This window comes from Marmota flaviventris, chromosome 5 (genome assembly GCF_047511675.1).
Source record: "Marmota flaviventris isolate mMarFla1 chromosome 5, mMarFla1.hap1, whole genome shotgun sequence".
NCBI classification, from domain to species: Eukaryota; Metazoa; Chordata; class Mammalia; order Rodentia; family Sciuridae; genus Marmota; species Marmota flaviventris.
This window is the reverse complement of record NC_092502.1, coordinates 44,180,308-44,252,396: the sequence shown is the minus strand read 5'-3', so window position 1 is coordinate 44,252,396 and position 72,089 is coordinate 44,180,308.

Here is a 72,089-nt window from a genome sequence, read left to right as displayed (position 1 = left end):
CTAATCTGATCAATCACAGTAATGCATCTAAAGAAATTTTATGACAACTGGAGGTAAAGGTAATGAAGAAAAACCATGTTTAAATAAAATCCAGGGAAGTAGAGATGGCTGGCTTGGGGGGGAAAAAGCAACTTTTGGTGATCAAAAAACATGCTTACAAATAGGTGGTGCGAATTTACATAATCCACTAGAATGACAGTAGTATTTCTCACTAAATATAATTGGCATTTTCAGCATTTCTAGAAACAGAGGTTCTTCCGGTGTTCAGGTAAAGTCACATTTCTGCGCCTATAGTGTAGGTAACAAAATGAACCCAGGATTTCCAGGCTTCCTTCCTGTGGATTGTCCTCTAAGGCCTCCCACACTTCCCTGCACACTTCCCATCACGCACACACACACACACAAAAAAAAAAAAAAAAAAAACCGGCAGTGGCTTCAGTAAGGAAGAGTTTATCACAAAACCCTAAAGCCAAATTTTTGTAGCCAGTAAAATCTCCTCTGTGGGTTCAAATTTCTCTGCCCATGGCACAGTATCAGCGCTTCTCTGGGACTTCCCTGTACTCTTTTCTTCTCACTTTTCAGGGACTCACATTACTCACACTGCAGCCAGGAAGGAGAGAGAGAGAGAGCGCTCACACAAGGAGCCAGGAACATTATGGTCTCATCATCTCCCACAACACAGAGACCTGGTATCATTCGGGATCCCAACAGGAAACAGATGGCACACTCAGTCGGGGTGAACCATGAAGGGGTGTCTAAAATGAGGCTGTTTACACAGAAGTAGATGAGAAATGAGGGAACTTCTCATGAGAGTGCCATATATGGGGCTAGGACAAAGAAGGAGTTGTCACTCTCCCTTGACCCTCTGCACTAGGAGAGACTGTGTTGCCTGGAACTTAGGAAAGGGTTGTGTAGAAACTAATTTTGACGGAATCAGTGACCCTCAGGTCAGGGACACCACCAGACCCAGGCAACTTCCAAAGGAGAGAAATAAATAAATTTGATTGCTTTCTCTTCAGTCCTATTGATCTCTGGCTGAGAACTCTTGGGAGAAATCCTCCATGGGGTTTTTGCATTTCTGTAGGCCTTGAGAGCTGAGATGCAGGAGGCTTTGTTTCATCTTTCTCGGATGTTGATATAGCAAACAGTCTTGGAAGATGCAGTATCCTCCACCTGAGCCAAGGACAGGCATGTTTGCTTCCATTGTAAGATTCAGCTCTTCTTCCAGCACAGGTGTCTCCTAGCCTTCTTCATGGTGCCCTTGAACACTAGGGTTTGGACAAGAGACCCAAGAAAAGACCAACACTCCAGTTACTGCTGTTTCTGATACAGTCAGCTCTGAATATGGACCCCATGTCTTCTGTAGGATAAATGATACTGTGAGCTAAATCCTTTTCTTAAAGGTATGATAAGCTTGGGCTGGGACTGTAGCTCACTGGTAGAGTGTTCACATAGCATGTGAGAGGCACTGGGTTCAATCCTCAGCACCACATAAAAATAAATAAAATAAAGGTATGTGCCCACCTACAACTAAAAACACATTTTTAAAAAAATGTAGGGTAAGCTCTCAGGCCCTTCATGTTTTTTATTTTCTCTCTCTCTTTTAATATTTCTTTCTTTCTTTTTTTTCCCTTTTTTTTTTTTTTTTTTTTTTTTTAGCTATACATGACAGTAGAATGTATTTTGGCACCTTCACTGTTCTTGACAGGATTCCTTATTGGCAGAACCTGATTTGAAGTCAGAGGTCAGGGAAGTCCACTGATTAACCTACAGAGGGTCAGTCCTCTTGGTGTGAGGACAAGGGTGGAGGAGGGTGAGAAGCGCACCTCAGGGGTAAGTGGAATCTATGTATCCATCATGGAAATGTCAAACCATACCTTCAGATCTGGTTTACTATATTATGAACTTCTGAGTCATATATGTGCCTACAAAATGACTGTCCCTGGGTGTCTCAGACCCTCTGTCTTCTTCTTCACTCCTGCCTTCTCCTTTCCCAAGTCTCATCTTGTCAACTCCAGTGCACTTCTACCTAGTCTATTTCTTCTCCTCAACCCTATTATCACTAGTCATGCTCAGGAGAGTTCCATCTCCCTTTGGATTACAATACCAGCCTCCTAATGTTTTTTGCCTCATCCTATATTCCCTGGAGTTCTCTATATTTTAACCACATTGATCTTTCAGTGCCTCATAGCATTCTCTTTCCCATCACATAACTTTTTTTCAGCCTTTCCTGTCCTCCAGGAATATGTTTTCCTGTCCTTTTCCTGCTCATCCTTCCAATCTTTAATGCAATATTCTTCCTGAGATATACCTCCCAGAATGATCAAGCCAAGCCACGTCTCTCTTCCCCACAAGGTTGTGTTCTCTATGATGGTAGGAGCCAATTTGTTTTTGTTCACTGTGATAATCCCAACTCCAAGAACACCAAACAACTATCACAGAATGAACTCCAGTGAAGTTGTATCACATGAGTGAGTCCAATGAAATATAATGGCCAAGTCCTAGTCAAATAAAGCACACTTCAAAAATGCCAAAATATGCAAAAAAAAAGAACCTCAACTAAGAATAATATTGGATCATGTGATCATTATTTGAGCTGCTTGTGAATTTTTAACAAGATGAGAAGATGACCAAAGAAATACTTTCAAGAATGGTATGGAATTAGAAAAATAACTACAGTGCTGATCATGCTGAAATGAAGATTTACTATCAAAATATTTTTCCTGATCTTATTCACATTTTTATGATCCTAAAACATCACTTAAAAAATGACATTTCCCCCATAGCAATTTGAAGCTAAATTATTATAGCAGAAACAAAATGGTAATTGCAACTTTGACAGACACTTTCACCCCTATTTCAAAGCATTTATTCTCATCCATAATGTTTGAGCTTTGACTTTCTAGTTAATTTATTAAATATTAATAAATTAATATTTAAGAAGCATATTAACTCAAAATAGGTATTACCTCCAAATAATGAAAAATACAATAAAATTTATCTGTCCCTATATCACTGCTTTAAGAACAAGAACAGTTTAATTTCCTCACATTTATCTATGAAGGTGCTGTACTAACATTGCATGAGCACAAACATTTGTATTTTCATTTCCTAATTTAATTGAGAGATATGATAAAGAGAAAGCATATTTCCTTTAGTATTGTGCAGAGATTTTATCATACTAAACAGTCCCACCAATTCCAAAGTCAAACATCTAGATAATGCATTGCAAACACACCCAATATCAAACTCTCAAGTATGTGTCAGCAGCAGCTAAGATGAATACTCTAGGGAATACTTTCCACCAGTTAAGAAGGAAGCTTTTATTTGAAAGGAAAAGGTGTCTATGTATCATACATCATCAAAAGCTCAATTTGATTGGGTTGTTCACTGCTTGACCAATTGTTTGTTGTTGTTGTTGTTTTTCAAAACACTTCTCTCTCTCTCTTAAATTTTTGGTCACAACTGAAACTCTTACAGATAGTAAGAATGATAAGCAACGCCAATCCAATAACTGACTTTCCCGACTCTTCTCCTGGCAACCCCCTTTACTGACCCATGCAGTGGAGAAGGGAGGTGAAGTGGCAGATTGAAATGTGAAAACATATTACATTAAAACAGGGGAGTACATGGTCCTTGAGCTTTGTCTCTGACCTATTACCATTTAATCTTTAACTCAGTTTCTAAAATTAAAAAATGAGTGACAAAATTAACTCCAAGATTCTTAAGCTCTTTGATTTCTACTAGGAAGAGATGGCAAAAACAAGTGCCATTTTCCCCTTGATTCTACCCTTGTGTGACTCACTCAAAAATTTCTCATTAACATGTGATTTTTACAAATTACTATGATAACTTAAAAATAAAACAAATTTTACCTGAATTTATTCTTGTTTTGCTTGTTTTTTTATAAATGGCTGCCTGAGCCCTATATTCCATAAAATACAGGTATTTGACCTTTGCTGTAGCTTCTGTTTGATTCTGTGTCATAGAAAGAAACAGATGGGTCTGATTTTGGAGCCCCACTCTGAATTGGTCATATACAGGGTCTCTGGCTAGTGGGCTGAAGGCTATGTTTAAGAAGACAAGGGTCAGCTCACACAATGTGGGTTGTGGGAAGGACCCTTTGGTCTTCCCTGTTAACATTTGAATTTTGGCCTTCTCTAGGCAAACAGATCATTTTATCTTTGTAAATCGAAAACATTTTTTGCTTTCCCCACTTTTCTTTTAAAAGCAAAAGAATGTAAGCAAATAAAGCTTTACTGATTTCTGAGAAACTAAATAATAATAATAATAATAATAATAAGGAGGAGGAGGAGGAGGAGGAAGAAGATGGCAGTAATTTTACTACAGACTAATCTATGGGAATTAATAATAATATTTTTGTTTTATTTTTGGGTAGCCATTGAAAAGAACATAAAAAATAATTCTAATGCAAATATGCTCATAAATCTCTATCAATTTATACAATTTGAGTTTTTCACATAAGTTTTTCCTCTGGAGTCATTTTATTATCAAACTAGGAATTTTATCTAAACTTAGGAGGTAAAATACTAAGTACTTTTATGCAGATGATGACTTAAATATTTGAATCAAATTATTCATAGCATCTTAGGGATAAATTATTCCAGTTCTAGATATTACTTTTTTTTCCTAAAGTATCTTTCCAAAGGGGATGAATGGAAAAAATATGTGAGTTCAGGCTGTGGAAGGCAATGTAACAAACACACACCTGGGTAAAGCCTACAGGAGATGAATAGGCCAGAAGAGCCCTGAATGAAAGTTTGCCTGTTTGAAAATAACCCTCATATTGTATGCTGACAAATCTCAAAAATGTTAGTCTCAGGATTCCTTTATAATTTTAAAAATTACTGAAGAGCCCATGAGATATAACCTACATATAGGTTATATCTCAGATATAGGTTATATCTCAGATACATACTATGTAAGAAATTAAAACTGAGAAATTATTTAAATATGTATTTTTTAAACTTTAATAAAAACACTTTATATGAATAAAAATTATATCTATATGAAAAATAATTTGGAGGATGTTGGTGACATATCTCAGTGGTATACCATGATGCTCTCAGTTCAAACCCAGCACTATAAAATAATAATAATTATTATTATTGTAAAACAAAGGAGATAGAAGAATTCCATAATTTCACGTTTTACAAATCTAATATTGGCTTAATACAAAATAACTATGTTCTGCATTTGATCTGTTAAAATATGTTGCTTTGAAGTATATGAAAAAATATGGTTTCTCCCAAATATATACTGCAAAGCAGGAGTATTTTAATTGCCTTTCATTTCATTGTGAATATCCTATATAAAGAGCTCTATGAAATTATATAAAACAAAGTTTATGAAATATCATTAGATTTTCAAAAAGTAGACAATCAATATATAGTACCAGTTCTAAGTTTTGAACAAAACGTCCAAATATATACATTAATATGTAGATATGACTGTATAAGCATATTTCAGAAAGATAATACTAGATTATTTAGCTTCTACAATGTTTACTTATTAAATAATATATGTACATATAATTAATACAATGTCTATTTAATCTCCATAATAAACTCTGGGGGCATGTTTCCAAAAAATTGATGTATGAATCATGGTATATTGTCCATTCTTATAAGTTATGTGTATGTGCATGTGTGCACACACATGTGTGTATTTGGGATGGGGGGTATGTGTGCATTTCTTTGCTTTTCTAAATTAAAAGAAAGTTGGGGAAGGAATTCTGAATAATTTTAAACTCTTTTATGCAACATATAATGCCAAGAGACAATAAAAAATTCACAGTGTCCTTAATAAAACTGGCTTACCTCAAATTTCATTTATATCAAATTATTTATTCCTATAAGTAAACAACAATACAAAACTCTAGCCAGAAAAGACACGGAAGCAGGAACCAAATAACAGGCTGCCATGTAAAAAAGATTTGTTACTAAATATACTGCCCTCTATTATGGGATGTACATTTCAACCAACAATACAGCAGCTTGATTACTCAAATAAAGCACATAAAGGTAAAATTGGGGTAGGCATGACTTCTTATGTAGATACGACAGTATTTACTTCCTTTGCTTTTGCAATGTGCCCTAGCAGAGTAGAATTGTCCTAAGGTGTGGCCAGAAAACAAATAAGTAATACTTCTAACAAATCAAAGTTCATAAAGGAAACTCCAAAACAAAACCTGAAAATTGGCAGCTTCTAACCAATGTTTTTTATCTATCTTTATTTTAGCCTCATCAACATAATCCTTCTCATCCCCTTCCTCACAGATGCCCAGAGAATCTGTTTTAGTGCATACACAGGAAAAATATGTATCTGCATTTCTTAAAGTTTTCCATTCAGGTTTAAGAGAACTACCACTCTAAATGGAGGTAACTTATATGAACAGATAAGTTATTAATAGCATTACTGAATTTTCTTTAAAAAAAGAAAAAGCACAACCAAATTCTAGCTCAAAGAGAAACATAATTTGGACTCCATATCTGGTTAACAAATCTATGATACTCTCACCCAATTAAAACTTTTTAAAAAGAAGTACATACAACCTTAAGGAAAACTTCTCTGTTTTTTTTTAATAAAAAGATCTATAGAAAGGATGGCAAGTAGATAATCACATACCTCATTCATTTGCTCAAAAACACTGAACCCCCTATAGATATCAAAAACTATGCTTAAATGCTGGAGGTGTGAGGATGAATAAAATAGGCACCTCCAGAACATTCAGTGTATTCATTGTTGGTATGTATTTTTAAATAATAACAGCACAGTTTCAATAGGTGTTTTAAATTTTTCTCCACATGTGGTGAAAAATATTAACTAAATGAAACTAGAGGGATTATTGCAAAATTGACAACCTGATAAACATTTAAGGTAGAAGCAATAACTTAATTAATTTTCCTAGAATTCTACATTGGGGAAGATTATCTTTAACTTAGTTTTATTATAAATATTACTTCATCTTTCAATATACCATCCAAAGCAACTAATTTAGAAACAAAAGTTTAAGTGTATTGGTATTAGAATTATTCTTCCCATTATTTCACCCTGATTTTTCTTCCAATGTTTTAATTTTTCACATATTTTGTTTCTTTGTCACAACTATGTATCCAAGTAATTGTTAATTCTTTTCAACTTTTTTCATAAGTCCCTTATTGTTTTCATTGCTATTTTCAGATTCTTTCTAGATTTCAAGAGCTAATGAGGTTGAGAACCTATGAAGACATTCCTTTTCTCCAACATTTAGAGAAGAATTGTTACTACCCTGTCCTATGCCATCTCATTTCTGTATATAAAACAAATTATCATATTTAGGCTTCAAAAGGCTTGGCAAAAGCCTTTCATCTACCCTTATCCTTTGGGCAACCTTTATATATATATATATATATATATATATATATATATATATATATATGTATGTGTGTGTGTGTGTGTGTGTGTGTGTATTTTAGTTGCAGATGGACACAATACCTTTACTTTATTGATCTTTATTTATTTATTTACTTTTACATGGTGCCAGGGAATGAACCCAGTGCCTCACGGATGCTAGGCAAGCGCTCTACCACTGAGCCACAACCCTGGCCCCAGAAAACCTGTTTTTTACACATGATAATGTTTATAGTTTAATGTTTATGGATCATGTTTATTGGTTGATTTCAAGGAAACACAACATAAAATTATGTATCCAGTGTTTACTACTACTACGCGATGCATACATACATACATGTATCGAAAGCCACAACCATTGGACTTGATTTTTCAACTCTATTATGGTGCAAAATTACATTCAGTAGAAACCATACTTAGATTTTGGAATTGTGATCTTTCCTCAAGCTAGCATTATGGATATGACCATCTCTTGTGATGCTGAGAGGAGCAGTGAGCCACAGTTCCCACTCTGCACACAGCCAGGATGGGAAGCAAGAGACGGTCTACTGTATCCTGTGTTGGTAAGCTAGATGTTTGCAGGTGTATTAAATGTGCTTTCCGCTTACAGTATTTTCAATTTAGGATAAGCTTATCAGGATGTAACCCCACCATAGGGTGAGAAGCACCTCTACTCCCTTCTAGGCTGCAAGTACACAAAGGCTAATGCGTGCTTGGGGAAGGAATGGAGGAATAGGGGTCTACCATTGTCTTATGATTTTAAGAAATATTTTTGGTATATATTTACAAATGGGTTGGGTTGATTATCACTTATGTAAAGAATAAAGGATATTGTAATAGACATTGATGCATTTTTATCTCTCGTGTGTAAGTGAGCATCATGACCTGAGCATAATAAAGGAGCCAATGATTAAATTGAGTGTAGGAGGAAACTGTGGGACCCACAGTCCAACAACCTAACAACTAAGTGTGGGGCACTGTACTAACTATTCAGATAAGGATGAGAGAAGCAGTTTCTACCTACAAGAAAATAAAGAAGAAGGAATCCATATGATAGCTAAGTCAGATACAACTCTTATTTTTAAATTTAGCCATTGTACTCTGAAAGTTATTAAACTCACTAACCCTAAACTTCCTTTTCAGAGGCTTAGAAAACAAATAAAGCTATTTTGATGCCTGTCACTTACTAGAGCTTATTAAGATTCCCATGTACTATGTATAATTCATTACATGAACTCTCTCATTTAGTTATTCTTTTAACTGTGAAGAAAAGGAAAGAGAGCTTAACAGACTCATGATTGAAGCATAGTTTTATTTCCAATCCCATGTGGTTTGCTTTTATTTTTCAATCAATGGTATACAGTTTTATGCATTAAATTGTTCAAAAAAGACTAATGTAAAATATTAGTCTTTCTAAATCTACCTTCTACCATTTCCAACTCCCCAGAGTTAACTGCCTGCAAGACTTTGAGATGTTTCTTTCTTTTATTTTTTTTTATTTTTTAATTTTTTATTGTGGGTTGTTCAAAACATTACAAATTTCTTGACATATCATATTCCACACTTTGATTCAAGTGGGTTATGAACTCCCACCTTCACCCCATACACAGATTGCAGAATCACATCAGTTACACATCCATTGATTTACAAATCGCCATACTAGTGTCTGTTGTGCTCCGCTGCCTTTCCCATCCTCCACCCTCCCCCCTCCCCACCTCTCCCCTCCCCTCCCCTCCTCTCTCTCTACCTCCTCCACTGTATAACCCTGAGGGTCTCCTTCCATTACCATGCAATTTCCCTTCTCTCTCCCTTTCCCTCCCACCTCTCATCCCTGTTAAATGTTAATCTTCTTCTCCTGCTCTTCGTCCCTACTCTGTTCTTAGTTACTCTCCTTATATCAAAGAAGACATTTGACATTTGTTTTTTAGGGATTGGCTAGCTTCACTTAGCATAATCTGCTCTAATGCCATCCATTTCCCTGTAAATTCTATGATTTTGTCATTTTTTAATGCAGAGTAATACTCCATTGTGTATAAATGCCACATTTTTTTTATCCATTCGTCTATTGAAGGGCATCTAGGTTTCTTTCTTTTAATATTGGCCTCCACAACACTAAATAGTCCTATTAAATAGTCCTGTTTATAGTGATTGGGGAGATGAAAAAAAAGGGGTGAAACAAGGAGGTCAGGGGATTAACTATTGATCTTTTTGTAATGAAAGATGAGAATCAAGCACCATTTGACCATTTCTACACTAAATTCACTTCCATACTTCCCTTCCATTTTATTCTTTCCAAATAGCAATATACTATATTCAGAGTTTACATTATAACTACTTCATATATCAAGCTAAGTATTACACTTAAAATTTTTGAGGCTTTGTATTTCTGAAATTGTTTTAGTGCTCCTTCATCTATAATTGATAGTTTTGTTGGGTATGCAATTTCAGGTCAGCTATTGTTTGACTTAGAAATTGCAAACACATTATTTCATTCTGTACCAGCTTCCAGTGTCCTGTGAAGAACTCTTGAAGAAGCTACCCTGATTTCTAATTATTTGTATTTTACAGTCATCACCCTAGCCCTACTGATTCTTTTAGGCATTTTTGTTTGCCTCCAGTCTTCTATTCCATGATGTTTTACTTTGACTTGAGGCTATATGCATCTGTTTTTCTAGGACCTCAATTAACACTTTCAACCTGGAAACTCCAATCTTTAATTGTGTAAATTTTTATTGAATTTTTATTTTTTATACCCCTCCATTTTCTCTATTATCTTTTTCTATACTTCTTGTTATTTATGTTTTTCTCTCCATTAGTTAATTTATAAATTTATTTTTCTCCCCAATTTTCCTTAGTATATATCAATTTTCAACAGCATTTCCCTGCATACTCTTGTAAAAATCACATTGTGTTCCCACTTCACCCATCCAGCTTTTTTCTTATCTCTAAGAATAATAACCAATATTTTCAAGTTTTCATTTTTCCTATTAGCCTTTGTTTCCAACAGGCTTATTTGATTTTGTTTTTTATGTCAGATCCTTGTTGTATGTCAGATACATGTTTCTGATAATTATGGCCTATGTATTCATATATAAAATTCTTATTGGAAATTCTGCATGCTGTTTGACAATGGGTTTCATTTAGGGGAATATGGCTAGTCTTTTTCATTAGAAAAAACCTGATATTGGCATCTTTAGCCTATTTTCTTTTAGGCTTATCAGAAAGCCCAGAAAATAATCTTCTACTCCCTTAAATTTGGGGATCCCAGTGGCACAGAGGACAGGGGGTGGGGGAGAAGCAAATGCTTAGATATGACTTCATTTAATATCCCTATTTCCATCTGGTACTCTTCCCTCCAGTTCTGCAACACCTGTTTTATTTTCTACAGAGAAATCTATGCTTTATTATACAGAGAGAAAAATCTCGAGTTTACTGTCCAGTTGGAGTGGGGGCAATGTTGAATACAAGGGAGAAACTGCTCCCATAAGTCTTTTAGACAGTTGCTTTTAGCTGTATCTTCACCCTCATTCTCTGAGATATCTGTGGTTACCAATTCCTGAGCATTTTCAGGATCTTCTGTACAAATTGGGGTGCTTCCTGTGTTTCTCCACACATGATGTAAGATTCAGCTCTCTCAGACCCACCAAAGGTCTTTTTCTTATTTCTGTAATGTCCCTACTGTTGTTGCCTATCTTCTGTTAACTCTATCTTTTGCCTTAAGAAAGAAACACACACACACACACACACACACATTTATTTATTATACTGAAGTTTCAAGAGTAGTTTGGGAGGTACGAATGTGTACTAGAGATTGTATTCAGGCTTGATTTTTGTGTGTGTGTGTGTGATGCTAGGGATTGAACCCATGGCTTTGTGCATGTGAGGCAAGCACTCTACCAACTGAGTTATATCCCCAGCCCAGGACTGGTTTTTAACCAGATTCCTCAATGTCCATGTTTTCTCCACTATTCCAAGATAATAAAGTTCATGAGAGATCCATTAAGATAACAAAGTATTTCTTTACTTTTCTATATTTCTTTATCCTTGGCTTTTCCTCTGTTCAGCAAGAAATATTGATTACTATGAGGAAGATTAGAATCATTATGGCTATAATGCAAAGGGAAAGTACTTCAAAACAGGCTGTTAAAGACCATTTCAGGAGAAGCTGTATGAAAGTCAAGACTTCAATTGCAATAGCTATAATACATAAGAAAAAAAAAGTTCTCTAAGTCAAAAAGTTTTCTTCAAAACATCAAGGACCAAGGGTAAGGGAAGTGAGCATATGGTTTTTCCTATAATCTGTGGGTTATGAAATTCTTTCTATATACGATGGTAATAAAAATTCCCTCCTAGGATGGTATAATTAGCCTGGAGAAAGAGGAACAGAGAGAGAAAAAAATGGACCACAGCTCTGAGCCTCTCTCTGTACTGGGTGTATAGGAAGCTGATAAGAGAATATCTCAAGATAAACTTAGGAACAGGAATTCATGTTGCCAAATACACTTGCCATATGGAAATCTGATAAGTGTCCTCCTCCTGGGTAGTATCCAGCCAATACAAAGCAGAGGCATTAAAGTTGTATAATTAGGCAAATGTGGTCCTTAAATGGAATCAAAACAACCAAAATAGACAAACTGCCTTTGTAAAATAACAAACTAGAAATACATTGGCTGACTATCTGTAATATGAAAAAAATTTCAGAATCTATGCATTTTTAACCATTGGTAAAAATATCACCAGGCTCCTTACTTGATAAAGATGCATATAATGAAGATAAGCACTGATAACCAGAAGAAACGGGGTATCATATAACAAACATTTGCTTTTTCTAGAACTGTTAGGATCTTCACATTTTTATAACCTGGTTTGCCATATAGAAACACGAAACACTTTTAGCTAACCCTAAATCAGCTTTCGCAGGTCACAAAGTGACACCACAGAAGTCATTCAAAGGGGTTTATAAGGGCCCTATTGAAGTTGTAGGGTTCTGATGTTCCAATAAAGAAAAATTTGAGAGAACTGAGCCATTCAGGAAGCACTGCCTGGATTTTTCTGTGGCACAGGGTGGAAAGGGGACAGATTACATGTGGAGCTCTCCAACTTTTGTTCCCCAAACGGGTATTACAAGGAACATCAGTAATGACACCAAAAATAGAGACTCAAACCCTGCTAGTGCCTAACCATTGTAAAATTACTATTTTACTATTCTAATGGTCAAGCTGGCAGGCTTTTTAAAAAAATAATTAATTTATTTTAATTAGGTATATATGACAGCAGAATATATTTTGATTCATTGTACATAATTGCAGCACGACTTTGAATCTCTCTGGTTGTACACGATGTAACAACACACCATATGTGCAGTCCTACATGGACCTAGGGTAATTATGTTCATCTCATTCCACCATCTTTCCTGCCCCCATACACCCTCCCTCCCCTCCCTCCTCTTTGCCCAATCAAAGTTCCTCCATTTTTCCCATCACCCCCCACCCCATATGGATCAGCATCCACTTATCAGAGAGAACATTTGGTCTTTGGTTTTTTGGAAATGGCTTATTTCATTAAGCTGAAAGTTTTAAAGTAAAATGGCAGCTAAATCACCTGGTACAAAAAGAATCATAAAAAATTAAATCCCTGCACTGTATTAATTTATTCTCCATGGTATGTTATGCCTCTAGTGGTTCTGAAATGGTATGTTATGCCTCTAGTGGCTCCAACTTTTGTTTAGCTAACCCTAAATCAGCTTTTGCAGTTCACAAAGTGACACCAGAGAAGTCATTCAAAGGGGTTTATAAGGGCCCCTATGGAAGTTGTAGGGTTCTGATGTCTCAATAAACAAGAATCCAAGAGAACTGAGCCATGCAGCAAGCATTGCCTGGATTTTTCTGTGGCACAGGGTGGGAAGGGGACAGATTACATGTGGAATAAGAAATAGAGGAATTTATTCTGAAATAAGAATAGAGGAATTTATATCAGAAAGAAAAAAGTCTGATTGAAATTTGAAACTATTATAGACTCATATAATTAATTAGCAAAGTAATGCCTAATGAGACAGAAATTCATTAATTATATTTCTCAAATTTAGGCAAAGGCAGTAAAGCCAATAGATAGATAGATAGATAGACAGACAGATAGGGAGCAGGATTTGAAATAATGCTGAACAATATTAGGTTCTTTGAGAATATGAGAAAAGGAATCTCTGACTCTCTCTTCCCACTTGATGGGGCATATAAAAGGTCTCTTTCAACAAAGTATCAGTGCTAATGAGAGGAGGCATTTTCTAGAATAGTCTCACTGTAACTACATCTGACCTCCTGCAGTTATGGTCAAGTCTTAAATTTATTTTTTGTCAGTGCTTTATTATTGTACATAATGGTGGAATTAATTATTACATATTCATACATGCACACAATAGATATAACAATACAATTTGACCAATATCATTCTGTAGTCTGACCCCTATTCTTGATGCAAAATGTTCTTATTTGTGTGAATTTCTTTAGAAAGCCATTTCTGCTGCCTAATATAATACAAAATAGACATTAAAAGAGACCTTATGGCAGGTTTTTATGGCATTTAATTTGATGCTTTTACCATTTATAATTATGTTTTATTTATGATCCTTCAGTCATTTCAATCTTTGTTGCCAGGCTCCAGGGAGACTACTTGAAATAATAATGAAGCATTAGGCCTATACTTCTCTAAAAGCTAAGATATTATATTTTTTTCAATTATACATATTCCCACCCATACCTATTTCCTTAATTTCATAAAGAACAAAGTAAAGTGTATTCGAATTTGGATTTGTCATTTTGAGAATCCTTCCTGGAAAATCATAGTCTTTCCATTTACTTTTGGCAGTTCACATTTTATTTTGATCTAGAAAATTGTCTCCTCATTTTTCATAGTTTGAAGTTTATCCAGACTGGGACCCAACTCTCTGAACTCCTTGAGCAGCTACAGTAGCAAGAGTCATGAACTAAGTTTTTTTGATTGACCCTTATACATGGACTTATATGAAAACCCGTGTCTCTACAGATCTAATAAACAGTACTTGTCACATGTGCATACATACATGCTCTGAGGCTCTCTGCATTTATTCTTATTCATATGTCTGTATGGACTGAACAGTGCTGGGCTGTGAGAGAAAAATACTGCCAAGTATATATGCTTTCTTACACAGTGAGTGGAGATGAAGAAAAATCAAGATAGCTAAGGAGATCCAGAAAGACAGCAGGTACAGAAACAGATTAAATCTGTCTAACTCTGCAAGAAAGGAGTGGCCATTAAACTGCAAAGATGAGGTGGCAAAACAGCTAGGCGTGCAGTCAAAGAAGCAGAATTACAGAATTTTAATCCACTAGACTTTGGCAATAGGGACATATTTTAGTAGACAAGAAAGAACCAGTTGGATCCTACTTGATTAATTCCAGTAGAGAGATTCAAAACCCATATTTCTCCCCATGTTCTTCAATTTCCTAAATGAATGAAATGATGGCATGAGCCATATTTTCCACACTATGTAAGTTTTACTATTGCCTAAGAAACAAGGAAAGAAAGCTAAGGAAAACATACCACTCCATTCTTGGAGATTATAGGTTTGAATAAATCTATACCCAGTCAAGGATAAACAGAGAAACAGAAAAAGTAAGTACTCTTTAAAACAAAATACAAATACATAGTCTGCAAAACAAATTTAAATATATTCATTAAAATTTATGTTTGAAAAACAAGAAATTGAAGACAGCAACTACTTTATTTTTCTTTTGTGTGTGTGTGTGTGTGTCAGATTTCATTTTATTTGTGAATTCCTGCTTGTTTTCTTTTTTTTTTTTGGGGGGGGGGGTTTGTCATACTTTCTTTTTTTTTATTGGTTGTTCAAAACATTATAAAGCTCTTGACATATCATATTTCATACATTAGATTCAAGTTGGTTATGAACTCCCAATTTTACCCCAAATACAGATTGCAGAATCACGTCGGTTACACATCCACATTTTTACATAATGCCCTATTAGTAACTGTTGTATTCTGCTACCTTTCCTATCCTCTACCATCCCCCCTCCCTCCCCTCCCATCTTCTCTCTCTACCCCATCCACTGTAATTCATTTCATTCTTAAATGATGGCAGGAGCTGGGACACTAGGGAACAAGGTCAAGATGATGTCCTATAGGAAGATGTGTATGTCTTAAATTAACAACCAATTTTTAGGGCTGTCTCTCCATTGTCAGAATAAATGTCTATAAATAAGAAGAAAGATCAGAGTGATTCCTTTTCCAATTATACCTAAAAGAACTGTTTAAAATTTTGGAGTTTGATGTATTTGGAAGTTCCAGTGTCCACAGGAGAGATTCCACCAGGAATCAGTTATGTGCAAAAAAAAAAAAAAAAGGAACTAGAATATCTCCAGATCACCTTGTATTTCTCCAGTCACTAAGCCACTGGTCTGAGAAGCAGATCTTCATACCAATCAAGGTTATTGTCTCTGACAAGGAGGAAATCAGGTCATTGCTTGTCAGTGGACATCAGTGTGTAAAACCCAGATATGCACTGGGTCACCACTGAGTGTATGTCACACTCCCTCTCTACCTACCTCTATGTTCTGTCCTGAAAGATTGATGTCTATGGACTATATCAAAGGGTTCCCTTGTACACTGAATTCTAGCTGTATTTGGCTCATAGAAAGCCACAGTAGAAGTTAAGATAAAACAACGAGAGTAAGACTGGAGTATTTATTTTCCTTATCCCTTCCTATGTCCCACAATCAAAGATGATTGCTACTCTTGCTTTTAACTCCCCCTACCCCACCATCTCTCTAGGTAAGATACAGGGTGCTAATGGCTGCATTGCTGTTAGCACAGGATACCAAATATACATCTTTAAAAATTATCTTTTTATTAAATCATCCTTGAATTATCTTAATTTCAAAGTGCCATTCATTTTCTGTAAGGACTCTGATCGATACAAGTAATACAACACAATCAAGGATACCTTTTAGTTACCTGAAATAACTACACTTTTACTTTACCTAGGAAAGTAATTAAGTGTTAATCTGAATTTGGAGTATGCTTTTGGGGAATTAATGAACATAAGAAATGTCAAATAACATTTACACTTATTGAAATTATCTTTCAGATTTTTAAAATTTTGATTCTCTGATTATATGTACCAGTTAGTACATAAACCCACATATAGGAAATAGACTAATTTAGTGCTTATGATTCCCTTAGGGGAAAGTAGGTGACCCTAAACATTGCATCAAGCTCTAAGCTTGGATAAAGAAAATGTGATATATACACAGGACGGAATATTACTCAGCCTTAAAGAAGAATGATATTAGGCATTTTCCAGTAAATGGGTAGAGCCAGAGAATATAATGCTAAATGAAATAAGCCAATCTCAAGAAATCAAAGTCCAAATGTTTTCTCTGATATGCAGATGCTAATTTACAATAAGTTGCAGGAGGGATAGGAAAGAATAAATGTACTTTGGATTGGGCAGAGGAGAGTGTAGGGAGGGGAAGTGGTATGGGAGTAGGAAGGAGAGTATGTGCATAAATGATTATGTGCATATATGATTACATGACCAGTGTGATTCTACATCATGTAAAATCAGAAGAATGAGAAGTTATAGTCCATTTATGTATGATGTGTCAAAATGCATTCTACTGTCATGTATAACTAATTAGAACAAATAAAGGCAAAAAATAAAAGATGAGTTGCAAAGATATCATGAATCAATATAATCACCATTATGTGTTGAACTGTGTCTCCCAGACAGGATTTGTTGAAATTCTAACCCCCAGTACTTCAGAATGGGACCTTATTTGGAATTAGGGTCTTTACGGGGATAATCCATTAGTGTGGGTCCTAACCTGATACAACTGGTGTCATATAAAGGGAAAACATGGACACATAAACAGATACTCATGAGGGAAAACAATATAAGGAGGTAAAGGGGGGCTAACGTGAAGATGCATAAATGGGGTGATACATGCAGAAGCCAAGGAACTTCAAAGGTTCCTGGAAAACCGCCAGAACTTCGTGAGTTATAGGTTAAAGTACACCTCCCCCAAATCCATGTTGAACCTGGATCCCTCAGTACCTCATCATGTGAGTGTATTTGAAGATAGGGCCCTTAAAAAGGTAGTTCAATCAAAACTAGGCTTTAAAGTGGGTCTTGATCCAATATGACTGCTGGTCATATAAGAAGAAGAAATTTGGACACAGACACCTTCAGACGGAAGATCAGGGAGCAGACAACTATAAGACAAGGAGAGAGACTGCAGAGGAACCAAACCTTGACCTCAGACTTTCTGGCTCCCAGAATTATAAGAAAATAAATTTCTCCTGTGTAAGCTACTGAGTCCATGGTACGTTGTTGAGGCAACCTTAGAAAATGATACATTCCTACAGGTTTCAGAGGGAGCATGACTCTGCCAGCACCTTGACCTTAGAATTCTAGTCTCCAGAATTATGAGTGGATAAATATGTGTTGTTTTAAGACACCTCATTGGTGGTGCTCTGTTGTGGCAGCCGTGGGAAACTAATGCAATCACTTTTTCATTTTTCATGGTAGGAGTCATGGGAAAAAGGTCCTGAACTTTAATTAATAAGCTAGCAAAAACCATATCTAGATTATTCAGTCTATACATCAAACAGACATTTCTAATCTGCTTTGAACACACTTGAATTGTGACTTTTAGTCCAACTCCCATTAATAGATGTTGCTGATATCCGAGAAGATGCACATAGCTGCTCAGATTCATAGACATAGATATATGCAGAAGTACAATCTGAACCAAATATCCACTGGAGTTTGGGTTCCACATTGGCTCTACCACTTAATGACTCTGTAACTTGAACAAGTGACTTTTTTGAATCTCAAAACCTTATTCTGATATTGGGCTAATAATATTTTCTAACTTACAGTATTCCTATGATGATTTCCTAGTTATTATACAAGTGTTCACGACCAGGCCAGCATACAGTCATGGTTCAACAACTGCATTGTTGTAAAATTACCACATGTTAAACCTGAACTGACTGCAAGACCATGTTTCTGGCTGTGCTGCAGATTCACTGAAATGCAGAGAACCCCTCATATAAATAAGTCTGGCCCTTTATAATAAGGAATCTGTAGAGTAGAAGACATAGGTCATAAAAATAAACCTCTTTCCTATTTGTTTTAGAATATATTAGGGAACATTCTTTATAATTTCATTTTCACTGTTTTATTTAGTTTAATACCAGCGATGACAGTAAGAATAAATTTTTAAACTATGTCAATGCTAATATAACAGGATTTAAAATGGAACATCTTACCTTGGTGTCAGTTGAGCCCCCAAGACCACAGGAAGAAGTAGTCTCCTCCTCCAAAGAAAGGTGCTAGATCATTTCAACTAGACTTTTCAAGGTGGGGGCCAAAGGCTAGACTTTTTTTTTTCTTTCTAAGTTTTAGTCTAATGCCTACCATGAGGGTCTGAAAAGTTCATTATGTTTGGTAACCAGTCCTTAAATTTAACCTATCCTATTATATACAGGTCAGAGAAAAGTCCAGGAAACCAACTACTTTTAGTTGAGGCCTTATTTATTCATTCAACAAATACTTACTGTGGGCCTCCTATATCTTGGATGCTATTCTCATGATAAGGATATAGCAGTGATCACAGCAGAAAAAAAAAAAAAAAACCTTCATCCTCCAAAGTTTATATTTGATAAAGAAAGAAAAATTAAGAAAATAAACATTTATAGCGATAAATGTAATAACCCTGAAAAGAAAAATGAAGAGGGGAAGAAAGACAGAAAATGTGTGTATTGGAGTTATGTGCCAATTTTATATAATGTCACCAGGGACGAAAGGTCAAATGAGCTGGAGAAATAGACTGAAAGGGAGAGGAGAGGCAAGCTATGCAGATTTCTGGAAGAAAGACATTTAGAGCACAAGAAACAGCCAACGCAGAATCCTGAGACCAGAATGTTTTCCCAAAACCAGGCAGTTTAATGAACTAGGGGATAAGGCAAAAGTAACTGCAGGAGGAGGAGGGATGTTAATAGAGGTGACAATTTTTCACCTGTAATAGATTCTCCAAAACCACACACTATGTCCCTTGTTCACTGCCTACAGTAAATTCATGTTTGGGGAGCTATAATTTCTATTGTTAATAATTTAGATTCTTCAAAAGTACACACAATACCCCTTGCCTCCCACCCTCAGTGAATACCCATGACCTTCATTCTGTGATTTTCCTTATTATATCTATGAAGAAAAGTAACCAATATTCAAGAACTACTTGTGATATTGTGTGTGAGGGAGCACTTGTTTTATGAAGAATCACATGAAAGGTCTTTTCTCTTTCTTTTATGCAAATGTCTAATAACTTTTCAAGTTATTCCTTTGGTGATCTGAATTTACTTATCATGCATGCCCCAAAGCTGTTTTTATAGTAAGCATTTGGACTCACCAAACTAGCAAAAAATGAGAAAACTGGATGAATTATATGCCCATTAAAAGTGTCTCATGCACTAAAACAAATTTGAGACGCTCTAACACCTCGATTATCAAGATTTAGTCTTTTCAGTAGAAGAACATTCCTATTGTAACCATGAGAAAGGAAAGAGGGCAGTGAGGGCCAGATGGGATGGACCCACATTGACAAGACCTGGTATAGCTATTTATTCTCATTTGAAGAAACATAGGAAGAACACCAAGAAGCCAGGGTGGGTTACTCAGGGAGCACTCCAGGGGACATAGTTTTACAGGCACAGATTTTTAAAATGAAGAAGTATAGAGTCTAGGAAAAATATGACAGAGTGGCATGAATCTTTGCATGTCCAGAAGATTAAAATTTTAAAAATGGGCTGAGGTTTAAATTTAAAGACAACAAGAAGGGCCTTTTCACTTGATCTGGTAGAAGGCATTAAGAAAATGCACCTTAGGAGTATGAAGCTTTACTAAGGATGCACCCGCTTGCTTTGAGTAAGTGCAAATTCCAGGCATAGAGAAAAAGGGGACATGATATCAGCAGGGGACATGATTTAAAAATTAAATGGAAAAATCACAGTTAATTATAGATATAACTGGGCAAAAAAACCCACAAAACATTACCTCAATAAGAGTAGGGTTTGCTTCACTTACAAGATGAACTTTCCTTTGCGGAGTATTGTCTGTTGTCTGACATTCTTTCACCCCCTCACATTGCTCTCTGTCACAAGTAACCCTCCTCTAGGATGGATGGACAGGTCTTGCTCCAAAAGCTATTAGTTATAAGTTGCAGAAATTGCTGAATTTGTGTCCCTAACTACATACCACATATATTTTTAAGTGTAGTTTTCATCTTCTACTTAAAAGAATTTGCTGTCCTCCTATGTTTTTAGCTATATATCTGCTGCCAATGTCTACTCGTGGGCAACCTCTATGTCCATAGCCCAGCAGGCTTCTCTTGCATGCGTCTCCCCCACTTCCTATCCCTCATCCCCTCCCTCCTTCATTTTCTCTCTCCTGAGAAGTAGGGTGCTTCATATTCCTCTCCTTTTTGATTGAAGATAGTAAACTCCAATTTTGAGTCTAAGCTCAGAATAAATCTTTCAATAGGGAGCATAGAGAGTCTCCTATTTCCTGAATATCACTTAGAAGCATACTTCCCAACAGGGCTATTACTAGCTGTGATAGGTCCTTGGCAAATAATTTTGCAGAGTCTTGACTAATAGTAGCAATTTGATCTTTAAAATGTAATATAGAATTCATGGGCTCATGTAAGGTATACAGATTTTTTTTGAGGAAGGGAGTGGATAGAAAGGAGATAGATAGTGGTTTATTTTCCAATCAGTGCATGGGAAGATTCTTCTTAGGGTCCAAGTACCATCTCTTCCTGTCCAATTCAGGAATCATAAATTCATGTTCTTACTGTCATATGCATCATTCCCAGCTATTTCATTCTGCCAACTGTGAGAATAGGGAGCAATACCATTATTACTCACAATGCCATGGCTCTTCAGAACCTTTTGGAATTTTTTCTAATTATAGGTTTTCTTGCCTCTTCAGTTTCCCAGCTGCATTTATTTAATGCTGGTTACATCATTATTTCTGACACTACATCATCTGTCAAGCTACCCATGAATCCTGGATTCCAATGACTCTCATAAAAGTTGTTCATGTGCTTCATTGACGGTGCCTGCAAAACCACGTCTTACTTAGAGAACGCACAAAACTCAAATGTTAACTCAATTTCTGATTATGTTACATTTACTGCTTGGAATTATACAGTGTAAAAAGAAAACAACACATCCTACAGCTCCATATCTTCTTTGAACTCTTTAGAACTTAACCCTGGCATTTCTGAAATGTGAATCCTTTAAGGGTTGACTGCACTCTTGCCTTCTACAGGCTGCCACTAGTGAGAAAGAAAAAACGAATATTCCTATTAGGACAACCAATGTTTCTTCCTCATCCAGCCCACTTTAACACCAAGTTGGGAGAGCATGATACTGACCCATATGTTGAAGGCAAGAGATTACATCAGTTGGAATGGCTCACTGGCACTGCACTGCAATGATCTGAAAATATTTGAGGAGAGATAAGCACTGAAACTAACAGAGGTGACCCAGTATGTGGTACTAAGCCCAAGAAGGGGATGGGGCAACTTTGCTGGGTGCCAGCAGCAGGGGTATCAAGGCTAAAGGACACTTGCATCCAATACTTGGGCCCTCAGGTTTTGCAGATTGGGGGTAACCAATATATGGGTCCATACATATAGTTCAATCACAGAGAAAGCAATCTACATTGGGTACCCCAGGGCCCAGAATTGGTGCTCTGTAAAATGTGTCTGAATGTTACCCAAGATTATCATGTGAGTACCATTCTGATAGCTCAATCTTGTGTGTATTCACAAAAGAAATACTTCAGGGGCTATCAGGAATAATCAGCTTATTAGTCTACCTTTCCAGAACCAGAGCCCAGCATTGGAGCCCCAGGATGCTCCCACACGGCCAAGTGGCACAGTTCCTTAGGACATCTCGTCAACCCATCACATGAGACGGAGAGCAACCCAAATAGGAGAAAATGGGACAGAGGCCCACACATGTCCCAGCCCAGGCTCAGGTAGATGATGCCACCAGCCCCTAGAAAATTCCAGGCATCAGAGGGGGATTTAGAAATTTTCAAGAAAGGCACAAGGCACTTCAACTCATGAGGCTTGAGGCAGAGGCCTCACTTCCCAGGCGTAAGGATGGTACTGTTCCCTGGACACCGCAGTTCATACTTCTAAGCATGCCCTGTTCAGAGTCATGGTAGTAGCACATACAAATAAACAGTATATCCCAGTTTACACAGTGAAATTAAATACTAGTATTTCTTGACCACAAAATGGCAAGGTGTTCTACAACCTAAATAAATGTGGAAATTTTCTTGTCATTTATTCTAATTATTTACTTTATTATTAGTGAGACTGAAGGAGAGATGTAGCAGTCACTTGCCATTTCACCTCCACAATACTCAGAGTAGTCTACCCCTAATCAGAACCTCAAAGTATACACTTGGCTTCCCACTGTGTTGAGGGAAATGACACTCATTTCCTTAGCACAGGACAAGATATTGCTCACCATTTGGTGCTCAATCAATATTTCCTAACAAATGACCCCAAGTCCCATCGCATGAGACTTCACTTAGCCCGACACTCCACAAAGCAATGACACAGAGCAGCTTATTATATTCTGGACATCATAAACTAGGTTTATAAACCAAAAGAAATCTGGACTAAGAGCCTCAGCACTGACCCCAATGATGAGACTAACAAATAGGCAGCTGTAATCGCCCCCAATGTAATCCTATTAATCACAACAGCCCCAGAATAAGATAGGAGACGACCAAGACTACTGCAGCAACAGTAAATTAACTTCCTCCACCACTGTCAGGCAGGAGGAAATGATTCATTATTTTGAAGCCTGAAGCTCATTTTCCACATGAAAAATGAACTTAAGTGTGATTTAATAAAACCTCAGAAAACAGGTACATTTCCATAATGTTTTGGAATTTATAAAAAAAAAAAAGAAAAAGTCAAGAGCTTTCTGGCCAAATGATAATCAAAGACTGCAGTACTTCCCTAAATAAAGGTCATTTTAAAAGAGCTATGTTGACCTTTCTTGGCATAGATTTCTTACATGCCCTTTACTACATAAACAAACAAGTCTCTCTCTCTCTCTCTCTCTGTCTCTCTCTCTCTGTGTGTGTGTATGTGTGTGTGTGTGTGTGTGTATTTTTGCTCTTGGTGATTTTCCATCTCTTAACGGCAGGACGCTGATGATCTTCAGCATCTCAATAATCTCAAAACCTATACCAGACACTAAAACATGGCAAACCCGCCTCAGGCTCCCTCAATCAGCATGGTCCTCCAAACAGAACATTTGGGTTTACAGTCGTTTTGCTTAGTGATGACAGCTGTTTGGAGCTCCATGGATTTCAACACATCTTATTCTATTTTCAAAGGCCAGAGCAGGCAGAAAGGACTGGGACCTATAGTAAGAGCTTGTTAGAATACAGATCTTAAGTGGAGCCTTAAAGAAAAGGGAGGATGTAATTAGACAGGAAAAAGAGGAAGGTTCCAATAGCAGGAATTAGAATTTTTGGTCTGGGATGTAGCTCAGTGGTAAAGCACTTGCCTCGTATGCCCAAGGCCTTGGATTTGACTCCCAACATCAAAAAAGAGAAGACCCCATACACACATAAAAAGAATGATCAAGACATAGAAATAAGAACTTCACAAGACATAGAAGAGGCCTGGGAGATGAGAAGCCTACCTGCATTGAATGGTATGTGAAAAAAGAATGGTTAAAAAAATAACACTGGCTAGATACGGTAAAGACAAATTATAAAATGCAATGTGCAGGGGCTGGGGATGTGGCTTAAGTGGTAGCGGGCTCACCTGGCATGCACGGGGCGCTGGGTTTGATCTTCAGCACCACATAAAAATAAAATAAAGATGTTGTGTCCACCTAAAACTGAAAAATAAATATTAAAAATTCTCTCTCTCTCTCTCTTTAAAGAAAAAAGAAAAGAAAATGTGTGTGCATAAATTCCTGCTCTTTAAGTTAGGGGGGAAAAAAAGCCTATTTAAATTAGCCAATGAATAATGCTTCAATTAAAGAATCCATAATTTTCCTTTCTAGGACCACTCCCAGACCACCCCACTGGATTTCTTTAATTAGACCTGAAAAACAATCCTAACCAAACTTAGGAAGAAATTGTTTCTTCTGCCAATACGATTTTCAGTAGTATCTACTGAGCACTTGGTAAGGCTCCAACACCTTTGAGCTTCTACTTGTTACTTATCACAACCACACCATAAAATCAGCATCATTATTCTCATTTATACCTAAAAAAACTGAGGCACTGGGATCAGAGCCAGGTCTGTCAGATTCCACGGCCTGTATGTTCACCCCCTCCACCACCTGTTTCCATTCCATGTCTAGAGTGCTCCCTCCTTCACACACTCCTGAGTGCAGGGATTTGAAAAAGACCCTACAGCCTAGAGACATAGTTTGGTTTTGCTTAACTGACCAAAGGCATCCAGGAGGTTTGTATGTGTGCTGGTTAATTCTATATGTCAATTTGACTGGACCACAGGCTGCCCACATTAAACATTATTTGGGGGTGTATGATGGTAAATTGCATGTGAATGGGTGGTGAATTCAGTAAAGCAGATTGTGCTACTCTCCCCTGTAAGGGTGGGCACCATTCAGCCATTGAGAGCTTAAATAGAACAGAAGCTGGATGAAAAGGAATTTGCATTCCCTTTTCTCTGACTCACTGGTTGGCTTAGGACAATTCATCTCATTTACTCCTGTCTTTGAACTAGAATTTATATAGACTCTAGTTTTCAAGTTGGTGGATGTAGACTGAATACCACTGGATTTCCTGGGTCTCCAGCTTGCAGATGGCCCACAGTGGGACTTCTTGGCCTGCATAATTGGAATGACCCAATATAAACACACCTGTACTCTGTTGGTTCTACTTCTCTGCAGTATGACTAATACAATATGGATGATTTCACCTTACATATCAGGGTTCCTGGTGCAATAAGTAAGTGTGCATGCTTGTGTGTAAATGTGCATTCTACTGCTAATATGTTGAAGTTGCTATGATTATGTTTTGTAAGGAGGGAGGTAAAAAATAAATTCCCAATGAGCAGCACAGAACTGTGACTCCTGGAAATAATGAGAGTCAAAGATTTGCCTTTTCACCCGACGACGAGGAGATGCCATAGAGAAACCCTTCCTTCCACAGCTCCAGTTCTCTGGCCTCTATTGTTGTACCAGCTAAAGGCTTTCAGTGCAGAGCAGCCCTCTATGACACACTCTCAGCCACAGCACGGCCAGCCTCTCCTTCTCTGTGGATGTATCCTTTGTTGACTTTGTAAGCTTTGTTGACTTTGGGCAAACCAGCTCACTTCCCTGAGCTTCCTTCCTCAGCACTGAACAGAGAATAATTACCTAACTGTGGGAATTAAATGAGATAATGTGTGTCAAACTTGTGGCACAGTGCCTTGCATGACGCAAGGGATGTTAATTATGATGTTATTCCCAGTTCTGTATTGGCTCATATGATTCTTTCTGTCCTAAGCTCCCCTTCCCTTTAACGTTCCTGCTACTTTCAGAACAGGCAGCATTCGATTCTTTCCAAAGTCCATTGATCTTGGGTCCACATATGACTAAAGAGTCCCAGGACTCAAATACTTCGCTGTTCTCTAGTCATTTCTTAGGCAGACTGTCATCACCCAAGTGCATTTTGCCACTGATGAAGAAACAGTGCTCAAGGCACTTGTGCTGACTTCTCATAGGTGGCCCCTCAGCAGGCACCCCCTCTCAGGAACTAAACGGTGACATCATGTTTACTAGGAAAATGAAGGCCGAGGCACTGAAAGGGTTATTGGAATAGTCAGAGGAGTCTAGGCAAGAGAACAGATAAGAAACAGGCTGCCTTCCTCAAAACTGAGTGAACAGCTACTGAGAGTCTCAGAATAGTCACACCCAGTGTAAGAAAACAAAAGTGGCCAGGTTAAAAAATCCCCAGATGGACCCAAGGTCTGCAGCTATCGGGCCATTTATAAAGCGAGTTTTGCCAATATGCTTAGTCATGTCCTGATCTCCCCTATAAAAGTTAAGCCAGAAATTAAATTCCCCTCTTGGCTTTATGTGCTATGTTTTCTCCTCTCATTGTTCCCATGGCTGACAGCCTACCATTGTGAAGGTCACAGAGCCTCCCAGCCCTCTCACAAGCACAGAAGGCAACAAAAGACCTCTATCAAACAAGGGATGTCTGCCTCTCTCCCCACATGACTTTTCACACTTACAGAAGCAGATGTTCATTTTATGATGAATCAAAATGGGTAATTGTCCAGGGAAGCAAAAGATGAAGATGTGTCCCCATCCCTAAAAGCCAAGAATAATTCTTAAAAAATTAATTTAAATTATCTGACAGTTGTTCAAAACCAAAGTCTTCTACAAACTTACTAGAGTATTGAAAAAGGATACTTGTAGTGGGCTGGGGTTGTAGCTTGGTGATGGAGTGCTTGTCAAGCACGTATGAGGCACTGGGTTCGATCCTCAGCACCACAAATAAATTCAAAGTATTGTGTCCATCTACAAATATAAATATTCAAAAAGAAAAAAAAAGGATACACGTACGATTTCTTGCTAAAGCTCTTCTTTATACAGTATATGAGGCAAATAGTGTGAATGTGGTCAAATGATCACAAAATCAATACAAATGGAAATCAAGAAACTAGTAAAGGATTTTATGCCTTATATTAAAAAACTTTTTAAAAATCTAAATTCGACAGTAATACCTCATATAACTTAGGGGTCACTTTTATCAGATAATCAGAAAACCATTCAGTTGTTTTAAATTCTCCCTTTGCTTCACTGACTACAGATGAAATCTGTTTTACTTTCCTGACATTGACTCTTTCCATCTCTGGCAATGACCCTCTGGGTTTCCTGAGGGATTCACCTCGCTCCCTCTCTGTGACTTGGGGAATTTTGACTTCCCATCTTGGCTCCTGAGTAAGCATTTTACAACCATGTCAACTGGAAGGAACTAGAACCATCAAACTCCTCCTAATCATCCCTCTTCTGTTCTCCACACTCTGTTTCATTCCATTCATTCTCTATAGATCTGCAGCCTCCACTTATTTATTCACATGGCAGAATATGGTGCCCCACAGACCCTAATCTTTGTTGTTACAGTCCTATTCTTATAGAAATGCTTGCCAAGATGTCTATGCATCCTTATTCCAAAACCCCAAGGTCTCTAGCTGGATGATACCCCAACGGTGGTCTGCCACAGTCTCCTTTCATTGTAATCACACCTTTTCCCCCTCAGTGCGCCAATACTCTACATACCATCCAGAATGATGATTTCTCCAATGCAGAGAGAGCCTACCACGATTCCAATAAGATGATACAGCTTTGGAAGTATGGATTTTCAACAGCTGCTCAACAGAGAACCTGGCATTTCATATTTACATTGGCATTGATGTCATTGTCTATAAAGGAGGAGGAGAGTTGACTGAGTAATTAGGATTTTCCCAAGGCTCTATCATCAGCCTTCTATTTTCAGATATTTTCATGCAAGGTTTTCAGTAGTTAGCCCACAACAGAGAATGCCAATTTCTTATCTTTATAACTTGCACAATGCTTGCCATAGTCTGAGGACTAGTAAGAGCATTTTGCAAATGACAAATGGTTGGTATTTAATACGATGCTTATAAGCAAGTTCATAAAGGAAAAGTTATTCGCACAAATTAGAAAAATTTGAAGTTTTCTGGAACATTTATTGTCCATATTTTGCTATCAAATGTATATTTTAATAAACTTATGGAATAAATACTAGGTTTAATGAATTTAATAAAAGCCTGACATCTTAATTAATTCAGAACAAAGAGATTTTCAGATTGGAGAATTAGAACTTAGAGCTTCACACCATGTTACCAGAGAGATTTTATTAGTTGATAGATATGTAGGCAGACATCAAATTATTTTTACATTATGTTATTTCTACCAAATAACTTGGTGAAGTGGGAAAAAACACTTTATAACATAATTGAGCAAATACCTCCTCAGATATCTTAGCATTGAACTAAGAGTCGGAACCAAGATGTTAATCCCTTGTTGTTGCCTTGTAAAATCTTCTGAATACCTTAAGGGTGTCATGTAATGACCCATCTTTTCTTTTGGTGGGGGGTACCAGGGATTGAACTCAGGGGCACTAACCACTTAGCCACATCCCCAGCCCAATTTTGTATTTCATTTAGAGACAGCGTCTCACTGAGTTGCTTAGCACCTCGCCTTTGCTGAGGCTGGCTTTGAATTCACAATCCTCCTGTCTCAGCTTCCCGAGCTGCTGGGATTACAGATGTGCACCACTGCGCCCAGCTGTAACAACCCATCTTGATTTCTTCTTCTGAGCTAGATGACAAGCTCCATGAGGGCCTAGAGAGTGAATGCCTGTGTCGTGAGTGCACACTTAATTCAGGTTGGTTGGATGATTGATAGTAAACCAACACTGATGGTCAAGTGAAGTAGAGTAGCAAATAACAATTCAGTCTCCAGTTTCCAGAATAACCTGTCCAATCATTTTGTTCATGATCCATGACAGGAGCCATACTTGGGTTACTGTATTTTCTCAATTGTGTCCCTAGAACATCTGCCTTTGAACAAACAAACTGGAGAGACTAGAGACACATTTGCTAAGTGAACAAGTGAATTCCACCAATACAGTCCAGGATAAAGTGCCTCAATTGAACTTTGCAGGCTTAGAAGCATTTGTCTACATATCTACTCCTGATTTAAATAGAAAAACTAGAAAAAGAATAATTCATTTTGAAGGGTTGGAAAAGGGGCTTACAAAAGAAGGGATGGTGGGTCACGAGCTGCAGTTGTTTCCCCTGAGGGCTGTCACTAGTCTGTTGTCTATGGTACCTCAAGGGATTGAAATATGCTGCTTTGGCGTGAGAATTGTTTTGAGCTGAAGGAATGTGAGATTCCACAGATGCAGAAAGAAGCCCTCCCAGAATTTACATCCTTCTATGACAAAAAGCAGAAACTCCAGAGAAATGACAACTGCTAGAGATTCCCTCTCACAGGGATATTTTGTGGCCATGAAGAAGACAGGAAGCTGGCACTGAGATGAACCTGCACAAACAAACCGAACTAAAGTGACTCTCATCTTCCATTAGTTTCCCCCACATATTTACTTTCTCATAATTTACCACCCCTGGAAGCTTAAAAGCCTTTCCTTTGTCTTGTCACATTTCCATAATTTATCACTCATTGTTCAAAATGGTCTATAAATCTCTGGTCTATCCACTTATTTGGGTCTTCACTCTTTTTTTTTTTCTCCCCCTCCCTAGGAAGGCTCCTGTGTCATGAGAAACTTAACATCAAATAGGATTTGCATACATTTACTCCTTTCAATCTCTCTATTTCGCAGAGCCTCAGCCAACAAACCTAAGAAAGTAAAAGAGAAAAGGATCTTTCTCCCCTGCATTCCTATATCACCTCTCACTTTGTTTCCTCTACAGTAAGTATGTAATTGCAAGCTGCTCCTGCACAGGGTGATTTTAACTTGAAGGTTGAGCCCCGGCTTCATTAATCACCTTACTGATGAAAAATCATTGAGGAAAACGTTCTAAACAGCTGCCTGTCATTTGAAGGAAAAGAAATGGCCCTGGAGTGTAGCAAGAGAAACTGCCAAGACATGAGAAAATGTCATTCAGATTAGACACTAAAAAATCTCCCCCCAAACACTGATTAAATGGTAATATTTAGAAAACTTTAAAGTGAAGAAAACAAAACTTTTTTTTAAAACAAAAGTTTAAAAAAAAAATCCTCCAAGGAGACTGTGCTTAATGGTTGCAGAAAGTTCCTGTCTGCTCTCAGAATCATGATTCACTATCCATCCTTAATAAGTGCATTCCTGTATCATTTTTTGAAGTCAAAACACGAAGTACTTCAGACTCGAGCTATTTGATTAAATTAATTTCTGCCTTTCAAGTTCCCAGGTAGAAAAAATATCATCCAATAGGATGAATTATTTTTTCTGAACCAAGAGGATGGAAAAGATCCCATTACCATGTACAGATAGAACATATTTTGAAGTAATATGCCCTTGTTCCCATGTGCATAACAAGTGATATTCATTTTTTCAGAAATTATTTTAATTCAGTCTGGAAAACAAAACACAATTTAATATAGATACTTCCTTTTTCCCACCCACATACTTATTTGCATTTTCAGTTTTTAATTAGCTTTGTAATATAAAAAATGCTTTTTTAAATTTACAGTCCTTTGAGATTAACTGCTTTACTCAATTTATGTACTTGCTAGTTTATCCCAACAGAAAGATTTCAGGCCCAAACTCACCATAAATAATTAGTAAGGAAAATCGAAGGCTGGGGTTATGGCTCAGTGATAGAGCACTTGCCTAGCCATGTGAGGCACTGGGTTCGAACCTCAGAACCACATTAAATAAATAAATAAATAAAATGAAGATATAAAAATTAAAAAAGAAAAGAAAATTGAGTTGGGTCACTATATTTTTGCCAAAGTTCACATGACTCCGAAGTTCTTTTTAAGGTAAATGTAGCATTGTGGTCTGTTTATTTCTCTTTATTGTTTCCCTTTATCTCTTATCCTGTGCCCTTTCCTGACTAACATCATACATGCACAGGAACTGCCAACTATTATCAGAACTATCTAGAGCCCAAAACTTTATTCTGAGTTTTAGCTGCACCTAGGAACTGCCCACTTGTCCCTTTTGGACATTTCAAACACCTCCTAATACCAACAGACCAAAATATAAACTTATGACCTACCCTAAACTCTCCCTCCCAAAAATACATAGGTCTTTTTCAGTTCAGTTTTTAAGTCTTAGGGAGTGGAATCTACACAGTTCTATAGCCTCACCTCATCAAGGTCTGCTGATTCTTACCTCCTTAATTGCCTTTAAAATCTATTTCCTATATTTCTAGTAGCACCACTCTAGTCCAGGCTCCTTTGTGTTTTGCTATAAGATCCGCCTTATTGATCTTCCTGACCACTTTATGTCTTCTTGATTTTTTTTTTTTTTTTTTTTTTTGGTTGCAGGGGTTGAACCCAGGGATGCTTATTTAGACAAGATCTCAATAAGTTGCTTAGGGCCTCACTTAGTAAGTTGTGGAGGCTGGCTTTGAACTCGCAATCCTCCTACCTCAGCCTTCTGAACCACTGGAATTATAGGCATGGGCCACCAGGCCCAGCCTCTTTGATCTATTCTTAACTGCAAAGGCAAAGTGATCTTTTAAATACCAGATGTGTCCCCTTCTATCCTGATAAAATTTTAAGAAAAACTATAAAATACTTAACCTGTCATAAAAGGTCCCTATGGCTAAATCCATTCTTTTCTGATGCCCCAGATGTCATGTGGCCTCACTTTCTAAGTTACAACTAGAGTTTTAACTTAAACAAGTACGTATAACTCATTCATAAGTCTAATACCACTAAGCTAAAAAAATCTTGAGGGGAAGAATAAAGTGAATTTTAAAAATTCTAATTTTATTATAGCACTAACAATACAGTTCATAGCAAGAATAGGATGCTCAAAAAATAATTGTTTCATAATTGAAAGCATAGATGACCTTTTACTGAAGGCTAAGTAGATATATAGATAGATTTCAGGAAGACATAGATAGAGAATATCACTTTCATATATAATTCTTATACCTCCCTCTCCTAGGATACTTAAGACTAAGATACAGGACTTTTAGTCCACTATGAGAAAGGAGGTTAAAATAGAAATATCCTTAAGAGATGGAGTATTGATGCCCTCAATTGAGGCACCAGAAAACAAAAACTTATAGGACCAGAAGCTAAAAGTGAGGTTGCTTCTCTCCATATAGCTAGAGATTTAATTCCACTCCAATTCCTAGAGTCAATCCCACCTGAGGCAAGAGTATTGAGTTAAGAACTTTAAGTGTTCCAGGATTCATCTGAGCTGGTCTTGACTTTGTGCATTAGTCCTAAGATCTAGATTTCTTATTCCTAAGCCCTCTCCTGAAACTTTTGCCCTAGTTCCAGTAATTTACATGCTAAAGTTATTTCTTAGACCCTGTGTGTATTTTTTAATCTATCCGGTACCAGCTCTTTACCTGTCTATATTTGTTTTATGCTGCTACAACAAAATACCTGAGATGAGGTAATTTATAAAGAACAGAAGTTTATTTCTCATTCTTCTAGAGTCTGGGAAGGTCAAGATCAAAGCACCAGCAAGTTCAGCTGTCTGGTGAGGGCTGCAGTCTCTGGAGAAAGGAACATTGTGTCCTCACATGATGAAAGGCTTCTAGAAGGGCAAGTGAGAAATACAGTTGTGGGAAGACTCTAACCAAAGGGTCTTAATGCCATTCATGAAGAAGGATCCCTCATGGACTGATCACCTCTGATAGGTCCCACCTCATCATATTGGCAACACAATCAATCCATGGAATTACTATGTGCTTCCAAGTCTCACCCAGGAATTGGAGTACTATCAGAAATTTCCTTAAATTGACAGGAACATGTTACCTGCTGCAAAAATCCCAGATTACAAATATCTGCCTCATTTTCCAGAATTCTGGGCTCTGCCACTGTTGGGGCATTAAGAAAGTCTCTGCTCCTCATGATGGAAAAGGCTAATTCCAAATCTAGATCTGCTTCACATCCATTACACATATTTGATCATAGTTAATTGTGTCATGGCTAAGATAAAAAAAAAAAATGGTGTGCGTCTCTAGAGAAGTTATCAACTACCTCTGAGACTAGTTCGGATTTAACGTTTAAGAGAGCTGTAAGTATCCCCACTTCCTGGTACATAGGCTCTTGTGTAATCTCCTCCCCTGGAGTGTTGGCAAGAGCAGGAAACTGCTGCTAACCAAGAGACGAAGGCAAAGCTAATGAGATGCTACTTTCTTGATTAAGTTACATAAGATTGTACCTCCTGTCTGGCTAATTTACTAACCAATGATTCTCTCCTCTGGAGGTTTTAAAGAAGTAAGCACCCCTATGGGAAAAGCCTATCTAGTGAAGAACTCAGAGTAGCCTTCTGTCCACGCACCAAAAAGAGCTGAAGCTCTCCACCCAACAACCCACAGGAACTGAATCCTGACACCAGCCAGGGGAGCTTGGAGCATCCTTCCCCACTCCGTGACCAGATGATTTCTAACCCTGGCTCGCACCTCAGTTGAGCTGTGTGAGAGGCTCTGAGCTAATCTGTGCCCAGATTCCCTATACGCAGACAGAAATAATAATTGTGCATCATATAAAATTGCTAAGTTTGTGGCAATTATGTTATAAAATAATAAATAAATAATACACTATTTGTAAAAAATTACATTATACTGGGTGAGTTTTAAGTTTAAACTATCTCCTACTACACACAAGATAATCACTACAATCAACTGAGTAAGAGCTCAAGATAATGAAAAAACTAAAACTATGACACAGAAATCAAAAATATGCTTTTTTTTTATTATCTGTGTAACTTTAGGCAAATTGCTTACCCTAGGGTATCTGGGATTCTGTATCCTTATTTTATAAAACTTAAGAGATCACAGACTAATGGCCTGTGGAATTCACATAGTCACCAAATATATTGTGATTGTACCCCTGTGTCAGATCCACAGTGTTTGTTTGATTACTAATATTAAACTATATTTTTAGCTCTTCTTGAAAAAAAATTGAAATATATGGCCTTGAAGGGCCTCCTTTATCTGCAGATGAATCGCCATTGCCTATTTCTAAGGTGAAGCCCTTTCCATTTGCATAGATTTTACCAATCTCAATGATCTCCCTGAGACTAACAGTTGCTTCCCATTCTTCATTATATATATGCAATATTTCTTAAATAAAAGTTATAAAACAAATATTTCTAGAACAAATATGTCCTTCAAACATTGGGGAAATAAAGTTAATTAGCAGGTTGATTGCTAATCCATTTCATTTCAACTTTCCTAGAGACATTGGAGTTATAATTCTGGGAATAACAAAATAGGTTGACTGTATATAGAAAAGCATAAAACATTGATAATTCAAAGAAGATCTAAATAAATGAAGGATTATTATTCATCCTGGAAGACATCATGAAGATGTAATTTTCTATACCATCTATCTACAGATTTAAAAGAATACCACCCAAACCACAAGCTGATTGACAAACTGATTCTAGAATCTATATGAAAAGACAAAAGAATTACAATGTCTCATACAAAACTGGAGGATTTACACTATCCCATTTGAAGTTCTACTCTAAAGTTACAGTAGTCCAGACTGTATGGTATTTATGAAAGAAGAGACACCTAGGTTAATGGAACAGAACGAAGAGCCCAGAACTAGACCTACACAAAGATAGCTAGCTGACTTTTCAGAAAAGTGCAAAGGCAAATCAGTGAGAAAAGGATAACGTTTTCAACCAATGACACGGGAGTACTGCAATTCCATATGCAAAAGATTGAGCCTACATAGAACTTCCACCCTACACAAAAATTAACCCAAATGATTCACAACCTAAGTACAAACTGCAAAAGTATAAAACAGATAATCACACAAGAAAAGGAACATGACCTTGGGTCTGATAATGAGTTTTGGGATACAATACCAAAACTTTGACAAAAAAAAAAAAAAAGCCTTGGTGTTATCCTTCATTCAAATTAAAAATTTCTGCTCTAAGAAAGAGTATTAAGGGAATGACATTGTAAGGCACAGACTGAGAGAGCGTATTTGCAAAATACATATCTAATAAAGGATCTGTGTCCAACATATATACATAATATTAACTCAACAATAAGAAAATAAATATTCTAATTTAAAAATGGGAAAAGATTTCAACAGAGAGTTCAACAAAACAGATATAGAGGTGAAAATTGGCATAGGAGGCTTAATAGAATTTGTCATTAGGGAAATGCAAATTAAAACAACAATGAGATACAATTCTATAACAATTAAAATGTTAAAATCCAAAATACTGACAATACCAGTTGCTGGTAATTATACAGAGCAACCAGAAAAACTCTTCCTCTATTAATGGGGGGATAAAAAATGACATGACCACTATGAAAAAGAGTTTGTCAGATTCTTAAAAACTAAATACAGTCTTACCATAAGACCCAGAAATTGCTCGTTTATACTGAGTAAAGTGATTTGAAAGCTTATGTCTATGCAAACATTTGCATACATATATTTATAGCAGTATTATTCACAATTTTTGAAAAATAGAAACAAGCAAGACCTTCAATAGGTGAATGAGTAAACAAGCTCTAATAATATCAATACAGTGAATTATTCAATGATAAAAAGGACAAAGATATATCAGGTCATTTAAAGACATAAATTATTCTTCAATGCATATGATAAGTGAAAAAAAATCAGTCTTAAAATACTATACTCTGCATGTTTCCATTTCTATGATATTATCAAAAATAAAAACTATTAAGAGTAGATATCAGTGATTGGAAGAGATTCATGTACAGGGATGACAAGCATATAGAATTTTTAGAGTGATAAAACTATTATAAGGTAGTATTTTACACGTATATTACAGTATATGTGATACTGTATGCTTAATAGGCATTTATCAAAACCCATTGTACAGGAAAAAGGGTGAATCTTATTATACATAATTTCTCTAAAAATAATTCAGAATCTGGGGGATCCCAGAATGGAATGCATATTGTGACAAAAGAACCTGTTTTATAATTATATAAAACTAGAAGGATAGAAGCGTAGACCTATGTAACTATGGAAATGAGTACACTTTGTAAGACTAAAGGCAAATATAATTTCACACATCAATGTCCTCTAGTTTAAGAGTACTTGGCAACAACTCTGAAACCACAACATGTTGAAACCAGCAACTTAAGTAAATGGATAACTGATGATGGGAGCCAGGTGTCGCACTGTTGGAGTGTCAGGGTACAGAAAAACAAAGGCTAGAGTGATCCATGTTAGAATCAGCTACTAGTATAAGCTCATGTTTAGCTTACTACAGAGATGGAGATAGGTATAGATATTTATAGATATTTGTTTATATACACATACATTTGTCAGTATATTCTGGCTACTATAACAAAAATCTCATACACTGTGTGGCTTATCTATACCAAAAACATATTTCTCACAGTTCTGGAGCCTGGGAAGTCCTAGATCAGGGTATTGCAGACTCCATGTCTGGTGAAGGCCATTTCCTGGTTCATAGCCACCTTTTCCCTGGACAATTACATGATGGAAGGAGTGAATGAACCTTCTGGATTCCTTCTGTAAGGACGCTAATCCTATTCATGAGATTCATGAGCACCCCAACCTCATGACCTGATCACCTCCTAAAGGCTTCACTATTGGAGGTAAAGATTCCGGTGACATATAAACATTTAGTCTGTAGCACTTTGTCAGCCAAAAGGGCCTGCAAAAAATAACACATCAAGAGCAACACGTATGACTATCACCACATCTTAGTGTCTAATAACCATTCTTCAATAAAAGAACAAGGGTTCCTTGAAGAAATGGATGGTTCTGAGAGTAGGGCTAGAAACATATAAGTCTAGAGATCTTATTGTGCAGAATGTAAGTAATGCTTAACAATAAACAAACAACAACATAACAAACAAAACAGAAAAATCTGCCACAATGATGGGACTATACAGAAAGACAAGATTTAACTGAAGGAGTTTCCAATGTCCAAAGCTGAAATCATCTGAGCAAAATATAAATAGAGTAATACAGAATTATAAAAAAAAAGTATAAAATATATTAATACAGCCTCCTCTATATTTAAGTAATTGAATAAAATAAAAGATAATCAATTAATCACCTATACTGAGAATTTCAAATAATTTATGTAAATATTCTTCCCTCAAAGAAGAATTGCCTAACTTTATACTCCTTATATATAGTAACTCCTTATAATAGTAACTTCTCCCAATGAGTATGGTATGGAAAAGGCACTAGAGGATGAACTTAACAGTAGAGAAATCTGACAAATGCTACATCATCCAGGTGAGTAAGATCAACATTAATGACAGTACGCATGTTTCTTTGATATGCTGTAGTAACAAGGAACTTTTCTGCTTTGTTTTTCCTCCCAAAAGCCCATAACCACAGTCTAATCATGAAAAACACAGCAGACATATTGTACAAATATCTGTTCGGGACTCCTTATAACTGCCAAAGGCATCAGAATAAGAAGTGTCAGAAACAGCCTCAACCTAGAGAAGCCCAAGGAGACAAGACTGCTAAATACAATGTAATATTTTGGATGGAATCTGGAACAGAAAAAAGACATTCAGTTAAAACTGAGGAAATATTATTAAAATCTGGTCTTTTGTTAATAATAAGTTATCAATATTACAAACTGTACTCATTTCCAAAAATAATCTAATCTGTGAAAGAAGTCAAAGGTATGTTAGAGGCATAAGAAGATTCTTGGTGATAAAAATATTCTAAGTTTAAAAAAAGAAAATATTCTAAGTTTTGATAGCATTATTGAGTATGTGGGCAAAATTTAACAAATTAAAAACCTAATGTCTATGCAATTCACTATGCATAAATTTTGCCTCAAATTCAAATTCATTAATTCCAAAAAATGTACCACATCAACGTATGAGATTACCAATAGGGGAAAAAATGAAGAGTATGAGGAAACACTGTAGTATCTTTGTAATTTTTATGTACATCTAAATCAGTTTTCTAACAAAAAGGTTTATTTCCCAAAAAGTTAAGCCAGAAACTGGGTGGGGATATAGATAGATAGATAGATAGATAGATAGATAGATAGATAGATAGATAGATAGATAGATAGATAGATAGATATACACACACACACATATGTACATAGACATACATATTATATAAGACACATATATATGACATATATAATATGACATATGCAGAATATATTAAGAATGTCTAAAAATCAACAGCAAAAATTTAGAAAACCAATTTTTTAAAGGGGAAAAACATTTGAACAGACATTTTACATGGTATAATCTGAACATCAGCATCCTCCCCCAACATATCCATGTCGAAATCCTCACTCCCAAATGATGGTATTGGGAGGTAGGACCTTTGAAGGTGATCAGGCTGGGGGCAGAGCCCTCATGAATGAAATTAGGGCCTTTATAAAAGGAGACAAACAAAGAGAGTCCTCAGCCCTTCTGTCAGAGTAAGAAGAAGGCGGCCCTCACCAGACACAGAATCCACTAGCACCTGGATCTGAGACTGCTCAGCCTCTAGAAGCATGAGAAATAAATGTTGTCTGTTAGTGTTTTGTTATAGCAGCCCAAATGGGCTAAGACACTATCAAAAAGAAAATATGTAAATGGTTAATGAAAATATGAAATGAAGCTCAACATTATTACTATGAGGTAAATACAAGGTAAGGCTGTAAGGAGATAGCACTTTACGACACTAAAATAGGAAAATTGAAGACTGACGACCCCAAAGGTCAGTAAGAATGTGCAGCACTTGTGACACTCATACTGCTCATGGGATGGTAAGATAACAAACCACTTTAGAAAATACTTCAGCAAATTATTATAACTTTAGATATACGCTCCTCTTGTGACCCAGTAGTTCCACCCCTATGTATCCAAGGGGAACAAGCACACATGTTCACTTTCACAAGATTGCTTATTGTATGTAGCATTAAACATAAAAGTCCCAAACTGAATCCAATCAAACTTTCAACCCATAGAAAAATCAGTAAACAAATTCTGGCCTATTTATCTAATGACATCATTCAACAATAAAAAGAATTAACTGCTGACATATGCAATTCATTCACGAATATCAACACATTTTTTTTTGAAAAAATAAGTTGGAATCTCCCTTCAAATACATACAATTTATATTCATTTTTTGTGAAATTCAAGAAAAGGAAAAATAATTTAATCTGTGAAAGAAGTCAAAGTATGTTAGAGGCATAAGAAGACTCTTGGTGATGAAAATATTCTAAGTTTAAAAAATATTCTAAGTTTTGATAGAATTATTGAGTACGTGGGAAAAATTTAACAAATTAAAAACCTAAGGTCTATGCAATTCACTATGCATAAATCTTGCCTCAGATTTAAAAAGCTAGACACTGTGAATAATTTAATGGAGATAAATTTGACAGTTTAGATGAAATTAACAATTTCTTCCATTTTATTATGAGGAAACAAATTATCAGTATATTAGTTATAGAAGAATCCAGCAACGTGGTGATAATTTTAAATACCACAGTAATATATTACTGGTGAAATATAGAAATCTTTCCCTTTCAGCTTTCCCCTTATTAACACATATAAAATAAGTTTAAAGCCAGTTCTATTCATTACTATTCTGGAAAGCCTACCTAAAAAAAAGAAATAAAAGATAAAATATTGGAAATGAAAACATAGAACTGTCATTATTTTAAATAATATAACACAAAAATTAATCTTCAGCAAGGTCACTGGATACTTGATAATATATCAATATTAAAAATAACACTTCAAAACAATATAATTACTAATAATTTTATCATCAAACACCTTGAAATAAATATAATGAAACAGATGCAATAAAGAATTTTGCAGAATATCACTAACAAAAATTAAACAAGTCAAGATCTACACAAATAAATGTTAATATTATTTTATATTTAAGAACTGGAAGACAAAGTTGTAAATTTGTCAAGTGACCCCAACTTAATACATAGATTTGATGCAATCCCTATCAAAATTTTGGCCATTTTATTTTGAATGGAAATTGACAGCCTCGTCCTAACATGCAATGATAACAAAAAATGAATACTAAAGAAATCATTCTTACAGAAAAAGTTGCAATGTTTATACTATCATATATAAAATTTATTATAAAGATAACAAAATCACTACTGTGTTCACATAAAAAAGACAAATAGCTATAACAAAATAGAAATTTCTGAAGTAGGCTGATGCATGTCTGGTCACTTCTACTTGTTAACAAAGATGCTACTACAGTGCAGGAGGAAATCATAGCTTTCTAAGTAAATGGTGCCAAATTAATAGGATAATTGTAAGGAGAAGGGACCTTGACCCTTAGACTTCATGCATAAAATCAGTTCCAGCTGGATTTACTTGAATGCGAAAAATAAGTCTATAAAGCATGTAAAAGATTACATAGAAGAATACCTTTGTGACCTTGAAATAACCAAAGACTTCTTAAACAAGACAGAAATAGCAATAAGCAATAGCAAAACGTTCACAAACTGGACTTCATTAAAATGTAAAACTTCCATTCATAAGAAGTTACTATTAAGAAAATAAGAAAATAAACCACTGAGTGAATAGAGTTTTAATATAGATAGATGATAGAAGACTCACAAAATAAAGACATTAGGTAAATCAATAAGAAAAAGTAGACAATCTAATTTTTTAAAAAATGAGTGAAAGTATGGAACAGGAATTTCACTCACATAAGAAAAAACATCCAAGTTACCAATAAAAAAATGGAAATATGTTCAATGTCATTATCCATCAGGGAGATCCAAGTTAAAGCAACACAGATATGACACACACCTACTAATATAGCTTAAGATTAACAAAACAAAAATTAACAATACCAAAAATACCCATACCAAGTATTAATGAGGACATGAAACAACTATAATTCTTACATAGTAATGTTGTGATTTTAAGTTAATACAGCCAAGGTAGAATTTCAGAATTAATAAAACCACTCTGGAATCAATATAACCACTGTGGAAAACTCTTGGACAGTATATACCAAAGCTGTATTTGCATAATTCCTATCAGCCAACAATTCTCCTTGCAGATATACACACTACAGTAATGAACACAAATGTACACACAACAAAAGGCTTATGCCAGTGTGTTTATCATAGTACTCTTAATAGTAGACAAGACCCCCAAACTATCCAAACATGCACAAACTATAAATTAAATAGATTGTAAAATTCAAATAGTGGCGTGTTACCTAGCAATGAGAATAAACCCTTGAACATGAAGCAACAGGAGTAAATCTTGCAGTCATAAAATTTAGCTAACAGAGCTAAATACAAGAGAATCCACTTTCTGTCATTTCATTTATGCTAAGTTGAATAAAACAGACAAACTAATCCATGTTGGATTGTCAGTGGAATAATGCCCTCTTGGTAGGTTGTTGACTAGAGGGAACAGGAAAGAAACTTGTGGGGTGCTGGTGATGACCCCGTATTGATCTGAGTACTGGTTACACTGATGTATACATGAGAACCTGTCTGCTACACTACTATTTTCCACATCAGATAAAATGTTCATCAGAAAAACAAAGTAAATCATCACAGAGGCCTGATGCAAAATCACTGATGTGCTATAAAATGACTGGGATCTTGGCAGAATCAACATTTTCAGGGAAGATTAATAATAGAATGACTACCTTGGAGAAAAAAAAATTGTCATTAAAGCAATTTCCATGATTACCTCCTTGTCTCAGATTTTATTGCAAGTTACTCCACAAATAGGCCAAATGGTCCCACCAGAAGGTTACCCCTGTACTTGGTGACTGCACTGGTGAGCTTAGGAAATAATTTTTCATTTTTCACAAAATTGTGACTGATTTGGCTTCTTGTATCATTTTCACTTTGTTATTTGGTTATTAGGTTATACTTAACTTCTAATGTGGTAGAATCCTGACTTCAGATATTTGATGCTCTAAAGTAAGGACCCACTACCCCAAGGTTTTAAAGGTGTGTTATATTGAGAGAACTAAGTTAAATAGAGCAATTCAATTTCAACTCAAACTTTTAAAACATCTACTTGACAAAATAAAGGAATGTTCTCAACTATGGCCTTGTGGTCTGAAGAAACTGATTCTATTTCTACTTTTTTTCTTTGTCTATTTATGTACATAGAGTGGTTATTTATTTTTCTTCTACCTTTGTTTTTATTCCATGCCCACACATTCTGAGTTGCATTTTCTCTATACAAAAGTTTGGTATTGCAAGGTCTGCCATATACTTTTTTAAAACATTTTTTAGTTGTCAAGGGACCTTTATTTTATTTATTTATATGCAGTTCTGAGAATTGAACCTAATGCCTCACCCATGCTATGCAAGCGCTCTACCACTGAGCCACAACCACAGCCCCTCTTCCATATAAATTTGATGCCTTCCAGGACACTACAAATTATGTTTTTAATTCTGATAAGATTACTGTTTTAGAATGATGTTTTGCATATACTCTCCATAGGAATATGGAGATTAAAGATTAAAGATTACTTACTTTACTAAGTAAGAATGAAAGACAGTCATCATCTTCTTCAACCCTGTGTGTGTGTGTCTTTATATACAGAAATTCATATATGTGAGTGTATATATATATATATATATATATATATATATATATATATATATCCATTTTCCATATATATGTCAGCATCACTGTAAGTACTACTGATATCATTAAGTAAAAGAATAGTTTAGAGCAAGATGTAAAAACAGTAGAAACTTCTAAATATGACAACAATACAAGTTTAAATCAAACCATAGTCCTTTGACCAACTGATCAAAAACACCTGTGGAATGTATTAAGGATTCAAATGCTTGGGCTAGTCCAGATCCACTGAATTATAACATCTGGAGATGAGCCCCAGGAACCAGAACCTCAACAATTTGTAAGGTGACTGCTGTTTTCATGACATTTTGGGAATTAGTGGGCTGGATCTTATCAAAATCTTTAAACACATACATTAGAAAAAAGAGTCAACATATAATTCACTAGGCAAGGTTCAACTGAACCACCAGCTGACCTCACACTAATCCTTACAGCATGATTTCCGGAGGGGTACCATCAACGTCACCTAAAACTGGCAAGACCCTGTCTAGAACCAACTAAATCAGAGATTTAATAGCTTGAGGGAGGAGAAGTAGAATTTTTATTTAACAAACAATCAAGATGATTTTGATAAAAGATAAAAGTTTAAAACCACTACAATAGCTCCTTGGTCCCCTATGTAACATATTGCATTACATTCATACATTACTCTTGCTAGATCTAAATCTCAAAATGAGAGGTATAGTCAAAAATAGCAAACTAGTTCAGAAATGATTCTGACAGGACCAAAGTTTCATAATGCTGATCCCACATATATGGTCCCAATCATCATAGGGATTGACATTAAACCTCAACTGTTAATAATTTTTTATAAAGTAAATGCAATCTTTTCCCACAAACTTCAGTTTTTCTCTGTGAAAAACTTTCATCTGTTTAGGAAGAAATTACTTCTTTCCTTCTGAAGATAAAGTCTATATTTGATCTTCAGAGTGCTAAGTTTCTAGTTCCTCAGTGTTCACTCCCACATGATCAGGAGGTAGAGAGAGAAAGGGAATGACTTTTTGAGACTGCAAACTTCCATCATAATTTCCTATCGCTTAGGAGAAGCATCCCTTGGCAACCACACCTCTAATCCACTCTGCCCCTTTGACCTACTGTGTACATAAACAAAGATAGCCACATAATTAGGCAATTAAATCTCTCGGGACCATCTTCACATATGTGGTCTGTTGTTTACCAAAATATTACTTGTTTCATAATTCATTACTACTTAGAATATCAGAAAAAATAATACATATTTTTGTTCTTGTTATACAAATAGAAACAAACATATATGCTCTTAAGAGGCTATTTAAAACATATCACCAGTCCCCTTGTAAGGATACAGCATTTGTCCAGTGTAGAAGCAGATGGATCTTTCATTTTACAAATATTACAAATTAATAATAAAAAAGAGACAGACCTACAGTAGATTTAGAGAATTCTCTATGTAGCTCAATATGAAGAAATTTAAAATAAAGGTGAAATTATGAATTTCTAGGAAAGCAAATTATTTCAAAATAAAAAAGAATTAACTTAGGAGTTTGCATCAACAAATTATTTAAAATCTTCAAGAAACAGATAACTCTCATGCATGGAAATGTTTTAAGTCATAGTAAGACTGACAAATGATAAAAACAAGCATAATCTGTGTATGAGTATCTGGCAAACTCAACAAAAAGAAATCAAAATAAAATTACTAAAAAATTTTTGCTAAAATTGCAAAGATTCCCAGTAAAATATGAGAAAACCAACTCACTTGTTACTATGATCTGATCATTTGTATCCCCATGAAATTTGAATGTTGAAATCCCAACACCCAAGGTGATGGCAATAGGAGGCAGGGACTCTGGGAGGTAATTCAGTCACAGGAGTAGAGCTGTTATGAATGTATTAGTGTTTTGAAGAGGCCCAAGAAGAAGCCCCCACCCTTTTACCAAGGAGACACAGCAAGAAGGAGCCATGGCCAAGTCAGAAAGTGGGCCTTCACCAAACACCAAATCTGCCTTGACCCAGACTTCCCAATCTCCCAGAACTATGAGAAATAAACTTCTGGTGTTTATAAGTTACCCAGTTTACAGTATTTTGTTTATAGCAGCCCGAACATACTAAAACATCCACATCCTTAAAAATAAAATATTAATACCAAGTAAGTTTATGTCATGAATGACAGGACATCTTAATGGTAGATCCCATTTTATCATAACTCACTACACCAACCCAACTAGATTATAATCCTTAAGAAGTTTCTTAACTTCTCAAGGACATTTGGGACATTTGGGGTGCTTTTCACTATATGTTCAGTATGCTGGAAACATCAGATTTTAATAGAATTCCTTAAATGAATTAATCAACTAATTAGCAATCAGTTGATCAGCAAAATGAAAGGAGAAAAGCTGTGATTATCAATAAATGTACAAAGATATCTACCCCACTGAAGATATTTTATACTATGAGAACACTTCTTTAATGTGAAAAAGAGTATCAATGTCAAACCATCCTCAATATTGGTCAAAATTTTTTTCATGGGAACAAGTCAATGATGGCTATTATTTTAAAATAATTTCTTAAATTAGCCAAGGATCAAGATGTATAATATTGATAAATAGAGTAAAAATTATTATTTACCTAGTACTTAGCTGTTTGTCTAGAAAACCCAAAAAATTAAGTAAAAATAAGAAATCAACTGAAAAGGATTAACAAGTAAACTTTTAATATCGGAAACCAAATGTTGGGTATGCAGATGTTCCTTGAAAAATACTTTCAGAGGAGTCCCAAGATGGCCGCGAATAGAGTGTATCACACCCCGTGTACCGCGCCACTGCACGGGTGAATAACGAGTTAGAACAACAAAAAACTATCTTGTTAGGAACTTACAGCAAAATGGGGGTGCACCGAAACCTAGAGGAAGGATTTCCAGCACCAAGGTCCAGTAATTGAGTCTCATACACGAGCCAACTGTGCGACCGGAGATCCGGGCTGACTGATCTGCGCGGCCCGCCCCGCGGCTACAGACAGTGGGGAGCCACCGAGAAGCGACCAGCAAGCAGGAAGATTCCTGCAGATTCTGTGGAATCCTGCCGCCTGAGCACTCACGGAGCCCCGTGCTGAGTTCGGGATTTCAGATGGGGAAGGAAGCGGGACAGCTCTATCCCCCACAACGGAAACTCCACCAAGGAAACCAGTGGCCACCATCTTGGAGAGCTGAAGTAACCACCGCCACTCTCCAACAGATTGCAACAATAAAACAGGTGCGTTTTACTCAGCTCCTCTCCCATACAGTGGGGAATTTGCATAAAATCTCTCCTAGGCTCTCCAGGGGAGGGATTATCAGAGCAAGTCTGCATAAAGACATGGGGAGAACTAGAGACACCCGACCTTCAACTCCCCCTCCCATCAGCGGGGAAAACGAAACCTGTATTGCCAGCGCGGGGGGAGGGGCAAGTGGAAAAAATCAAAACAATAGAGTGCCTGGGGGTTTTCAATAGCCACCCTCCATGCCCAACAAACGGCAGGCCCAGAGTACAGTTTGAACTGCCGAGAGGCATCACTCAGGGGAAAACTGGTCTAGCAGGAGAAACCAGGACTAGCAGGAGAAACCAGGGGACTAGAGGCCAAGCCCTCGCGACTGGGCGACTGGAGAAACTCCACCCGCTGCCCACGAGACTGGGTGGCTGGAGTCCTCCCCCCTGCCTTTGACCGACCGCACGACTGGGCAGCTAGAGATTGCCCGCCCACCAGCAACAGCCGGCCCATTGCCCCTGGGACTGAGCAGCTGGAAACCGTACGCCCGCCGGCGACCAATCGCCCGCTGGCTGCCAGCGCGACTGGGCAGCTGGGGACCGCCCGCCCGCCGGCAACAGCTGGCCCATTGCCCCTGCGACTGGGCGGCTGGAGACCGCATGCCCGCAGGCGACCGATCGCCCGCCGGCTGCCCGCGCGACTGGTGGCTGGAGTCCGCCCCCCGCCTTTGACCCACTGCGCGACTGGGCAGCTAGAGATTGCCCGCCCACCAGCAACAGCCGGCCCATTGCCCCTGCGACTGGGTGGCTGGAGACCGCACACCCGCCTGCGACAGCTGGCCCATTGTCCCTGCGTCTGGGCGGCTAGAGATCGCCCGCCCACCAGCGACAGCCGGGCCATTGCCCCTGTGACTGAGCAGCTGGAAACCGCACGCCCGCCAGCGACCAATCGCCCGCCGGCTGCCAGCGCAACTGGGCAGCTGGGGACCGCCCGCCTGCCGGCGACAGCCGGCCCACTGCCCGTGCGACTAGGCGGCTGAAGACCGCACGCCCGCCAGCGACCGATCATCCGCCCGCTGCCTGCGCGACTGGGCGGCTGGAAACCGCCAGCCCGCTGGCGACCGACCCCGCGACTGGGCAGCTAGAGATCACCCGCCCGCCAGCAACAGCCCACCCGTTGTCCGCGCGACTGGGCAGCTGGAGTCCGCCTGCCCGCCGGCAAACGATCGCCCACCGGCTGCCAGCACGACTGGGCGGCTGGAGACCGCCCGGCCGCCGGCGTCCGGGAGCTGAAACCAACCAGAGACAGTCCAGTCCAACCCCTCCATTCGGACACCCCAGTAAGGAGCCTGGGGCCCGCCATAGCAGGGAGGTGACATCACTGGAGCTTGGCCGTCGGAATTCCTTCTCAGCGGAATCCACTTTAGCAAGCATAGTCTACCAACACAAAAGAGAGATAACAGAGATATAAAAAACCAAAACAAATTTATGGAAGAGAGCAGAAACACAGCAATCAAATAGAACTGGAAAGTAGCGTGAACATCATGAAAAAAACAAGAGAAAAAAGGAGTACAAACAATGCAGGACAACTTAAATCTACAGGAGGACCTAGAAGCATCAGAATCAGGGATAGGGAAAGAACTCAAGGCATACCTAACTCAGATGGAAAGGAATATTAGAGAAGACATGAGACAGCAAGTCTGAGCAATAAAAGTATATTTTGAAAATGAATTAAACAAACAAATTCAAATGGCAAAGAACGAGCTTTACCAGGAGATAGAGATCTTAAAAAAAAAATCAAACAGTAACCCTAGAAATGCAGGAAACTATAAACCAAATTAAAAACTCAAACGAGAATATTACAAATAGACTAGATCAAGTAGAAATCAGAACATCAGATAATGAAGAGAAAGTTTATCAAGTTGAAAAGAATATAGTCAACACAGAAAAGATGCTTAAATCCCACGAGCAATCTATTCAAGAGATATGGGATGTCATAAAAAAACCAAATCTGAGAGTCATCAGGATAGATGAAGGCACAGAGAATCAAACCAAAGGAATGGACAACCTATTAAATGAAATAATTCTAGAAAACTTCCCAGAGATGAAAGATGGAATGGATTGCCAAATCCTGGAAGCCTACAGGACCCCAAACATTCAAAACCGTAATAGACCAACTCCAAGACATATAATTATGAAGATAGCCAACATACAGAACAAGGAGAGAATATTAAAAGCTGCGAGAGAAAGGAGGCAGATTACATTCACGGGTAAACCAATTAGGTTAACGACTGATTTTTTCATCACAGACTTTGAAAGCGAGAAGATCCTGGAACAATGTATTTCAAACGCTGAAAAATAATGGATTCCAACCAAGAATAGTGTATCCAGCAAAATTAAGCTTCAGATTTGACAATGAAATTAAAATCTTTCACGATAAACAAAAGCTAAAAGAATTCGCAGCCAGAAAACCAGCACTGCAAAGCATTTTGAGCAAAATACTACAAGAAGAGGAATTGAAAAATAGTGCCCAAAACTAATAGCAGGAGGTATCTCAGTAAAGGGGGAGGAAAATAACCAAAAAGTAAAAACTAGCCAAACTAAAATAAATAAATAAATAAACATGACTGGAAGTACAAATCATATTTCAATTGTAACCTTAAATGTTAATGGCCTAAACTCACCAATCAAGAGACATAGGCTAGTAACCTGGATCAAAAAAACAAATCCAACAATATGCTGCCTTCAGGAGACTCATATGATAGGAAAAGACATACACAGGCTGAAGGTAAAAGGTTGGGAAAAATCATATCACTCACATGGCCCTCGGAAGCAAGCAGGAGTGGCCACACTCATATTGAATAAAATCAACTTCAAACCTAAGTTAATCAAAAGGGATGAAGAAGGACACTATATACTGTTAAAAGGAACCATCCACCAACAAGACATAACAATTATCAATTTGTATGCACCAAACAATGGTGCGGCAACGTTCATAAAACAAACTCTCCTCAAGTTCAAGAGTCAAATAGACTACAACACAATAATTATGGGTGACTTCAACACACCGCTGTCACCATTAGACAGATCCTCTAGACAAAAGCTGAATAAAGAAACTATTGAACTCAATAGCACAATCAATAACCTACACTTAACCGACATATATAGAATATATCAACCATCATCAAGTGGATACACATTCTTCTCAGCAGCACATGGATCCTACTCAAAGATAGACCATATACTATGCCATAGGGCAACTCTTAGTAAATATAAAGTCATGGAGATAATACCATGGACCATATCTGATCATAATGGAATGAAACTGGAAATCAATGATAAAAGAAGGAAGGAAAAATCCTACATCACATGGAAAATGAACAATATGTTACTGAATGATCAATGGGTTACAGAAGACATAAAAGAGGAGATAAAAAAATTCATAGAGACAAATGACAATACAGACACAACAAACCGGAATCTATGGGACACAATGAAAGCAGTTTTAAGAGGGAAATTCATTTCTTGGAGTTCTTTCCTCAAAAAAAGAAAAAACCAACAAATAAATGAACTCACACTACACCTCAAAAACCTAGAAAAGGAAGAGCAAAATAACAGCAAATGTAGTAGAAGACAAGAAATAATTAAAATTAGAGCAGAAATCAACGAAATTGAAACAAAAAAAAACCATTGAAAAAACTAAAAGTTGGTTCTTTGAAAAAATAAACAAGATCGACAGGCCCTTAGCCATGCTAACGAAGAGAAGAAGAGAGAGAACTCAAATTACTAACATACGGGATGAAAAAGGCAATATCACAACAGACACTACAGAAATACAGAAGATAATTAGAAAGTATTTTGAAACCCTATATTCCAATAAAATAGAAGATAGTGAAGATATCGATAAATTTCTTAAGTCATACGATCTGCCCAGATTGAGTCAGGAAGACACACACAATTAAAACAGACCAATAACAAAGGAAGAAATTGAAGAAGCCATCAAAAGACTACCAACCAAAAAAAGCCCTGGACCGGATGGGTATACAGCGGAGTTTTACAAAACCTTCAAAGAAGAATTAATACCAATACTTTTCAAGCTATTTCAAGAAATAGAAAAAGAAGGAGCTCTTCCAAATTCATTCTATGAGGCCAACATCACCCTAATCCCGAAACCAGACAAAGACACTTCAAAGAAAGAAAACTACAGACCAGTATCTCTAATGAACTTGGATGCAAAAATTCTCAATAAAATCCTGGCGAATCAAATACAAAAGCATATCAAAAAAATTGTGCACCATGATCAAGTAGGATTCATCCCCGGGATGCAAGGCTGGTTCAATATACGGAAATCAATAAATACTATTCACCACATAAATAGACTTAAAGACAAGAACCATATGATCATCTCGATAGATGCAGAAAAAGCATTTGACAAAGTACAGCATCCCTTTATGTTCAAAACACTAGAAAAACTAGGGATAACAGGAACTTACCTCAACATTGTAAAAGCTATATATGCTAAACCTCAGGCTAGCATCATCCTAAATGGAGAAAAACTGAAGGCATTCCCTCTAAAATCTGGAACAAGACAGGGATGCCCTCTCTCTCCACTTCTATTCAATTTAGTTCTTGAAATACTAGCCAGAGCAATTAGACAGACAAAAGAAATTAAAGGCATAAAAATAGGAAAAGAAGAACTTAAATTATAGCTATTTGCGGATGGCATGATAATATATTTAACAGACCCAAAAGGGTCTACAAAGAAACTGCTAGAGTTAATAAATGAATTCAGCAAAGTGGCAGGATATACAATCAACACGCATAAATCAAAGGCATTCCTGTATATCAGCAACAAAACTTCTGAAATGGAAATGAGGAAAACCACTCCATTCACAATATCCTCAAAGAAAATAAAATACTTGGGAATCAACCTAACAAAAGAGGTGAAAGATTTATACAATGAAAACTACAGAATCCTAAAGAGAGAGATAGAAGAAGATCTTAGAAGATGGAAAAATGTACCCTGTTCATGGATAGGCAGAACTAACATCATCAAAATGGCGATATTACCCAAAGTTCTTTACAGGTTCAATGCGATGCCAATTAAAATCCCAACGGCATTTCTTGTAGAAATAGATAAAGCAACCATGAAATTCATATGGAAAAACAAAAGACCCAGAATAGCAAAAGCAATTCTAAGCAGGAAGTGTGACTCTGGAGGTAGAGCAATACCAGAGTTCAAACTGTACTACAGAGCAATAGTAACAAAAACAGCGTGGTACTGGTACCAAAACAGGCAGGTGGACAATGGTACAGAATAGAGGACACAGAAACCAATCCACAAAATTACAACTTTCTTATATTTGATAAAGGGGCTAAAAGCATGCAATGGAGGAAGGATAGCATCTTCAACAAATGGTGCTGGGAAAATTGGAAATCCATATGCAATAAAATGAAACTGAATCCCTTTCTCTCGCCATGCACAAAAGTTAACTCAAAATGGATCAAGGAGCTAGATATCAAATCAGAGACACTGCGTCTGATAGAAGAAAAAGTTGGCTTCGATCTACATACTGTGGGGTCAGGCTCCAAATTCCTTAATAGGACGCCCATAGCCCAAGAGTTAATAACAAGAATAAATAAATGGGACTTACTTAAACTAAAAAGTTTTTTCTCAGCAAGAGAAACAATAAGAGAGGTAAATAGAGAGCCTACATCCTGGGAACAAATTTTTACCCCTCACACTTCAGATAGAGCCCTAATATCCAGAATATACAAAGAACTCAAAAAAATTAAACAATAAGATAACAAATAACCCAATCAACAAATGGGCCAAGGACCTGAACAGACACTTCTCAGAGGAGGACATACAATCAATCAACAAGTACATGAAAAAATGCTCACCATCTCTAGCAGTCAGAGAAATGCAAATCAAAACCACCCTAAGATACCATCTCACTCCAGTAAGATTGGCAGCCATTATGAAGTCAAACAACAATAAGTGTTGGCGAGGATGTGGGGAAAAGGGTACACTTGTACACTGCTGGTGGGACTGCAAATTGGTGAGGCCAATTTGGAAAGCAGTATGGAGATACCTGGGAAAGCTGGGAATGGATCCACCATTTGACCCAGCTATCGCCCTCCTCGGACTATTCCCTGAGGATCTTAAAAGAGCGTACTATAGGGATACTGCCACATCAATGATCATAGCGGCACAATTCACAATAGCTAGACTGTGGAACCAACCTAGATGCCCTTCAATAGATGAATGGATAAAAAAAATGTGGCATCTATACACAATGGAGTACTACACAGCAATAAAAAGTGACAAAATCATAGAATTTGCAGGGAAATGGATGGCATTAGAGCAGATTATGCTAAGCGAAGCTAGCCAATCCTTAAAAAACAAATGCCAAATGTCTTCTTTGATATAAAGAGAGCAACTAAGAACAGAACAGGGAGGAAGAGCATGAGGAAAAAATTAACATTAAACAAAGACGAGTGGGGGGAGAGAAAGGGAGAGAGAAGGGAAAGCATATGGAAATGGTAGGAGACCCTCAATGTTACACAAAATTACATAGAAGAGGATGTGAGGGGAAAGTGGGGGGGGAACACGGGAGAGAACTGAACAACAGCAGATGAGGTAGAGAGGGATGATGGGAGGGGAGGGGAGGGGGAATAGTAGGGGATAGGAAAGGTAGCAGAATACAACAGTCACTAATATGCCATTATGTAAAAATGTGAATGTGTAACCGATGTGATTCTGCAATTTGTATTTGGGGTAAAAATGGGAGTTCATAACCCAATTGAGTCAAATGTATGAAAGATGATATATCATGAGCTTTGTAATGTTTTGAACAACCAATAAAAAAATTTTAAAAAAAGAAAAATACTTTCAGCTTTTCAAAACATTTGAAAATTTTCATAGTAAAATGTAGAGGAAAAGATTAGAACAATAATATAATTGAGCAAAATGGCCAGTTCAAAAGAAAAACACTGGGGGCTGAGGATATAGCTCAGTTGGTAGAGTGCTTACCTTGCATGTGCAAAGCCCTGGGTTCAATCCCCAGCATCACAAAAAAAAAAAAAAAAGAAAGAAAGAAAGAAAAAGAAAAAGAAAAATCCAAAAGTTGAACCACTACACTACAACCCCAATAACAAGTTATAAAAATATTGGGAAAGCTGAGCGCGGTGGTACATGCCTGTAATCCCAGCAGTTTAGGAGGCTGAAGCAGGAGGCTCTTGAGTTCAAAGCCAGCCTAAGCAACTTAGCAAGGCCCTAAACAACTCAGTGAGACCCTGTCTCTAAATAAAGAAAAATAGGGTTGGGGATGTGGCTCAGTGGTTAAACATCCCTAGTTCAATCCCTGGTACAAAAAAAAATTAAAAAAGAAAAGTATTGAGAAATAAAATAGAAATAATACAGATTTTCTCAAGATAACCATAACAAGAAATGATAATATAGATTAAAATCAAAAATTTTGCTTTTAACCCGCCTGAACAAAGGAACTAAGTATATATTGCCAAGCACAAATAGCTGAAAACTGAGGACAAATCACAGTCCACTACAGGCCTTCATGAACTCCCCTCAGGAGTAAATTTAACTCCTGAAAATTTCATGAATCTAACAAAAAACAAAAGCAAACATGATAATCCATTAGCCACAAATTACCCTGCTATTTTGACAGCCAAAATAATGAAATACATTAATTGATTACATGAATGTGGTGTTATATAAACATTATTATAAATGGGAACATAATATATCTTAATATATTTAAGACTCTCAAGATTGACTCATGTCATTTTATCAATTTTATTTTATTTGACTTACAGATGAGTTGATTACTGGAAGAAGATTGCTAATAAGGAGCAAATGAGACTAGAAATAGGCCACCACTAAGGAACCTAGTATGCTTTCACACATAGCTTCTGGCTAAAAAGATACCGTCCAATCAGGATGAAACATCTTTCTGGGTTATTTATACAGATGGTTCTAGGCTTAACAATGGGGTTACATTCCAATAAACTCAAGTTGAAAATACTGTAAGTTGAAAATGCATTTAATTCATTTAACTTATGGTATCATCTTATCAACACAACACACTGTAGAGTGTCAGTGGTCCCCCCTATCATTGTATGGCTAGCGGATCTGCAGTTCACTGCCACTGCCCTCATTAGGAGAGAATGTCATACCACATGTAACGTGCTGAAGAAAAAAATAAAAACCCAAAGTATGGTTTCTATTAATATGTATCACTTTTCCATCATTGTAAAGATAAAAAAATATTAAGCCAAAATGTTATAAGTCAAGGACCAGGACCACCTGTACCTCAGTTGTTTACACTGATGTGGGACCTCAACAACCAAAACATCTCTAAAGATGGCTATGTGCAAGTCAACAAGTAGGCGCTGTGGGATATAAAAAGATGAGCAGGACACAGGTGCTGCCACTTGAGAATCAGTAATCTCTAGCCTTGGATGAGAAAGCATCTGAGAGTAGTTAACTACAGCATAAATATTGACAGGGCATTTCCAAGGGTATGTATTTACACTTGTGAATAAATCTGCTACAATTTAACATGTTCATTAATGAATCAGGAGAGGAGGCAGTGACACTGGTCAAGTCACTAATGTACCTTTAGCAATTCTTTGTCTGCAACAGGACCACTTTCATTCCTGAGCACCATCCTCTTTCCCTTTACCTTGAAGAACTTGCAATAAATTCTGCCCAAATGTTCTTTGTCTCTCTTTCCTTCTTTTCCTTTCACCAGAATGTGCTTTTCATTCACACCTCGGCAAATATATAACTGATTTTCTCAGGAAATCTCTACCATCCCCTAATCTCCTAGTTCTGAGGTGGGGTCCCCTTTCATGCACTCCTATAAGGACTGTCATGTTACTCTAATAACTGTTGTATATTTGCTTACTCGTGTGTACTTCTTTTCTCTAGACTGAGATGTTTCAGAGGTCTAGGACTTTGCCTTTTTCACCATTGTATGTCCAGGAATCAGGCTGTTGAAACAAATAGGCTGCACTTTTACTTTGAAAACCACTATGCCAATGGCGCCCCCTAGAGATGTGTATAATACAAATACACAAGATCAACTATAATCCTACATAGGACAAGCCCTCACATGTAAAAATCTAAATAATATTTGTGAAATGAATGACTGTTAATTCCCTAAACTCTTTGCTAATTTTAAAATTTTATGACTACGTATATATTTTTTAAATAGATCAGAGTTGAGAATTAATTACAAAAACTGCCAAGCAAATTACATCCAGAAAAGTTACACATATACCAAATAATATTGTTTTGAATTTACAAATATGCATTGCTTTACTACATGACTATAGGAAATACAAGTTATAATAAGGGTGAAACTATTTATTGTAAGTGGATACATATGCATGCACTGAAATATAATATTACACATTTTGAAAAAAAGTTGAGATTTATATACAGTATATATAAATTTCCAACATTGTGGACTTGCATTCCTTTTTATCAAATATTTAATAATTCATTATTGTCACCATTCTTTCCAGTTCAAATGGTCCAGTTTTGGCCAGCGGGTCCTTTTCCATACCACTTGACATTTCAATATCAGTTTTTGAACATTGCTCATTTTCTGGCATAATAAAACACTTAGGATTAATTTTATTTCCCCTCCTAGACTCAGAATCTATAATTTCTGCAAGGATTCACAGATTCTTTTAGTTAAAAACCAAGGTCTGAGCTTCAGTTATCTCATTGCCACTTGCAAATCAATGCTTCATGGCCCTTTGACTTCCTTGGACAGAGAATGTACACAGACACACTCAAATATATACACAGATCCATCCTAATACGTGCAATAAGGGGATTCTTCCTCATTCCATAGTTTACTTCCCTTCCATCATAGTGAGGATAGTGGTTTCTCAGAACATAAATTAAAAACTATAAATAAATTTAGAAAATAAAGCATAAATGAAAAATATAAATATTAAAATATTTAATCCTTTGTTTAATACTATAATACACAAAATTTATCAACACCATACCTATATCATTTACAACAAGAAATGTAAAAATTGACATTTCTTTGGTTTAATTTTGTTTTATAAGAACATCCCACTGAAAAGATAAAATTGAGTACTATATACAAAAATACTTGAACTATCTGTTTTCTTTGTGGTTATAAATTTCAAATATATTGGGTATAATTAAACTTAGGCGTTTTCCCCATCCTTTTAGATTTATTTTTTCTTTAGGAAATTGTAAAACATTCACATGGTTCAAAAGTCAAATCCACATTAAAATGGCACCCAGAAATGTCTCATTCCTTTCTAATCTATTTTCATAAACTGCTTATAGATAATAGCATACATTTCTGATCTATAAGATTCATATTAATGGGGATATTTAAATTAAGATTAAATAACAGATTGTGATTTGTGAAGTAATGCATGGGACATACATTCCTATGCAGTTAATATCCAAGAAGCACATTTCAAGTATAATATTTTAGGTTTTAAAATAGAAATATATTTTGTGATGTACTTAATTATTTTTAACATTTTATAGCTCAAAAAATTTAAAAGTACATATAGCTTTTGCTTGTTATCTTTTGTTTGGTGTGTGTTTGTGTTGCTGGAGTTCAGACTCATGCTAGCTCTAACACGTGTTACTTAAAGAAACCTTTTTCTTTTTGTGACTAAGTGCCTAACATCAATAATGGAAATCACTTTGAAATAATATTCATAGTCATTTTATTGACAGTCTTTTTGACCAAGACCCTTTTGAAAACTAGTGATTATATCTAAAGAAAAGTTGTAATAGGGTCAAAATTTTTTTTTCCAGAAGAAAAAAACAGCATCCCTGCCAATGAACATGAAGAGACTCACTGTTTTTTTTAGTTCTACCTTGAAGTAGTTGTTGGATTTGGAGCAAAAATTTTTATTCCTTTAAGTCTTAGATTTCTTAGGAAATCTGTGAATATGGAAGTCGAAAAAGGGAGTAACTGGGATAACTCTTCCCAGTTTTAATAATGTGTGCATTTTATAATGCTACAAGCTATAACCAGTTATATTTACTTTTCAGTAATTCTCAAACTTTATTGTTCAAATGATTCCCTTTGAGCCATTTAACATAAGCTAATCATCAGCCCTATAGTAGAGGTGCAAGTTTGGAGACAAGAAATGTCCATTTTTAACAATTGTCGCCAAGTGAGGCTAATGTAGGTGATATGTGGACCACTGGCTGTGAAACCTTGGCCTCCATATTCAGGTAAGTGAGGACACACATTGGACCAGCCTTCACACTGGAGGAAGAGCAAAGTTGCCTACATGTTGTGGTTCCAGTAGTTCTGAAGATGCTTCTTTTCCTAAAGAAAATACTTTTTTCATCAAATGTGATAAACATTACTTTTAATATAAAGTCAATTCTTTGGCAAAAAGTTTAATCCCCACCCAAATTGCTCCAAGTCACTCATATGTCCATACAAATAAGTTTGACAAGTTGTACAATTTTATAACTATGAGGGATATTACTAAATTAATCCAAAATCCCAACCGTACCATTCTCTCAGGAAGTGACATGCTTTATTCATGTTAACAATGAGTGTAATGTCAGGTTCAAGGCTGGAACCAAATTTCTTTGTTCTTTCATGTTCCTAATGTACTACAAAACCTTTCTTTTCCTTTAAACAGTCCTCCATAAGACAGATGTGTGACAGACTGGATAATGGCCAAAAGTTATACAAGTCCCAGTCCCCCAAATCTGAGAATGTTATTTCACATGGCTAAGAAACTTCTCAGATAGGATTAAGTTAAGGACCTTTAGATGGAGAGATTATCCAGAGAGTCCAGTGTAATCCCAAGGATTCTTAAAAAAGAAATGCAGGATGGTCAGATAGGGACAGCCAGGGGAGAACAGAAACAAGGGAAAAAGTGATAAATCAAGGAACAAGAATAGCCTCCAGAATCTGGAAAAGATAAGGGAACAGATTCCCCCTTACAGCCTCCTTCAGGGAGCCAGCCCTGCTGACACCTTGATTTTAGCCATGTAAAACTCACTTCAGACTTCTGACCTCGAATACCAGAAGATAATAAGCTTCTGTTGTTTTAATCCACTAAATTTGTGGTAGTTGTTTATAGCAGCAAAGGGAAACAAAGGAATATGGAAGAAACTCAGGCCACTGGAGACAAATTAGCAGAAAACTGAGAGGCAGCACCAGAGAGGAGGTAGAAAAGCTGCTTAATAACTGCAGCTCCTCAGTAAGTCTGAGTAGTCTGGGTAGAGCTAGCAGACAGTCTGCAAGCCTAGGATGCAGCAGAAGTTCTAATCAATTTGTACTCCAACACTTTAAACGGATGGAGAATTTTATCTGCTGTGATTTCATCCTGAAGATAATAAGAGGGAAAGAAAACAAGAGATCAATTTGTGTTGAATTATTTGCTCCCTTCACCACTGGCAGGACTGCGCAGGGGATGTAAAGGGGAGTACTCAGCAAGGTGGACAAATTACAGTTGATAAAACCTACTGCAGGCTACTCCAAATCCATCATAATCCAAAGATATGAATGGATACTAGACCTACATCTACGACACTAGCAACTCACCAGCACTGGGACACAGAGCCAGTTTTTCCAGCATGGCTAATAAATTTGTAAAGCTATTACAACATTCTGCTTTAAGTCTCTTCTTGAATATTGAACTCACTTGCAGTTCAGAGGGTTTGTAATCTGAATAGACTGAAACTGAAAGACTTGTGTGATCGCCTCTCCAACCATAACAACTTACTATCATGTGAAAACTAAGCTTGGACCTATATTTAATTTATAATGTCACCAGAAGAAAAAAAAAAACTTTCTTCAAAGCTTACTTCTAGAACAATGCCTATCAAGTGTAACCATTAAGTAAAATCTACTATTTGGCCTAGATTCTAAACAATAGGCCCTGACAAGAGATGCAGAAGAGGAATGATACCTCCATGGAATGATGTATGGGCCACCATTATGTAACTCGGTTACAGGTTTCTTCACCATCTAGACAATTCAAGTAATAGAACTTGTAATTCTAGATTGTGTTACAAATAAGCCCAGGATTCAGGGTGACATGGTCAAAGCTGGGACATAATTGTCTGTATTGCCTTTTAACCTCTAAACCATGACTTCCCATGAACTTCCCACGGGAAGTTGCTGCCCTGATAATATGTATCACGTACTTTATTTATATGCCTGAACTCATTTAAATATTACAACAACCCTCAGAAAAAAACATGGTTGTGTGAGCCGTGGTGAAGATTCACAATCAAGCTCACGGAACCAAGAGAGCTCAGAGTGACAGGTTTGAGCCCACGTGTCTTTGATTTCTGAGCCTAGCTCTCTGCCATTAAGATACACTGTTACTACACAGTGATGTCAACCTGTGGACTGTAAACCCTCCAGGACCACTGACTTATGGCAAAGAGTCTACAAATCTCTGTGTGCATTTTCTACAGGTCAGATATATGAGGAAACCTTTCAACTTTATATAATGAAAATGTGTTTAATAAAAAGACAGACTCACATATAAATAAACATTTAAATATCCTGGACAACTAGATTATTCTCAATATGCTGTCCAGAGGATAGAGGGATACAGTATACATGCGTACACACACACACACACACACACACACACACACACAGGTCCCAATTTGAAAGTCAGGAAGGAATCACTGAGAACACAAGGAATTTGTAAGTGGAATATGTGAGGAAGAGATTTCTATCCTAGGAAAGAAGAGCTAGGGAGAGTTAGGCAGACCAAGCCCTAGAAGAAGCCTGCTGTACTAACCAAAGTAACCAGGTAGAATATAGGTAAGAAATCAAGGCCAAATGAATGATGGGAAAGAGCATGGCCTCTGGAGTAATCAGAAATGAATCTTAGTTCTGCCATTTGCTCTATGACCCTGGGCAATAGATCTTGCTAAATAAAATCTCTTATGATAGAATTTGGAATTATATTGTATTGCCATATCTACCCCAGAACCCAGTGCACTGAGGTCAAAATCTGTGCCTCTGTTTAAGTCACCTTCCTCTCCTGAGGCTCATAGGGATGTTTGAGAATTAAATTAAATAATATGTGAAGCATTTAGCACACTGCCTGGCAAATCTTCCTCTAAGCCTTGGGAGGTTTCAATGAGATAAGGCACACCACCAGAAACCCCACACCTGGTCAGCAATAGGACAGTTGTAGATATTTGAACAAGTTCTACTTCTTTCTCTCTGAGATCCAGTCATACTTTGTGTCCAAGCCCAGCTGAGGACAAGATGTATAAGTGGAAGATATAAATATGTGGTTTAAGAGAAGATGGTGCTACAAGTCCTTCACTTTCTATACTGTAAGAGGGGGGTTGGTGACAGTCTCATGCTATGGGTGAAGTACGACAGAAGATTTAAAGCAAGAGCAGAAAACATACTAAGAGCCACAAGAAGGGCAATAGATGGATAAAACTTGCATTTAAAATACACAGGAAAACTAGCATTTTTTAAAACACATTAGAATCATAAACAAGCACAGAGTACCCCATTCTGTGATTTCCAGAACAATCAAGAGGAGGCCCTAAATCTCTAAGGAAAGAGGTTATATTAGGAGAGCTCTGATTCACAGAGTAGAGTTGGGGAGTTTGCAGGAGATCTTATAAAGATTCCAACCTCATAATTGTCAAAATAGATTTTTATAAACAGTTTTTGGTGCTTAAAGTGTTTCCTCAAAATTCACTTACAGAGCAGCTCTTTCTCCAGCAAAGCCAAATTGGGAGGTGCTATCATATTTAACCTTTGAAGAATCACATTACTTGTTCCTTTTCTTTTCTTATTGTTCACAAACTGTGGAAGCATTTTTTTCTTCTTAATTTTAAATCCTTTTCTTTGACATTGGGTCTCACAGGAGGGTAGGGGACTATCTAGGGACATATAGACTATCCAAGACATGTTTTTTAAAGGGGAGAATCTTCTCTCTTCACAGACCACCACATGGTAGATGTCTTTTGAAAGATTTTGCAATTGTGTAAGATGAGATGGTCACCTTGGATCTAGCCCTCTTGTTTCAGAGTCAGCTTTAAAATGATTCAAGTGGTGAGACTACATTTCTATAGAGGGCCTATTCTAAGCTCAACACCTGCAGCATGGGAATCTGGCCTTGAGTAGGCTGGGCAGGTACAGTATCAGGAAAGGGCCAGGAAGCTCGACAGATATCCATCTGCAGGGACACAAGCAGAAAACATTCTGTAGTCACATCTGCAAACTCCCTAGAGGGAAAAAACAAGATAACCCACTAAAATTTAAGGAAAAGAAGCCAACAAAACCAAAATGAGACATCATAGATATTTTATCTTGATCCAAAAGGTAGCTGGCTGCAGAATGGTTAACTGAAATGAGAACAGGTTCTATTCAAGTCTCTCACCCTACAAATGGACATAGATTGGTTACTTAACCTTGTAGAAACTCGTTTTTTCACCTGCAAAATGAGACCAAAATATCTACAATAGGGAAATTCTTTAGGAAGTGTGAGAGAACATTCCATCTTCAATTAGCTTAAGGGTAAAGGAACTCATCAGCTCGTGAAACAGTTCAAACACGGCTAGACCCAGGGGTTCAACTCACTGGAAAATTCTTATTTCTATTTCATCTATACTCACCTCAGCATGTTAACCTCATTCACTCCTGCTCTACACAACTTGTATATTCCATGCAGCTCCAAATTTACATCCACCTAGCAAAAGGACTCCAACAGCAAAAGGATATTTTCTCAACATTAATTTCACAAGAAAATGTCACAGAGGGTTCTTACGGAGCCCACTGGAATCACATGCAATTTTTCAACCAACCATTGTGACTAATTAAGGTTAGAGTGGTTATTTTGTCTCACAATCTGAAAAACAAAGCAAAACAAAAACAGGCAGAGGACAGCAAAAGACGGTGAGGACCAGTCCACTTGGAAACACATGATAGGGCAAATACAGCCTCAAAGGAAAGCTGGAAGGTGACTAATGGTAGAATGGTGGCTAATGGCAAAAGTGCAGAACAGAGATAACTTTAGGTATCACAAGCCTCTGTGACATTACTGACAGTAATAAGTGGTCTAAAATAATAAAGGAAAAAAATCTTTGTAAACCTTTAAACTCTATTCAAATGTCAATTCCTCACTTTATATGTGATATATGTACATTGAAAAACCATAAACATACACTAGAAGTATATTATGATGAACTTTTAATCTTTTCACACTACCCAAGTACAGTAATAGGTTTCTGGTTCTCAATCTTCCTTGAGATAGGGGCTCTGAAATGTTACAATACTTGTTCAAGTTTGACTATGAATTTCTTCTGAGAAGAAGTTGAAAAACAAGATAAATTTTAGACTCTCTCCTCTGATGAAATTTAATAAGAGGCACAAATATACATAATGATTATGGATGTGGTTGTTCCTGTAGAATTCATAAACCTGTGAAGATTTTATCCAAACTTCCAATTTGAGATAATTATTCATGCCTGCTCTTTGCAAAGGAACAAAACCACTTCTCCTAAGTTATAAATGTACTGATTTTTTTTTCTTGTATGTTTTGGCTCAGTTTTTATGATATCTGAATTTTCCATAGACAATAACCTTAAGAGAATCAAAATATCTTGATTTTTTTTTTCCTTATCCCTAAGGCTTCCTGACTACTGTAAAAGTTATCTTGGGGAGTTTTCTTAACTCTTATTTGTCAATTCGTATAACATTATAGTCACACACTGCATAACAATGGGCCACATGTATGACAGTGGTCCCATAAGATAATGACCACATGGCCATCTTAGTCTGTGTAAGTATACTCTATAAAGTTCACAAGAAGACAAAATTGTCTAGTGATGAACAGAATGTCCCATTGTCAAAACAACGCATAACTATATAACTCTTAAATGTTAAGTGATTAAAAATTTGTAAGATTGCCTTTGCTCTAAATACATGAAAAGATACCTGCAGTGACAACACAGAATAATTCATGTTCTAAAATTTGGCTTTTCTTATTTAATTAAGGAATATTTACTAATTCAAGACCTCTAGTTTTTATTGAGAAATAATCATGAGAATAAATATCAATTCAACCCCCAACCTTATAAAGAAAACACTGTAAAACATTTATTGGAACAATAAAGGTATTGAAAATCATTTTAAAGTAACATACTCAGATTCCTGATTTCTACTTAAATTATGTAACACAGAAGTCTGAAAATTCTGGAAGGTTTCTCAATCTTGAAGTCTTTTCCTACTCTATTACCCAGGGCACTGGTTTAACCTATATTATATCCCAATAAGTAAAAGCTACAGATTAAAATAAAAAGAAGAAATATTGTTGCCTCAGCTTTCTGCCTGAAGCAATTTTCTGACCCCATTTCAGGAAGGGAAAATATAAGAAGAGCAATTTCTCTAAGCCAAGAAGACAGAGGTTTAAATTTAAGAGAACACCTGCATCTGGAATTAGCAATTTGCAGGAAAAAAAGTTCGTAAATCTGCATCAGGGTCCCCACAAGTTCTTAATGTGACTATCAAGCTGCATATGTGTAGGATGGGATTCCACAAGGCCTACCAGAGAACAATCATGTCTTCTTAAAAACCCAGGCTTCTGGGAGGCACTCAAGTCCTGGTGAGCTGGAGGGAAGAGGTCACTCTGAACATGTGGAGCATCATTTCAGGAATAGGACTAAACCAGGACTAAAATCAAACAGGTAAACCAGCCCTAGGGGAGGGACTAGTCTAGACCCACCTGGATAAAGTGTAAGGACAAGTCCCAGAAGGTTGTAGCTCATCCACAAGTAGTTAGCTGCCATAACAAAACTCAGTAGTTATCAAAGGAAGACAACAAAATCCAGAGGCTAAGCACATTTCTATACTACCCTGCCGCAGTCTGGCTGGGCACAAATGCTGCAGTCTGGCTGGGCACAAAATCACGAGACACCACACAGCTTGTAGATTCAAACAGCAACTCTTTATTCCAGAACTCACACCAGCCGTCTACAATCACGTTCTGGGGAAATCCACGTTCTCTGCCCAAATCCACCTCCACTGGGCTTCTATCTCCCAAAAAATACTGTCTGAATCCCGTGAGAACTCAAGGGGAACTCAGGCATCAGGATACGCCCTATTCCCAGCAGGAATAATCTTATACCTGGAACGCCCTAAATCCGATTATCCTAAACCGGGAGCACCCTAATCCGCCCTGGTCCTTGAGCAAGGTCACCTACATGCAATGTCACTGCAACATGGGGTACGCTGGCAAGGAAATTGTCATACCTACTTGGCTAATGGCTCCCAGCACTACCCCCTCATCAGTGGTTTTGCTTTCTGCTGTTTCAGTCACCCATGGTCAACCATGGTCCAAAAATATTAAATGAAAAATTTCATAAATAAATAATTCACAAAATTTACATCCATCAGGGCTAGGGTTGTGGCTCAGTGGCAAAGCACTTGCCTTGCACATGTGAGGCACTGGGTTTGATTCTCAACACCACATAAAAATAAATAAACAAAATAAAGATTAAAAAAAGAACTTATATTCATGCTATTGTGAATGGCATGATAAAATTTGGCCATTCCATGCCATTCCCTGCAGGACATTAATCCTCCCTTTGTTTCAGTGTATCCACATGGTATGTGCTACCTGCTTATTAGTCCCTAAAAAGGTGTATTGATAATATAATGCTTATGCTCAAGTAATCCTTATTTTACTTAAAAATAGCATCAATTTGCAAGAGTGGCAATGCTGGAAATTCCAATATGCCAAAGAGAAGCCATGAACTGCTTCCCCTAAGTGAAAGGGTGAAAGTTCTAAATGTACTACAGAAACAAACAAACAAAAAAATCACATACTGAGCTTGCTAAAAATCTATGGTAAGAACAAATCTGTCCATGAAATTTTGATTAAGGAAAAATAACTTTGAGCTAGCTTTGCCGCTTCACTTCAAACAGCAAAAGTTATGGCTACAGTAATTTGTGGGTGGGAGACATGAAGAGAAAACATGGTCTGATTAACAGAAACATATTGCTCCAGAAAGTATCAATTGTATACAAAGAATTCACTCAGCAAGGGATCCCCTTAGATAAATGACATCCAGCCAAGTAAGGGTAGTTGGAAAAATTCAGGAATAAGTTTGACTGAAAATCATAAAAATTAATGGAGAGGCTGTGTCTGTCAACAACGAAGCTGCAGTCACATTTTCAGTAGAGTTGAAGAAATTGATTAAACCAATTCAGTCCCAAATTTTCAATTCTGCAAATATTTCAATGAAATTTACACAGGTGCATTAAAATAGCCTGGAAATCATAATCTAAAACTTAAATAATGTCAAATAATATAATTATGTTATAATTACTGTATTATTTATTTTATTTAAGTTGTTATAGCTATTCACATCTGGAACAATGAGATAAAATAGATTAAGAAAAAAAATACCATCCAAAGCAAGTATTCAGTTACAATGGAATTGGACTCTTCTGAATAAATCCTAATAATACACTCATAAAAGTGCAAAGGAAGAACCAGAGAAGGATAGATTTAACTCTTGTACTATATTAAAATGCTGAGAGGCATATGATAAAGCCAGATACAGAATCCACAGCTAGGAACCCACACACTCTCAAAAACAAAAATTATTTTGTGACAGAGACTACATTAATATAACTTTTATTATAGTATACTGTTATAATTATTCTACTATTATTCTATTTCATTATTAGGTGTTATTTATCTCTTACTGTGCCAAATTTAATTTTATCACAGGTATGTCTGTATGGGAAAAAACATGGAATATATAAGGTTTGGTGCTATTTGTGGTTTCAGGCATCCACTGGGGATCACAGAGCACATCTCCTGTATATAAAGAATAATTACCACATTACATTGACTAGCATTCAATAAAAAATTATAAGATATGAGAAGATGAAAACTGTCAATAATAACAGAAATCTTAGTCAATAAAAATAGGCCTCAAAATGATAGATGATGAATTCACAGACAAAACCTGAAAATGTGTTCAAGGATTTATATAAAAATATAGTGAGAAGAATAAAAAATTTACATTATAATACTTAAAATTTTTAAATGCTCTGAATTAGACTAACAGATTAAACAGTGAAGAAGAAATAAGAATACTTGAGGACAATAGAGAATCATCAAATATATTCAAAAAACAAAACCCCAAAGCATTTCTGAGACAATGTAATTTAACTCAGAGCTAATTGGAGTCCCAGAAGAGCAGAACTGAGAAATCATGGCAGAAAAATACTTGGAAAATAACAATATTTTACAAATTTGGCCTAAAAATAAATCTACAGCTCTAAGGAGTTCAATGAAACACAAGCAAAATAAGCACAAAGAAAGTTCAACATAACAAGATTGCTGAGAATAAATGATAAAGAAAATAACCTTAACATTACCCAGAGAAGCAAAACAAATTACTTTTATAGGACCAAAATAAGAAGAATGGGCAACATCATTTCCAAAACAATTAAGTCATAAGAGAGTGAAAGTCTTTTTTTAAGACTGAAAGACCAAAACTATGAACTTGAGACTTCATATCCAGTGAAAAAATTCTTCAAAAATGACGGTGAAATAAGTTTTTGTTTATATAACTCTGAAATATTTTACTGCCACTATATTTATACTAAAAATAGATGAAAGGAAACTTTTAACTGAAGAAAAATACAAGAAAGAATTTGCAAAGTATAAAAATTAACAATGTTAATAAACATGAGATGTTTAGCCTACGTAGAAAAAAAAAATGTACTATAAAAATAGCACAAGAACTTAGCAGAAATGAAAGCACATTATACAGTTCTTACCTTATATAAAAAGTAATATAAAACTATTGGAAAGCAGATTAAGCTAAGTTAAAGATAATATTATCTCTACAGCAAAACTAAAAATCAGGAAATACAGCCGATAAACCAATAGAGGAGATAAAATGGAATACTAAATATATTCAGTCAATCCCGAAGAAGACAGTAGAGGAATAAGATAGAAACAGAAGTTAAATAAAATGAAATTTTTGAAAGTTTAGAGGTATGACTAAAGTTAACCGTATCAAAAATGACACAAATGGGAATGGACAAATCATTCCATAAAAATTAAAAATTTTTAGAAGGAGTCTAAAAGCAAAACTCAGCTATATATTGTCTATAGAAAATGCACTTTAAGTATAAACTCAGAGAAAGGTTAAAAGTGAAAAAGAAGGAAGGGAAAAAAGAAGTAAAAAAGGATATATAAGCAAATAACAATCCCAAATGGCTGTAGTTGTATATTGATTTCAGTATTATAAATATTACCAGAATTGATTGAGACATGACATTTGATAGTAAAAAGCCAAAAAGTATATTTATAAAAAACACACAAGAATTCTCAATATGAATGTTCCAGGTAACAGTGTTTTGAAATGTATGAAGCCCAATGGACATAACTGAAAGGAATGAAAGATAAATCAATACTATTGCTAGAGTTTTCAACAATTCTTTTTTAATAACTAGTGGGGAAAAAAGAAAAAAAAATCAGTAAAGATAAAGAAGACGTAAAGGAAAGAATACTAAGACCCAACCTACTTGATTGACATTTACAGAACAATCACTGCAAGACAAAATCATTTTCCAGTGCACTTGGAACATTGACCATCTTAAACCTTATGCTAAGCCATAAAGTATGTCCCAATAAATTTAAAAGGATTGAAATTTCATAATGTGTTCCTTGATACAAAAAGAATTTAACTAGAAATCAATGTTTAACATCTGGAATTATAGTAGAATTACAGGATAAAAGATTAACATTAAAAAGTCACTCAGTTCTCTAGATACTAAAAGATGAGCAATTGGAATCTGAAATTAAAAAATACAATGCCAATGACAAAGCATCAAAAATCACTTTTGTATGAATCTAACAAAGAATATAACTGATCTATCTTGAAAAATCTGTAGAACTCTGATGTAAACAATTAAAGACTTCTCGTAGTAGAGAGACTTATTATTGTAAAGATGTCAATTCTTCCCAACTTTCCCCAGAGATTCTAATAATCAAAATTAAAATCCCCAAAAGCTATTTTGTAGAAGTCGACAAGCAGATGCTAGATTGGAAAGTCAAAAGACCCAGAATAGCCAAGACAGTTCTGAAGAATACGAAAGCTGTGAACATGAAATACGAAAGCTTTGAAACTTACTATAGAGCCATAGTAATCAAGAGAGCATAGTCTGGCTAAAAAGGTCACATATTAAAGAAACATAATATAAAGATCAGAAGTAGGCACACACAGATGTTATCAAATGAGTGTTGACAAAGAAAAAAAGGCAATTATGGAGAGGAAAGCTCATCTTTTCAAAAATGGTGATAGAACAATTCAACATCCACATGCAAAATAAAATACACATTGTATATTTTAATAAGCACAATAATTCAAATTGATCCTAATCCCAAATATAAACCACAACGCTATAAAACTTTTAACAAAATAAGAGAAAATCTAGGTGACCCTAGGTTTGGTGGTTATTTTTTAGATAAACACAGAAGCATAATTCATGATAGACAAAACTTATCAGTAATACTCATTAAAATGAAAATTGCTCTGTGAATGACAATGTTAAGAGAATTAAAAGGTCAGTCACATACTTGAAAAAAATATTTGCAAAACATGCATCTAATAAAGGACTTGTAACCAAAACAAAGAATTCATAAAACTCAATGCTAAGGAAACAAATGATCCAATTTAAAAATGGAAAAAAGATTTGAACAGATTCTTCATGAAAGAAGATATATACAGATGGCAAATAAGCACAAAAAGCTAAATATCATATGTCTTTGAGAGAATTACATATTAAAGCAACAATGAGCTACTACCACCTTCCTATTAGAGAGGCTAAAAAAACTGACACTACCACCAGTAGTCAGGATGTAGAGCACAGGTAGCCTCTATTCACTGCCTGTATGAATGTAAAAGGATGCCCCCACTTTGGAAGACTGTTTAGCAGTTTTTTTCAAAGCTAAGTATACTTTTAATAAACCATCCAGCAATCATGATCCTATTTTCCCAACTGATTTGAAAACATATGTCCACACAAACACTTTCACATGAATGTTTATGGCAGCTTTAATCATATTTGATTTAAAAAAAGTAGGCACAATATTCTTCAAAAAGCAACTGGGTGGGTAGACCCTGGTACATAACAACAATGGAATACTGTTCAACCAAAAGAAGGAAGAAGAAGGGAGAAGAAGAAGGAGAAGAGAAGGAGGAGGAGGAAGAGGAGGAGGAAGGAGGAGGAGGAGGAAGAGGAGGAGGAGGAGGAAGAGGAGGAGGAGGAGGAAGAGGAGGAGGAGGAGGAAGAGGAGGAGGAGGAGGAAGAAGAGGAGGAGGAGGAAGAGGAGGAGGAGGAGGAGGAAGAGGAGGAGGAGGAGGAAGAGGAGGAGGAGGAGGAGGAGGAGGAGGAGGAAGAGGAGGAGTCAAGCCATAAAAAGACATTGTGGAATTTAAAACTCATATTGCTAAGTGAAAGAACCAACTCTGAAAAGGCTACAGGATATATGATTCCAACATTCAAAATAGACAAAACTACAAGAAACAGTAAAAGGACAAAGGGTTTGAGGTGGGAACAGAGAAATGAGCAGATGGAGCAAAAAAGATTTGAAGATGTATATAATACTCTAATGACACAGGTAAACAATACATTTAACACAACTCACAGAATTGTTCACACAAAAAGTGAATACAAAATTAAACTATGTATTTTAATTAATAATAATGTATCAGTTCATTAATTGTAAAAAAAAAATGCAATGTGCTAAATAATAAGAGAATCCATGAGCAAAACAGAGAGGAGGAACACAACTCCTCTTTGTATGCTCTGCTCAGTTTTCCATAAGTCCCAAATTATTCTAATATATATATATATTTAATACTTACATATATGTATGTATTAAATTCTTTAAACATTAAAGAATTAAACACCACTTCAAAAACTCAGGCAAAAAAGAAATAAGGGAAATTATAAAATATTCTGGACTGACTGAAAATAAAGATAGAATTGCAAAACTTGTAAGATTCAACTAAAGCAGCACTTAAAAGTTTATAGTTTCAAACCCTTATTCAAGGGAGAAAAACATGTCTAAAATCAATTATCTGAACTTATGTCATAAAAAAGTAGCAGGGCAAATTAAATACATAATAGGTAGAAAGAATAATAAAATACAAGCAAAAATCAATGAAATCAATGTGGTTTTTTTTCAAAAAATAAAACTAGACATAGATGAAGCAAGAATTTAAAAGGAGACATCACTAGAAATCTTATAGAATCAAATGGAAAATAAGAAGATATGTAATAATTTTTTCCAGTTTTTTAGTGTGGTGAATAGCCAACCAAATTTACTATCTTAAATATTTCTAAGTGTAAATCTCAATAGAATTAAATATAATCATATTGTCATGCAACCCTTGCCACTATTACGCATCTCCATTGGTATGACTATTCACTTTGCGAAATTGACATTCTATACCCTTTCAGCAATAACTCCTGATTTTCTTCTTCATGAAGCCTATGACAAACACCATTCTACTTTCTATCACTATGATTTTGACTGAGTAACTAATATATGTAGAATCCCACAAGATTTGTCTTCTTCTGGTTGCTTATTTTATTTATGGTAATGTCTAATGTTGTATAACATACATTAGGGTTTTGATCCTTTTCAAGACTGAATAATTTTCTATTGTATGTTTATGCCACATTTTGCCTATCCATTCATCTACTGATTAATACTAAGATCACCTCCATGTTTTTGTTGTTGTAAATAATGGTGCTATAAACATGGGTACACAAGTATCTTTTTAACATTTTGCCTTCACTTCGGGGGGGGTGGGGGGGGGAATGTATCCATACATGGAATTGCTGGATTATGTGGTTTCTGTTTTCATTTTCAAAAAGAACTCTCATAATGTTTTCCACAGCATCTGTATCATTTTACATTCCCACCAACAGTACCCCAGACTCTGGTTTTTCTAAATCTTTGTCAATACTTGTTATTTTGTTTTGTTTTTTCATCACAGTCATCCCAGCCATACTAACCTGTGTGAGGTAAGACCTTATTGATTTGCATTTCCCTAATGATTAGTGATGTGAAACATCTCTTCATACACTTATGACTATTTGTATATTTTCTTTGGAGAAATGTCTGTTCAAGTCCTTTAGCCAATTTTATTTAAGGTTGTTTGTTTTCTTGATGATGAGTTTTATGGGTTCTCACCTTCTATCCTGTTTTATGCTACTATAAATGGAACAGATTCTTGTAATTTTTCTTTTCAGGTTGCTCAGTGTAAGTGTGTAGAAATGCAACTGATTTGGTGTGTTGACTTTGTATCCTACTTTGCTGGATTTATTAATTCCAACAGTTGTGTGTATGTGTGTGTAATCTTAAGGTTTTCTATGTACAAGATATCATCTGTGAACAGAGATAACTTTACTTCTTCTTTTCTGATTTGGATCCCTGTTATTTCTTTTTCTTGCCCAATTACTCTGGTTAGCAATTATATTACTCTGTTGAATAGAAGTGGCAGAGATGAGTTCCTTGTCTTGCACCTCATCTTAGAGGAAAAGCATTCAGCCTTTTCATCATTAAGATATTCAGTATGGTTTTTATTATGCAATTTAATAAAATAGTATTTTTTTACTATTCCCCAAGAATGGAGTGGTTTTTTTCTTTCATGAAAGGGCTTTGAATTTTGTTAAATGCTCTTTCTATATTAATACAGATGATATTACAAATAATTTTATACCAATAAATTTATCAAAAGAGGCAGAATGAGAAAATTCCTTGAAAGACTCAAAAGTTTCATTAAAAAGAAACATATTTTGAATAGTCCTCTATCTATTAAAGAAATTAAATGTAGAAATAACTTCCTCACCCCCACCCTATCCTAAGCCAGGAAAAGTTCACTGGAACTTCTGTCAAACACTCCAATGTATTTTATGTCGTTATGTTTCCCTTGATAGCAAAATTAGAACCCGAATATGCAAAAAATAAATTA